The sequence below is a fragment of the Triticum urartu genome, chromosome 3A (genome assembly GCF_056163025.1).
Source record: "Triticum urartu cultivar PI428250 chromosome 3A, HENAU_Tu73, whole genome shotgun sequence".
In the NCBI taxonomy this organism is placed as follows: domain Eukaryota; kingdom Viridiplantae; phylum Streptophyta; class Magnoliopsida; order Poales; family Poaceae; genus Triticum; species Triticum urartu.
Window position 1 is genome coordinate 380,069,611 of NC_141875.1, and position 72,089 is coordinate 380,141,699.

The window sequence follows — 72,089 nt, forward strand, 5'->3', positions numbered from 1 at the left end:
CGGGCGAGCGACGAGAAGGCACTCGGGCGCGAGAGCAGGCCATGGCCATAATGGCGGGCAGGTCGGCTCGCTGGGTCATGGTGCGCTCCTGGGCCGAACAGTGTTTCAGTCCAGGCGGTTCTTTGTTTCTTTTACAGAAGAAAAACTACAACAAAGCAAAATCATTTAAAACAAATTTACATAGGCATATTATATGCCAAAATGTTCAGAAAAATACCAAGAATAATATGAACTATTTTTCATGATCAAATAAATTCCATGAAAGTTCATAAAAGTCAAACATCGCTACTGTTGCATTTAAAATCAATAAAAATCATTTTAAAAAATAATAAAATGATTTCAAATTTATTTTGTCCTAATTTTCTATTGAAGGGAATCATTTTACCCTTATTTCCATTCATTTATTTTTAGGAGAAAATAATTTGAATAGAAACCCAAATAACTCCCAATTGGATTTGAATTTGTAATTTCAAACAACTTCAAATGGAAAATGAGTTTCAAATAACTTCAAAGTGACTTCCAAATTATTCCTTTGAAACTTCCAACTCTCCGTCTTCGAGTTTGAAGAAGTCATTTATCTTCCCTCATGAACTCATCGAGTTGCTTAAAGTTTCCGATTTGAACTATTTTTCAAATGGAATTCAAATCATTTTCATACCCCTTTTCATTTATTTAAATGGAAGAAGTCATATTATCTTCACTCTAGGGTTTTGTGATGAAATGAATTTGAATTCAGTGAGATCAAAATGCAAGATGAAAAGTTTTGGGGAAGTCCTTTTATTCCCTCTCATTCAACTTTCAAAAGTTTCTATTTCCACTCAGTTTCACACAATCAATCACACAACAATCAAACAAACATTCACAATTATTTATTTAATATAACATTCCAAAATTTAGAATTTTGAGATGTTACAAAATACCACCCTTAAAATGTATCTCATCCTCGAGATTCAGAGAGGCTAGAAAGAAGGTTAGGTTTGGGGGGGTCTCCTTGAAAATCCATTCATCAACACAAGGTATGGAGTGCTACCACCCTTAGAAGCATGGTTACAGTTCCAATAAAACTCATGTACTCCATCCTATGCATTGACGGTGTCGGTCGTCTCACATTCTCTGGGATAACAACCTCACTTGTGCTCTTATGGTAAGGGCATGGCCTTTTCCTCAAAATCTAGAGTCCTTGCATCAGAATAAGATCCTTCCAAGACTTGATAGGTCTGGTGCCAATGCTAAACCACTATCGAAAACCTTATTGTGGTCGACAATTTTTGGTTTCTCCTGCAGGAAATGGGTCTGCGTTGAATCTCACCGTATAACCTACGATTGGCAATGGTTGCATGTACAGGGTTCCATCGTCCTGCCATTCTAAGGCTTTTGGTTTGTCATGTCGACACTCTTCTAGGGTTTTAAGGCTCTCTGATTTTCCATCAACATATGGTAGCTCATGATAGAAGTCTCCGGTATGGGGGCCAATCCATCCCGTACTTGAATCATTACCACATACGCAGATAGTGAATCACGTATTCTAACACTTGGCATCCTCACAAGCATTGCAGATCTTCTCTTCTCTTTGAATTGCAGATCCTCACAAGCGTAACGAAGAACACGCGGAACATCCCATTTATCTTTGCATGTCTCTTCGAATTATCAGTTTGGTTTGGCCTACTAGATTCATCTTTCTTGCAATGGGAGAAGTGCTTAGCTTTGGGTTCAATCTTGCGGTGCTCGATCCCAGTGACAGAAAGGGAACCGACGCGTATTGTATTGTTGCGATCGAGGATAAAAAGATGGGATTTACATCATATTGCATGAGTTTATCCCTCTACATCATGTCATCTTGCTTAAGGCGTTACTCTGTTCTTATGAACTTAATACTCTAGATGCATGTTGGATAGCGGTCGATGTGTGGAGTAATAGTAGTAGATGCAGAATCGTTTCGGTCTACTTGTCGTGGACGTGATGCATATATACATGATCATGCCTAGATATTCTCATAATTATTTGCTTTTCTATCAATTGCTCGACAGTAATTTGTTCACCCACCGTAATACTTATGCTATCTTGAGAAAAGCCACTAGTGAAACCTATGGCCCCCGGGTCTATTTTCCATCATACAAGTTTCCAATCTATTTTACTTTGCAATCTTTACTTTCAATCTATATCATAAAAATACCAAAAATATTTATCTTATTATTATCATCTCTATCAGATCTCACTCTTGCAAGTGGCCGTGAAGGGATTGACAACCCCTTTATCAAGTTGGTTGCGAGGTTCTTATTTGTTTGTGTAGGTATGAGGTGACTCACGCGTGGTCTCCTACTGGATTGATACCTTGGTTCACAAAAATTGAGGGAAATACTTATGTTGCTTTACTGCATCACCCTTTCCTCTACAAGGGAAAACCAATGCAGTGCTTAAGAGGTAGCACGCACACTCGACATTGTGCGGGCATTTTGAAAATAGCATACCTTTTTGAATGTGCATCATATGAAGATGTGCTATGCATGAATGTAGATCAACATGACGTTAACTGGCTAGTAGTTCCATTTTCGACCATGAATAAAACTTCCAACATGATGTTAACCCTGTTTGAAAAGGCCATGTTAATATAAATGCTCTGCCTCTGAAAGTTGCAGTTTCTTATCTGAAACTGAACTTGCAATTTCTTATCTGAAACTAAAACTTGCAGTTTCTTCTCTGAGAATCACATTGTCTGCACTTTTATACTCCTATGAAACTACATTTTTAAGTGCTAAAAATAGATCCCTAGAATTCATAAAATACTTCATATGCTCAATACCGCAAATCTGAAATTCAAAAGACATTCATATCTGAAAGTACACTCAAAATACATAACACAGAACACAATTCACAACCTGCATATATTGACAACCCTAAGCTCCTCTCCCTCTTCTCCATTGCAAAACCACCTCCTCCCCTCTCCATCATCTCCATTCCAAAACCACCGCCTTGCCTCTCCCTCTTCTCCATTGCAAAACCACCTCCTCTCTCCTCGGACGAGGATCCCCTAACGTAGCCCATCCTTCCATTGAGACACTGAGACATGGCTCCCAACAAGCGCAGGGCCCACCTGTCAGCGACCGAAAGGAAGGGAAACCTCTCCTCTCCATCATCTCCATTCCAAAACCACCGTCTCGCTTCTCCCTCTTCTCCATTGCAAAACCACCCCCTCCTCTCCATCATCTCCATTCCAAAACCACCGTCTCGCCTCTCCCTCTTCTCTATTGCAAGACCACCGTCTCTCCTCCCATCTTCCAAAGCTAGCACCGGACCACTCAAAAGGACATCTATGGAGAGGATGCAGCAGCGAATCAAGCAGATCACTGGTGGCGACAAGGAAAAGTTAGCCAGGTTGAAGGAGATCCTTACTTGGTTTGACAATGAGTGGGAGATTTCGAGGACGGTGAGGGCCATGTGGCAATGTATGCGAAAGAGCGAGACAGCGGCGATGAGGGCAGCGATGTACTCCTCGGCGGCAGTCACGCTGTAGTCCTTCGAGTTCATCGAGTATCTCCTCTGGGCGATGGAGCAGACAGATTCACCCGAGGCAAAAGTCAGGCGAAGGTGGTGGGCATACAGGTCGAAGGTCGAGCACCCAGAGGATAACGAATCGATCGAGTATGGTGTGCCATTCATGAGGGTGCAGAGCCAGCCGGAGCCACATGATTATTCGTTCTACCACCGCAAGAGGAGGCCGGATGGCGTGACGTACCTTCCCCACCGTTCTCCACGGTTCCCTCGATGCTCGCCTCATTTCAACGGCGTCGGTAGGGTTTAAGGTAAGCTTCACACCAACCTAATCTTCCATCTGCTCATGCTTACAATTAGTGTGACAGCTAATAAAAATAATGCTTACAATTAGTCTTCGAGTACTACGCCAATCACCCTAAAATAGCTCTGGACCTTTGGGTCAAAGTTGTGACACTGTGTACAAATAATGAAAAATAGATTGGTGCTTCTTTCAGAAAAGAGTACTCCCTAGAAAACTGCCAATATAAGCTACTAGTATTTTTTTAAGTCTAAGCTACTAATATATGGTTAGAGGATTTGCTGCCGAGAAAGATCCGTCCACAGTGATCGCCACACATCCCACTGGTGGTGGTGGATGCCAATGCTTAGATGGAGCAGGGTTGGTGTCGGTAATTTTTACTTGGCACCTCGCACTCTGCATATATGTCGGTTCCATCCGTACATTTGTGTAGTTCCACCAAAATGCAATTGAATAACCCTGTTTGCACAGATAATGAAGAAGCATGATTACATTATAGTGGCACTAGTTGATGAAACATACACTAATAAATAGAAGAAAATATTGTGATAGTATCATAGTATGCCATGCTGCGAGGGCGAGATGGGCCCTGCGACGCCTCATACGGTACACCTCATACTGGAAATCGACCCAAGTCTCCCCGATACACCTTCTGCCAGTGATGAACATCAGTGTACAACGGTAGTACAAGGAGGGGCCTTGAGACATTCCAATATCTATTTTTGTGCAGATCAACTAAAATTAAGCACCCAGTTTGCAAAAACGCTTAAACATTAACAATGGGACTAGTTGATGAAACATATATTAACAAAGAGAAGCACTTTCTTTATCTACATTGGAAATGAAATGATAGAGATGACACTCGCTCTATTTTAACTGTATTATTACTTCATTTTATCAGTGGCACTAGGGTCGAGCAGGTGGCAAATGAGGTGTACCGTGCGTCGCAAGGATGGAGGTCGGGGGTGCTTAGACTGGGTTGCTGAAGCTGGCTCTATCTTCCTCCCTGATGTTTCTATGCTAGCATTTGGTTTGTAATCCAAACTTGGTCGAGCTAGTGCTGCGTCCCCTACCTGTCTAGCTTCTGTGGCGAACTTGTCTCCTGCTAGTACTCAGTCCGGTCTAGTAGTAGCTGCATAACTGCCCGTTTACACTGAGATGTTGTCAGATAATGGTTCTCTATGGTAGGATTTCTTTAATGAAATCAGAGGAAACCCCCTATTTCAATATATATAAAAAATCAGTGGCACTAGCGGTGCCAAAACATTGCCTCCAATTAATAGTGCCACTAGATTAAGGTGCAAAATAATAACATTACTACTTTATCATGGCAGTGCCAAAACAGTAGCACAAGAGCAGACTCAATATGCAGGATCTTTGGCAAACGGTCAGACCAAAAATCCACATACCTCAAGATGGGAACCATATCTGCAGTCAATGCCATCGTAGAAGGGATGACACCAATCACCAACATGGATGATTCAATTCATGGAACCTTTTGGAGCAGTTCACCTAAAATGAAGCAATGTCTCTTGAGCTAGCAACTTCTTCTTATTCTTTTTTTAAGAAAAGGGCTTCAGCCCCTAGTTCCAATTCCATCAGAAAACGAAACCCACAGAGCTTCCTCTTCATTAGTTGCAATAAAATTGAGCAACATCAAGGTTGGTTGTGAAGCTCCTGGAATGTTCAACTATAATTTGGATATCATTTGTGTAGTTCAACTAAGATCAAGCGTGAAATGTATGTCGTTGTTTGCACAAAAAAGGTGGAAAGGAGGGTGACAAACAAGTGATGAAACATACATCAAATGAAAAGAAGCATGTTCCTTATCTGAATGGCAATCCTACAAGGATAGTAGCAATTTCTAAAGCAGCAACATTGCTAGATATTAGTGTGGGCATTAGGATTAACTATGACAACCGTTAAATACGACATTACTCTAATGGTGACATTGCTTCATTTTACCAGCAACATTACATTAACAGCTGCTACAGGGTTAGTATTTGGGCACGAGAGAGTAGGTGGACCAGGATAGTTGCATTTCTAATGAAAAGAAGCAACTTATCTTAATGGGAAACTTAGCAAGACATGAAAAAAGGGCCATTGATTCGTATTACTGGAGGCATTACATTGAAAACAACATTGGTGTAACGTGTCCTTATTTTTAATAGTGCGTCTGCTACATTTTACCAGTGGCATTACATAAGAGTGGCTCGGTGTAGGATCTAGAAGTAGATGTGTCTAAGGGGGGGTGATTAGACACTTCGTGCTAAAGTTGCAATTTTCAATCCTTTTCGGTTCAAGTGGAGTTTAGGCACAATTTCAATACACACAATACATATCAAGCAAGCATGCAAAGAGTATATGAGCAGCGGAATGTAAAGCATGCAACTTGCAAGAATGTAAAGGGAAGGATTTGGAGAGATCAAACGCAATTGGAGACACGGATGTTTTTCCCGTGGTTCGGATAGGTGGTGCTATCCAACATCCACGTTGATGGAGACTTCAACCCACGAAGGGTAACGGTTGCGCAAGTCCACACAGGGCTCCACCCAAGGGCAATGGTTGCGCGAGTCCACGAAGGGCTCCACCCACGAAGGGTCCACGAAGAAGCAACCACCCACAAAGGGTCCACGAAGAAGCAACCTTGTCTATCCCACCATGGCCATCGCCTACGAAGGACTTGCCTCACTAGCGGTAGATCTTCACGAAGTAGGCGATCTCCTTGCCCTTACAAACTCCTTGGTTCAACTCCACAATCTTGTCGGAGGCTCCCAAGTGACACCTAGCCAATCTAGGAGACACCACTCTCCAAGAAGTAACAAATGGTGTGTAGGTAATGAACTCCTTGCTCTTGTGCTTCAAATGATAGTCTCCCCAACACTCAACTCTCTCTCATAGGATTTGGATTTGGTGGAAAGAAGATTTGAGTGGAAAGCAACTTGGGAAGGCTAGAGATCAAGATTCATATGGTAGGAATGGAATGTCTTGGTCTCAACACATGAGTAGGTGGTTCTCTCTCAGAACATATGAGTTGGAATGATGTGTGTGTTCTGATGGCTCTCTCACTGAATGAGAAAGAGGTGGAGGGGTATATATAGCCTCCACACAAAATCCAACCGTTACACAGTTTTCCAATCTCGGTGGGACCGAATCAATAAACTCGGTCGGACCGAAAATGTAAACCTAGTGACCGTTAGGAATTTCGGTGGGACTGACATGCAACTCGGTAGGACCGATTCGGTTAGGTTTTGGGCATAACGTAATCTCGGTGAGACCGATTACACAAACTCGGTGAGACCGAATTTGGTAATTAGCTAACCAGAGAGTTGGTCAGGCAAACTCGGTGGGACCGATTTGCTCTTTCGGTGAGACCGAGTGGAACTCGGTGAGACCGAAAAGTTACAAAGGGGAAACACTGAGTTTACATTGCAATCTCGGTGGGACCGATTCGCTCTTTCGGTGGGACCGAAAAGTTACGAAAGGAAAACAGAGAGTTTGCAACCCCATCTCGGTGGGACCGAGATCCTTATCGGTAGAACCGAATTGCTAGGGTTTGGCAGTGGCTAATGACAAGTGAAACTCAGTGGCGCCGGATAGGAAGAATCGGTAGGACCGAGTTTGGATTAGGGTTTAGGTCATATGTGGATATGGGAAAGTATTTGAGGATTTTGGAGCATATCATTAAGCACATGAAGCAAGAGGCTCATTAAGCAACACCTCATCCCTCCTTGATAGTATTGGCTTTTCCTATGGACTCAATGTGATCTTGGATCACTAAAATGTAAAAGTGAAGGGTCTTGAGCTTGAAGCTTTAGCCAATCCCTTGTCCTTAGCATCTTGAGGGAGTTTCCACAACCTTTAGTCCATGACACTCAATTGTTGAACTTATCTGAAACATGCTGGATAGAAGTGTTAGTCCAACAAGAGATATGTTGTCATCAATTATCAAAACCACCTAGGGAGCACTTGTGCTTTCAATCTCCCCCTTTTTGGTAATTGATGGCAACATACATCAAAGCTTTAGATAAAGATATACAGAACAACAAGTAAAGCTTTGGAAGAACATGTAGCAAGCATAGGCTCCCCCTACATGTATGCACTCATGTAAATATGAAATATAGAGGCATGTGAGAGCATAATCATGACAGAGTAGGCAATGTGTTACATGTATCTTGGCCATATGCATCAGAGCAAAAGATTATTAAGGAATACCTTCATGCTCATGAGTCCTTCTTGCAAACAGTATGTACATAAGCAAGAACTCCTCATACTCATGATTTTGATGCATATACTTACCTTGTGGTCTCGAGTTGGCTTAGGATGGAATGAACCTACAAACAAGGTTAGATAACACAGGTACGTCCACTAGCCAGAGCAAACAAAAGAAACCACAAGAATGCCAAGACTGGGATGACATGTAGAGAGTGATAACATTGGATTCAACATGTCCCCAAGAATAAAGATATGCAATGAATTTGGCTGATTTCTTTTCCCTTAGGTGTCTTGCTCCCCCTGAATCTTACATGGGATATTGGGAGAAGATAGGAAACAGAAAATCAGAGCTGAAAGATATGAATAGAACTTAATTCAAATGAGTTCATATGAACATGTCTTTCCCCCAAAAAGACATGGCATCTCTCCTCTTGATCATCAAGCATCTTGGATCCTTGAGTATTTTCTCTCCCTGGAAATCTCTCTCTCCCCCTTAACAACATCTGGGATCCTTGAGACTGTTTATCTCCCTTGATGTGATCTCTCTCTCCTACAAGCTTTGATGTGATCTCTCTCTCCCCCCCTTTGACATCAATTTCCAAGAAGGTTTTTTCCTGGAATCCGTCGAATAGGTTTGGTCCTTGAGATTCAGCACAAAGCAGAGGATAAAATTGTGATGCTTGTAGAGGACAAGATTCATTGAGTGGAGCTGGAGCTGGAGAAGGGTAGAACAAGTGGCAAACTGTTTTTCTGATTGCAAAGTCGGTGGCACCGAGTTGCATATTTCGGTGGTACCGAAAAGATTCGGTTGGACCGAAAATTGCAAGTCGGTGAAACCGAGTTTACAGAGAGAAAAACACTTGTCACCTCAGCTCACTAGACAAGTAAGATCTCACAAAGATTTGCAAGGAATTTGATGCAGAAATATGCAGAACAAAAATCAAAAAGAAAAGAGTGAAAGGTTCTAGATGAAGTTTTTTGATTGAAAAAGAAAGAAACAAATATGCAAGGGACAAGTGCAATAACGCAGAAAAGAACACAAGAGAACTTCATCTAGAATTGGGCGGTGACATAGTCACCTATGTTAGAGCATATTGACTTAGGAGTCAAGTGAGGACACTTGATCATAGGTCATACTCTTCGTTTAAGCTCAAAATGGGGTTACCATTTTTCGTTTAAGCATCTTGATGTATTCACATCTTGTTGAGTTGCTTTGACTCATGTCTTGGAGTAAAGCTTCTCTAAGATGGAATGACATACCTTGGGTGGTGATGTGGTTCTTGCTCATGTAGTTGAACTTGTGTGGGTGCTCAAGGTTGATGTAGCTCATCAAGAGTTGGGAGCACCACTTGGATTTTGAGTTCATCTACCTACATGGGTTAGTTCTTGCAAGGAAGAGCACTTGTGTATCCAAAAATTACAATCATGAAGCTTAACATAGAATTTGTCAAAGGATATGTTTGAATGGTTTTGTGCTTCCTTGTCTTCAACCACTATTGTGTAGAGTCTTGGTCTTGTAGAGATTGCTCAAGATATGAGTGAGTCGCAATCTCATGGAATTAGATTCAACCAAGCACCTACATGGGTTAGACAACATGCAAGGTGCAGATATATCCAAGACATAAGATAGTTATCATAAGAGATATATCATGGATTAGTCATAAGCTCATGTCTTGCATGTATCCAATGGAGTTTCTACTCCAAGTTCGAGGCATCAATGATGTTCAATTCTCCTCTCAACCTGCAAAACACTTTGCATTCTTGCATATTGAACTTCTTGAATAAGTCCTTGGTGTACTTTGTTTGAGAGACAAATGTACCTTCCTTAGTTTGCTTGATTTGCAACCCGAGAAAGAATTTGAGTTCACTCATCATAGACATCTCAAACTTCTCTGACATTAGCTTTCCAAACTTTTCACTAAAGAGAGGGTTAGTTGAACCAAATATGATGTCATCAACATAAATTTGGCATACAAATAGTTCTCCATTAACCCTTTTAGTAAAAAGAGTAGAATCAATTTTACCAATTTCAAAACCACTTGTAGTAAGGAACTTGGTCAAGCATTTATACCATGCTCTAGGAGCTTGTTTAAGACCATAAAGAGCTTTGTGAAGTTTGTAAACATGATTTGGTTTCTTGGGATTGATAAAGCCGGGAGGTTGTTTGACATAAACTTCCTCCTCTATTTCACCATTTAGAAAAGCACTTTTAATGTCCATTTGGTACAAGGTGATATTATGGTGATTAGCATAGGCAAGTAAGATGCGAATGGACTCAAGTCTAGCAACGGGAGCATATGTCTCACCATAGTCCATACCTTCGACTTGTGTGTAACCTTGGGCGACGAGACGTGCTTTGTTGCGAACCACTTGTCCATCTTCATCTTGCTTGTTGCGAAACACCCATTTGGTACCAATGATGTTGTGGTTGTTGTCGGGCTTCTCAACCAATGTCCAAACTTGGTTTCTCTCAAAATTATGTAGCTCTTCATGCATAGCGTTTATCCAATCCGGATCTTCCAATGCTTCTTCAACCTTCATTGGTTCAATGCTAGAGATGAATGAATAATTTTCACAAAAGTTAGCTAAACGAGTTGTTGAGCGAGTGATTCTCCTGGTTTGTATATCATTGAGGATTTGCTCGACGGGATGATCTTCGGCAATTCTTGCTCGAACTCGTGAGAGCTTTTGCTTGGGTCTTCGTTGAACATCTTCTTCATCATGTTCCTCTTCTTGGCCTTCTTCATTGTTGACGTCGTCGTTCTCTTGTCGTGGTGGAGAAGGAGGTTGTTGATGTTCATCTTGACGTACTTCCTCGTTTTCTTCATCTTGGTGTGTCCCACTTGTGGATGCTTCCGTGTCGATTCTTGGTTCACCTTGTCGTGAAGTAGAAGCTTCCACTTGGACGGATGAAGTACTTTCCTTCACCTCCGTTGGACGAATTTTGCCAATGGACAAGTCTTGAATTGCTTCTGAAGGATCTTTGTCTCCTACATCAATTGGCAATTGCTCTACTTGCGAGCCATTAGATTCATCAAACTTCACATCTACCGTCTCTTCAACCTTTCGGGTGAAATTGTTGTAGACACGGTAAGTGTGAGAGTTTGATCCATAACCAAGTAGAAAACCTTCATGAGATTTAGGAGCAAACTTTGAACAACGATGCTTATCAAGAATGTAGCACTTTGAGCCGAACACTCGAAAGTATCCAACTTGAGGCTTGTTACCGGTGAGGAGCTCGTATGCCGTCTTGCCGAGTAGCTTGTGAAGATATAAGCGATTTGTTGCGTGACAAGCTGTCTCAACCGCTTCTGCCCAAAATTGCTTTGGCGTCTTGTATTCATCAAGCATTGTTCTTGCCATTTCGATGAGCGTCCGGTTCTTCCTCTCAACAACTCCATTTTGTTGAGGTGTGTATGTAGCCGAGAACTCATGTGAAATCCCTTCTTCGTCAAGAAAGGTGTCCACATTTGCGTTCTTGAACTCCGTTCCGTTGTCACTCCGAACCTTCTTGATCTTCACATCAAACTGATTTTGGGCTTTCCTAGCGAAGTTTCTGAAGATCTTCTGGACCTGCGAATTGTCATTAAGAAAGAACACCCACGTAAATCTTGAAAAATCATCAACTATAACTAGACCAAAAGAATTTCCACCGAGACTCTTGTAGGCATTGGGACCAAAAAGATCCATGTGAAGCAGCTCGAGTGGCCTCCTTGTGGTCATGACGTTCTTCACGGGATGTCTTCCTCCAACCTGTTTACCTGCTTGACAAGCACTGCAAAGTCTATCCTTATCAAATATGACATCGTTAACTCCAAGGATATGATTTCCTTTAATAAGCTTGTCAAGGTTTCTCATGCCAACGTGACCTAGTCGTCTATGCCACAACCAGCCTTTTGAGGATTTAGCAACAAAGCAAGTTTTAGGTTGTGCCTTTTTAGAGAAATCGACAATGTAAAGATCACCTCTATGCATACCCGTAAAGACCATTTTATGATTGTCTCGATGAAATACTTGGCAATCTACCTCAGTAAATAGGACGTTCAAACCGAAATCAGCAAGTCTAGATACTGAAAGTAAGTTATAGCCAAGAGATTCAACGAGCATGACATTTTGAATGGAACTATCATGTGAGATGGCCACCTTACCAAGGCCAACCACTTTACCCTTTGAATTATCACCAAAGGTGACATATTTTCGAGGGCCGTTGTTTTCAGCAAGCTCACGGAACATCTCTTCATCTCCGGTCATATGATCAGTGCATCCACTATCAAGAACCCATTCCTTTCCTCCTGATTCATATCCCCGAAGATTTGCCATAAGACCAAAATGTCTCATTGCATTATCAAGATCGGAGTCACTATCATCATCATCATAATATTCATGTTCATCATGATCTTGTGACTCATCATTTCCTAGAGAGGGTAATTCATTAGATAAATGATCAAAGTGGTTACTTTTATGAATTCTTATAGCTTTGAATATGATATCATTAATGATTCCAACATCTCCTTTAGCATGCTTAAGATTGGCAAGTTCAAGAAGACATTTACCAAAACTAGGATCACTAGAGTTCATCTTACTCAAGGCAATAGATTTATGGAGAATTTCATCCAAAGTTTTCAAGGAGTGATTGGGAAACCGTTCCTCAAGAAATTTCCATATAGTATAGGCGCAATTTTGAGTAGGCAAACTAGCAATCAAATCTTTGGGCAATCCTCTAATGATGAGCTCAATAGTTCTAAGATTGCGAATCATGTCAATATCATCGTCTAGGGTAGGACGCAAGGGATCAATATGGGGTGCACAAGGGCTAGCAATATACTTGTTCAAATGATATTGATTGAAGATTACAAGCATCTCATTTTTCCACTCATGAAAATACTTTCCATCAAGAATGGGCACTCTATGTCTAAGACTCCCTAGAGTAGACACATCCATCTTCCTCTAATGGTGATTAAACCAAGGCAATAGAGACCAAAGCTCTGATACCACTTGTAGGATCTAGAAGTAGATGTGTCTAAGTGGGGGGTGATTAGACACTTCGTGCTAAAGTTGCAATTTTCAATCCTTTTCGGTTCAAGTGGAGTTTAGGCACAATTTCAATACACACAATACATATCAAGCAAGCATGCAAAGAGTATATGAGCAGTGGAATGTAAAGCATGCAACTTGCAAGAATGTAAAGGGAAGGATTTGGAGAGATCAAACGCAATTGGAGACACGGATGTTTTTCCCGTGGGTCGGATAGGTGGTGCTATCCTACATCCACGTTGATGGAGACTTCAACCCACGAAGGGTAACGGTTGCGCGAGTCCACACAGGGCTCCACCCAAGGGCAATGGTTGTGCGAGTCCACGAAGGGTCCACGAAGAAGCAATCACCCACAAAGGGTCCACGAAGAAGCAACCTTGTCTATCCCACCATGGCCATCGCCCACGAAGTACTTGCCTCACTAGCGGTAGATCTTCACGAAGTAGGCGATCTCCTTGCCCTTACAAACTCCTTGGTTCAACTCCACAATCTTGTCGGAGGCTCCCAAGTGACACCTAGCCAATCTAGGAGACACCACTCTCCAAGAAGTAACAATTGGTGTGTAGGTAATGAACTCCTTGCTCTTGTGCTTCAAATGATAGTCTCCCCAACACTCAACTCTCTCTCATAGGATTTGGATTTGGTGGAAAGAAGATTTGAGTGGAAAGCAACTTGGGAAGGCTAGAGATCAAGATTCATATGGTAGGAATGGAATGTCTTGGTCTCAACACATGAGTAGGTGGTTCTCTCTCAGAACATATGAGTTGGAATGATGTGTGTGTTCTGATGGCTCTCTCACTGAATGAGAAAGAGGTGGAGGGGTATATATAGCCTCCACACAAAATCCAACCATTACACAGTTTTCCAATCTCGGTGGGACCGAATCAATAAACTCGGTCGGACCGAAAATGTAAACCTAGTGACCGTTAGGAATTTCGGTGGGACTGACATGCAACTCGGTAGGACCGATTCGGTTAGGTTTTGGGCATAACGTAATCTCGGTGAGACCGATTACACAAACTCGGTGAGACTGAATTTGGTAATTAGCTAACCAGAGAGTTGGTCAAGCAAACTCGGTGGGACCGATTTGCTCTTTCAGTGAGACCGAGTGGAACTCGGTGAGACCGAAAAGTTACAAAGGGGAAACACTGAGTTTACATTGCAATCTCGGTGGGACCGATTCGCTCTTTCGGTGGGACCGAGAAGTTACGAAAGGAAAACAGAGAGTTTGCAATCCCATCTTGGTGGGACCGAGATCCTTATCGGTAGAACCGAATTGCTAGGGTTTGGCAGTGGCTAATGACAAGTGAAACTCGGTGGCGCCGGATAGGAAGAATCGGTAGGACCGAGTTTGGCTTAGGGTTTAGGTCATATGTGGATATGGGAAAGTAGTTGAGGATTTTGGAGCATATGATTAAGCACATGAAGCAAGAGGCTCATTAAGCAACACCTCATCCCTCCTTGATAGTATTGGCTTTTCCTATGGACTCAATGTGATCTTGGATCACTAAAATGTAAAAGTGAAGGGTCTTGAGCTTGAAGCTTTAGCCAATCCCTTGTCCTTAGCATCTTGAGGGAGTTCCCACAACCTTTAGTCCATGCCACTCCATTGTTGAACTTATCTGAAACATGCTGGATAGAAGTGTTAGTCCAACAAGAGATATGTTGTCATCAATTATCAAAACCACCTAGAGAGCACTTGTGCTTTCACTCGGGGCAACAAATATCAGAACAGGCGTGTGCGATGTACAACATACGGTTCACTCGGCTGAACTGTTTGTGATTAGGCGACACAAAAGAAATGGTCAGCCAGATCAAGGTGTGTGCGATGTACATCATACAGTTCACTCGGATAAACTGTTTGTGATTAGGCAACACAAAAGAAATGATCAGCCAGATCAAAGTGTGTGCGATGTATGACATGCGGTTCACCCGGATGAACTGTTTGCGTTGAGACAAGAGAACATAAATGATTCAATATAACAAATACCATAAATATTGCAAGGTTCAAATTCAAAGATTACAACACCCAAATTCAAATATTTCAAACCACGTAATTTCTGAAAAGGATCAGCCGCTGACAAGTCATGTATGGGTTTGACACAATAACTTCCAATTGCTTTGCCATATGCTCTTCCAATACGAAGTTTGGCATTTTTGGAGGCACTTCCATTCCACAGTACCAGCCGCCTCTAATAATCATACCATTGATCATTCGTAATTAAATGCGTGTTCAACCTCAGTACCCTCAGCACCTTTGCTCTGGCAAGAAAGAACAAAGCGAGTGTAATCTCCGGTGGGGTCCCTCGGTAGGAGTTCAAAGTAATATTTGAGAGATGTAGATCCAGGCATTCAATGTGATTGTCGTTATCAACATCTTCCACTGGGCCTAATATGCACTGCAAAAGAAGAGAACGTGTTAGTGCCTACAATGCAGTTTTGAACACTTCTACACGCCCATTTGGTTTGCAGGATTTGTAAAATGCACCAATGTGCCATCATCGATCTGTCATGATTAACATGGGAATTAATTTGATTACAATCTAGAAACATGTAGCCTTCTTTAGAAGAGGTTGGATTGGATGAAAAATTCCCTAAGAAAACTAGTACAGATGAATCCAAATGAGAAATGCTTATCGACGATTGTAACCATATGAATGAAGCAACCAATATGGGGTGGGGGTGTATGTCCTAAAATCCTCCAAAATTCCTTCAGAATCGTAGTGCATAGTCATTGTAAACTTGGGAAAAGGTGCAAAAAATTGAACTCCCTTACGGTTAACATTTAACAGGAAAGGAACATCACCTCGATATACAACGTCTTCAGGCATGGAAAGCATATCAGGTAACTGCAAACTTGGTCCAGGTTGGGGACGACAAATTCTAGTGCCAAGACCTTCACTATGCCCAGAGTCTGGGTGAAGCTTCGCTGGATGACAAACAAACATACATCTTCAAAACTATAAATAACGTTGATATCAAGAAGGAGAGGTATATAAGGCGACTGTTGTACCTGAAAGTTGTAGTATTTGATAGACAAGTAGCCCACCACTTTCAATTTCGGCGCAGAAATGACATTGATTCTTGTTGGACCTTGTTGATCAACTACAAGTAATCTCTCAAGTGAAGGTGTGTCCTAGATGACCATATTGTGGTCCACCTTTTGTGATCTCTTGTTGTAGCACCAGCAACACACATAAATAGTGCGGAGAGTCCAGGAGGTGACGTGCAAGGTACTCGACCAATTCATCGCATGAAGACGAAGGAACTCGAGTGTAGTACAGCCGTGGAGCAGGCGCTCCATGTCATCCTTTGGGATGCGGATGGTGACGAGCTCGAGGTGCTTCAGTCATGGTAGAAAAAGAGAGGGCGCGTCATTAAGGGGGGCATGGCCGTTCATGAACTTGGTGAGACGCGGCATGGGCGCAAAGCGGAGCGTGGACGATGGCAGCAAGTTCATATGCCCATCATTATAACTTAGCTTCTCGAGCTGATCTATGGGGTGAGATTGGAACCACTCGTCAAGCTTGGCTCGCTCCTTTCTATTGGAACGGAACTTGCCCGCGATAAGGCCTTTGATTGGGCCATGGTGACTACCGAGGATCTGGGAGAATGCATCCAAGCTTTCGCGATAGCCATGGCAGAGCTTGTGGGCGTGGAGGAGGTTGACAGGGTGCGGATCCATAGGGTGCTCCACCGCCGGGAAACGGCGGCTGTCCTCGCCTGATTTCTAATTGGGAGGAAGGATATGATGACTATCAACATATCATTGGGGAGGTTGTTGATGAAGTCTAGGCCTGCTGGAGTCGCTTGCAGTTCTTTCTCGACCCGCCTCCGCTTGTTGGTAGCCTCGTTCTCCACCTCATCGGTAGGGACGGGAACCTCTGTCTCCATATTCACGCTGTGCTCCGGTGCTTCAGCAGCCCCGGCGTCGCCACTCCCTCCGATGGGGCGCTTCGGCGGCATCCTCGTACACTGACGGCTTTGAGGAGTCAGCGCGGCGTCGAGGATGCAGGAGGAGAGAGAGGAATTGTGTGTGTGGCGAGGATGGGGGTGTGGCTGCTCGACGGCGCCATTAATACAGACCAGTGGGAGCGAGGCGGGCGGTGGTCCAAGGCTGTCTCGCTTCCCGGTGAGAACGACTGCTTAATCTCTAGTATGAATGAAATCTATGCTTAATTACTAAATTTTAGTTGCAAAAAATAGATAGTGACATTGATTTTTAGCTGCATATTTTAACAAATCGCAGTGTCTCTTGGCTTAGCGCCAAAGTCTGGCTTTAATTTGCATACCGTAATCTGAACCGTTTGCGTTGAAGAGATGCACAAATCTTGCGTTGAACAGCCTGTACGCTTCCTCGTGAGCCTGCGCACCAGACTGCGTTCGCACTCCTCCCGTTCAATCAAGCAGCTGTCCACACGGCACCTCCTATGGCCACTAAAAATCAAGATGCGTGGTGTCACGTGAATGGTTAACCGAATGCACACGGTTTGAACTATACAAACGTTTGAGATATTAAACTGGCAGCTATTTTTTTCAAAATGCCTTTGTTGGCTGTCATTATTCGAGTGCGCCTTCTCTCAAAATGGACACGAAAAATACCACAGCATGTCGGGTGCCCTTCCATGATAACATGCCAAGTTTCATGAATTTCAGACGAGTTTTGGATTTACTAGAATTTAAAAACCAGGCATCTCAATGTTTTGCCGGCAATCAACAGTGCCCTAGTGTTTGAAATTCATTCCCATTTCTTGCATGGGACCTAAGCATGCACCCGAGGACACATATTTGATTTTTCAACCAATTTATATGCACTGGAGCATGCGCATGTAGTTCGAATTTGAATTATGCACATAAATGCATTGAAAACTCAGTTAATGCATAAAAATGTCCAAACAAACCCCGAAAAATCACAAAAATTCACACAACACACCTGTTGTTCTATGTTGACACAAGAAAAAACCTTGAAAGCAATAAGAAGGAATGGATATCGTTTCGTCCCCAAATGTGGGACATTCCCTACCGAAAACCATCATGCTTGTTGTGATAAGCTCCGGTTTGTGAGAAGCATATACCCAAACCTGCCCCAAATGGGACGAAATTTGTACCACGGCATGGTGATGTCGCTCCATGATAGCATGCCAAGTTTCATGAATTTCAGACGAGTTTTGGATTTACTACAATTTAAAAACTAGGCATCTCAATGTTTTGCCGGCAATCAATGGTGCCCTGGTGTTTGAAATTCATTCCCATTTCTTGCATGGGACCTAAGCATGCACCCAAGGACACAGATTTGATTTTTCAACCAATTTATATGCACTGGAGCATGCACATGTAGTTCAAATTTTAATTATGCACATAAATGCATTGTAAACTCACTTAATGCATAAAAATGTCCAAACAAACCCCGAAAAATCACAAAAATTCACACAACACTCCTGTTGTTCTATGTTGACACAAGAAAAAAACTTGAAATCAATAAGAGGTAATGGGTATCATTTCGTCCCCAAAGGTGGGATGTTCCTTACCGAAAACCATCATGCTTGTTGTGAGAAGCATATACCCAAACCTGCCCCAAATGGGACAAAATTTGTACCACTGCATGGTGATGCCGCTCCATGATAGCATGCAAAGTTTCATGAATTTCAGACGAGTTTTGGATTTACTACAATTTAAAAACCAGGCATCTCAATGTTTTGTCGGCAATCAACAGTGCCCTGGTGTTTGAAATTCATTCCCATTTCTTGCATGGGACCTAAGCATGCACCCAAGGATACAGATTTGATTTTTCAACCAATTTATATGCATCGGAGCATGCGCATGTAGTTCAAATTTTAATTATGCACATAAATGCATTGAAAACTCACTTAATGCATAAAAATGTACAAACAAGCCCCAAAAAATCACAAAAATTTACACAACACTCCAGTTGTTCTATGTTGACACAAGAAAAAAATTTGAAAGCAATAAGAGGCAATGGATATCGTTTCGTCCCTAAAGGTGGGCCTTTCCCTACCAAAAACCATCATGCTTGTTGTGAGAAGCTCCGGTTTGTGAGAAGCATATACCCAAACCTGCCCCAAATGGGACAAAGTTTGTACCACGGCATGTTGATGCCACTCCATGATAGCATGCCAAGTTTCATGAATTTCAGACGAGTTTTGGATTTACTACAGTTTGAAAACCAGGCATCCCAATGTTTTGTCGGCAATCAATGGTGCCCTGGTGTTTGAAATTCATTCCCATTTCTTGCATGGGACATAAGCATGCACCCAAGGACATAGATTTGATTTTTCAACCAATTTATATGCACTGGAGCATGTGCATGTAGTTCAAATTTGAATTATGGACATAAATGCATTGAAAACTCACTTAATGCATAAAAATGTCCAAACGAACCCTAAATAATTCCAATTCTTTTATGATCACTGCAGATAAAAGGTCTAGCAATTCAAACACGGTCCATGCCTGCTATGACCCCAATATGTAATTCAAATCAAGACCAAAAATCAAGTAGATCCCACACAGTTTATTAGAACCAACCGTGTGAGATGCAGCACAAAATATCTTTGGACCGTGTCTGAATAAGGGACCGTGTCTGATGACACTTTGCGTGCTAGTTTTTTGTCTGAAGCGATTCCAAATTTTTGGCTTCCGCCACAATATCTACCTCCCCACCCTCTCTCCCTTACAAAAAGCCACATTTCCCCTCTTTCCGCCTTCCTTTCCAAGTTGAAACCTTCACTCCTTCCTTGCAGCGCCACCGCCTCCTCGCCGGCGACCCTCCTTCACGCTGCTCGGCCTCACCTATCTAGGCAGGTAATCCACACCCGACTCCCATCCTCCTCCTCCTTCCACATCCCACATGCCCCGACCGTTAGCGCGAGCGCGACACATTCCACCCAAATCACCGACCCCTCCACCAAATAAGCGCCAGCCTAAGCCATGGTGCACACAATATAGCCGGGGCCTCAAGGAGCATTTGGCAGCGGAGAAGCAAATCGCGGCCACACGCGCAGATGAGATCGCGATGGCTGCCATTCGTGCCGACCCCCAGATCTTGGAGGAGCACCTCGCTGTCAAGGCCACCGTTGACGCCTCGCGCGCCGACGCCGCAATGCTGTTGGCTGCTTTAAATGACTTTTCGTGGCATTTTCTCGAGGCCACCATCGGTGCCTTCGATGAAGACTACGAGGTGTTTTCTTAGCGTGCATGTTCTTACCTCATCTCGACAGCCAGCAGGTTGGTGCCCGGAGCGGCTCAGGCAACTCACCACTACAACGAGGCCACCCACGATGTGGAGGCCTCGCCCTCTTCCATGTCCAAGGAGCCAATCTGCATCGATATCTCCGTCAATGAGGAGTATCTTGTCTTATTATCTCACTATGAGGACCCATGTTCAGTTTTCTAGCTTCTGTCTTTCCTTAACAAATTCTAGTGAATTGTGCTATCTACTTTTACCATGCAACACTACTAGGAAAAGGGCTATAGATAGGATTAACACTAATGGCGCACCAGGGAAGTAGTGCGCCACTACTATATACTAATGGCGCACCAGTTTGTGATGCGCCATTAGTGTGGAAGACACTAATGGCGCACCAGAAAATAGGTGCGCCACTAGTGATAATTTTTTTTCATTTTTACATACATACTAATGGCGCATCCTACCGAAGTGCGCCATTACTAGTTCTAACTCATAATGGCGCACCAGATAGGGAGTGCGCCAGTACTGAATTTTTTTTATTCTTTTTTTGCAAAACTACTAATGGCGCACCGCCTCACAGTGCGCCATTACTAGTTTAAACTACTAATGGCGCACCCTGTAAAAGTGCGCCATTAGTATATATATATTTTTTTTACTTTTCTGTAAAACTACTAATGGCGCACCTCTGCCCGGTGCGCCATTGCTATGTAAAAAAAGATTACTAATGGCGCACCGACCGCAGGTGCGCCATTAGTAAGATTCCCCCCTAGCTAATTCCCTCCCTCCCGCCAGATCCCCTTCGTCCCTCTCCCTCGCCCCCCTAGCTAATTCCCCCCGCTGCCCCGACCCACGCTGTCGCCGCCCCCGCGCCTCCGTCTCCGTCGCTGCCCCCACGCCGCCGCCCCCGCGCCTCCGTCTCCGTCGCCGCCCCCACGCCGCCGCCGCCCCCGTGCCTCCTTATCGTGGTCAGGTAACCCTCCTCCCTCTGCCTCTCTTCTCCTCTCTTCCTCCTCTCTTCTCCTCTCTTCCTCCTCCCTCTGCCTCTCTTCTCCTCTCTTCCTCCTTTGCCTCTCTTCTCCTCTCTTCCTCCTCTCCTCGCAGGTAACCCGAACTTAATTTTGTGATGGTGCATTAGGAGGATCAGGAGGCAAGTTGCAGTGCTGCAAGTGGCAAGAAGAAGAGCAGCAAGCATTAGATGCTTGCACTCCTGCTCTTATTTGCTTTTGAAGCAAAGTTTTTTTCCTAGCTGGAATAACACAGTAAAAAAGAAGTGTCTGAACAAGCTGTTGCTTTTTGCTGTGAATGTGCAGGTGTTCCTGGGCTGAGGGAGAGGATAGAGGCACGAGGAGGAGAAGAGCACCTGGACCACAGGTGAGAATGAATGAGCTGGTGTTTAAACCATGGCTAACTTAATTTGTGTTTGGGGTTGGAGCTGGGAAAGAGAGACAGAGGGATAGGAGGGGGGGAGGAGAAAGAGAAATGTTTATTTTAGGGTTTAATTAGACTCAAGATTCTGGTGTTTAACCCTGTTGTGTTGCTTCTAGAAATAATATAAAAGTTGTAAAAAAGAAATCTGTGGAGTTTGCACTTTACATAAGGTTGTAGATCATTGTAGTGTCCTAATGTCTAAGACTGTTGCATTGGAGGTTCATCTTGCAAACATATCAGAACTTGCAAACATTTTATTACTTGTTGCATTGGAGGTTCATCTTGTCTTGAGGCAAACAAATCAGCATTGGAGGCTCATCTTTGAGGCTCATCTTTATTACATATCAGAACTTGCAAACAAATCTGTGAAAGACTTGTAAAGTTGCTGGGTTTTGTCTCCGACCATTGTGTCGTGATGAATTTGCAGGTACCCCGAGAGGCCCTTGAGTTTGCCAGAATGTCGATTAACTTACATTCCGGCAAATTCGGGTACTCCATATGTCCTATTTTCAGCAAAGGTCATGCTGAAATTTTCCGTGAATTTTAGCATCACTTTGCTAAAAAAGGACATATGGGGTACTTGCGACTAATGCATGAGCCAAGTGATTAGGCCCTAAACCCTAGATGATAAACCCAACATAGGTGGCAATAGAGCCAAGTGATTAGTGCCAAGTGATTAGGCCCAACCTAGGGTGCCTCAGCATCGATAAACCCTAAATGATGAAAACTTAACTTGGCTTCTATAGGGTGCCTCGGTGTCGATGAGAACCTAAATGATGTACGCTTAGGCTTTTAGGGTGCCTCGGCGTCGACAAAACCTAAATGATGAAAGCTTAGGCTTTTAGGGTGCCTTGACGTCGACAAACCCTAAATGATAAAACCTTGGCTTTTAGGGTGCCTCGGTGTCGATAAGAACCTAAATGATGAAAGCTTAGGCTTTTAGGGTGCCTCGGTGTTGACAAACCCTAAATGATAAAAGCTTAGCTTTTAGGATGCCTCGGTGTCGACAAACCCTAAATGATGTAGTTTTGAATTATGAACGTAGGATATGTCGTCATCATCATCGGACAACGAAAGTCTCCCGGCGGAGTGCGACTGGTGCCATGACGATCAAGGTCTGTGCGACATGCCTCACCTGGACGATGATCGACGCTTCAGCATTAAGCTCGAGGAGACCTTCGAAGTTGAAACGGTACACAACGACGACAAGTGTTATTTTCATAATTAAGCATGACTTCAACTATTTCAACGTGTAATTTTCATCTTTTACAATTCGAGTATAGCTTATCCCATGCCATGCAAGACGCTATGTCTTGGAGAGGATGGATTTTAAAGACCATGAAATTTCTGAAACAAAGAAAATTCACCTAAGGACTCATCACGATGTGGACTTTGAAGTAAATCTATATAATTCTGAGAGCATAACCCATTTTGGTTGCAAAAATTGGGAAGCATTTTGCAAGATGTATGGTTTTGATGAGGGTATGCTTATCACCATGGATCTTGGTAATCCTGACATCAACCAAGACAATATGGACATTTGGGTCCTTGTTGATACGCCTCCAGTTCTACCGCTATGTGAGTTTCTCAAACATAGTTATTAGCTAATTTATATTGTTTATTTCAAAATAGTTGACAGCTTATTTCCATTGACAGCTTATTTTTATTGTTCAAAGAATGTGCGGGAGATGGTAGACAAAACCACTACACCGATGGCTCCGAATTAACAACTTACAAGGAGAAAAATCATCTGGTCGACTTTTGTACTGACATTGAGAATTACATTATCCACAATCAAACTCCTCAACATTATGGTAAATACGTGCCACTAGTGCATGTGTTCAACTACGGTAACTACCATGGAGATACCCTGGTAAGATTTTTACTATTACGACATCCGTGCATCTTTTGCATACTTCTAAAACTAGTACATCATTGCTAACTATGAAGTTATTACTATGTTTTTCAACAGATAATCCCAGAGAATTGTGTGCCTCATATGATGTATCAGAAAGGTAGTGTTAATGTTTTGAACATACAGCCAGGTCGTCCTACGAATCTCAACTGTCCATACGAGATTTCTAAAAGAAGTGGAGACATGAAAATCAAAGGATGGAAAAAATGTATGGAGAGTCGTAAGGAGCTTCTTGGAAGCAAAAGGAAGCGAAGCGCAAGAATTGGAGACAGGATGTTCTCCATTCTCCATAATGGAGAGTCAGGGTCTATATTGTTTTATGCTATTTTAGCTTAAATAGGGTATTTAGGTCCTGCCTAATACTGACAATCATGTGCTAAGAACAATTAAGTAGGGTCGGTTCGATGACTATCAAGATGATGGTCGTATGAATTGTTATGAATAACGAGTAGAAGTTGTATGATGATGATTAGTAGGACTTGTTAGGATTAGTATTACTTCCGACAAACTCGATACTCGCGGTCTTGAGACTTGTAATGTTTTATCTTTGTTCGATCTTTTGAATTCGGAGACTAATATGATGAATTGTATTTGGAGACTAATCTTCTATTGTATTCGATGAATCTGCTGTTGCTGTGTGCTGCTGTCTATATTCTGTCCAATAATATATTTTGTAACCTGTGCAAAAATCAGAAAAGTAAAAAAAACCAAATATTCATACTAATGGCGCATCACCAGATAGTGCGCCATTAGTATGCCAAGTATACTAATGGCGCATCCATCCGCAGTGCTAATATGGCCCCTGGGAGGCATACTAATGGCGCATGGTGTTATATACTAATGGCGCACTGCATGGTGCGCCATTAGTATACCAGATACTAATGGCGCACCAGTCGTGCGCCATTAGTAATAAATACTAGTGGCGTGATACTAATGGCGCACCAGTGATGTGCCATTAGTAGGCAAAACTGGTGCGCCATTAGTAGGCCTTTTCCTAGTAGTGCAATCTTCTGCTATAGTGTATATGTTCTATATGGCTTGCAATGTGGTGTTCAATTAACTACTTGGTTCGATTCTGCAAATGTGACGTTCAATTCTTCAGGGTGCAATATTTCCAAGTTGTTAAGCATGCTTGGTTTGGTTAACTGTATGATCTTCTATTAGGAGTATGTTATATTGTTCAATTGGTGTTTAGTTAACTTCTTGGCTCATTTGTTGTGGCTTGGTTCACTTGTTGTGGTGTTTAGTTAACTGCTTAGTTCAATTCTGCAATGCGATGTTCAATTGTTGTGGATGCATTCTGTTATTGTATACCACGTGAGGAATAAATCAAATTTGGCTTTACTAAATACATGAGAAACAAATACAATTGCTATGTTTCCAAGTTGTTAAGCATGCTTGGTTTGGTTAACTATATGACCTTCTATTAGGAGTATGTTATATTGTGCAATGTGGTGCTCAGTTAACGTTTGGTTCATTTGTTGTGGTGTTTAGTTAACTGCTTGGTTCAATTCTGCAATGCGATGTTCAATTGTTGTGGCTGCATTCTGTTATTGTATACCATGTGAGGAATAAATCGAATTTGGCCGCACTTAATACATGAGAAACATATACAAGTGCTATATTTCCTAGTTCTTAATCATGCTTGGTTTGGATAAATGGGTTTTCCATGTGGCTTGAATTAATCTGATGAATCTGCAATGCGCTTATTTATCATCAACATATTTTACTGATAGCATGCGAACCCTTACTTAACCTGATGACTAACTACCTTATATGTGTTGCAGGGAAACAATGGGAAGCACTGACGTTTACAAGATGGTACTAACTATTATACCTTGCCTTTTAGTATTCCTTTGCCCCATTTCCAACATATAGAAGATATTTATGCACATCCTTGTTTTCATGCTTCACTAATGATTACCTCTCAAACCACCTCTGTGGTCAGGAGCGCGAGGAAAGTTTTCATACAACACCCACGGTTCAATATTGAAGTGTTCCTGAAGAGGTTGAAGGATGGATGGTCAATCATCCATAGGCACTGGCCTAAAGTTGCAAAACCTTCAACATGAATGAAGGCTCAATATTAGCCTTCCACTTCAGTAGTTTTCCAGATGAGATGCATCTCTCTATGTACCATCTATGATGCTAATTTTGAAAGGTTCTAGATGTTGCATGTGAAACTTGCTGCTGGTGCAGTTGTGTAATGGGGTAGCTGAGTGCTGAAGCTATATCATGTTGTACTCCGATGTATTTCAATTACAAAATCTTGCTTCCTCAATATGGAAATGGAATATAGTATGTGCTTAATATGAATGTCAATTAGATTAGTAAATGGATTATTAATAATAGGGCAATTAGCCTGCTAATTGGCCAATTAGCTTGCTAATTGGGTTTTCCTATTGCAAACGGTTACTGAGAAACCACCATGGGCGATGACCTCAAGCAACGCACATAGTTTCTAGGAATCACCCATATTGGATCAATGAACAATCACACACGACATTCTCTTCAAAACTGTTTGTGTTATGCCACCTTGCGCAAACGTTTTCCTTGTAGTGACTATGTGGGATGTATATACGAATGAAAACGTTTAGTGGTGACTGACTGTGTGGGATGTACTTACGACCGGAAATGATTTCGCATGTATAATTGTATTTTTAGCACTATTGTATGTATTTCTGTATTTGAGTGTTCGCTCGGTCGCACACGACCTCATTTTGCCGAGCGTGCCAGGAGGGCATATCCCCATCGGTTTCTGGGTCGTGTGGGAAGGGCCCACCTATTGCCCATACTCACTTGGCGACGGTTCTGAATGCCGTCGCGGAAAGGGGTTAAAAACCGTTTGTTTAGGACCGACACGCACCAGTGGATGTTTCCTATGAAATCTAGTGCAAATGAAAACTATGGAAAAATTCCTATGGTTTACAATCCTTCGAATCAATCAACCAAGATAGGAAAAATTCCAAAGGATTAGAATCCTCCAAAATTCCTTTGAGAATCCTTTGAATCAAAGAAGCCCTTAATCTATTTTATGATTCATGGAATTGTGCATCGTAAATCATAAAGTAAAAAACAAATAATGGCAATTCAACTATAAAAATAGTTTGGGCAGTTATGATACAGAAGATTCTAGAACAAAGGAGAAGCACTTGTGTTTTGAGGTTTGTGCATTGTGCTTAAGTTCAACCATGGAGTCTTCTAGATTTTAAATGTGGCAAAATCTAGTGGAGGGCTAGAAGATGGTGCGAGGGTCCAAGTGGAGGGAGACTATGAAGGAGCACACATGTGCGAGATCGATATTAAAAGAGAGGGGGCGAGAACGTGCGTTGTTGCGCACAGTGGCGGAGTCAAGAAAAATAAATGAGCTAGGGAGCCAAGCAATGCTAATCCTTTATGAGTAGGGCCAATTCATCAACTTAAACCATTTAGAGGAGCATTGATCATTGCACATGCACGTGACAGATAAAGAATGCCCGATGTGATGGAGAGGGGGAGGTGTGTGTGTGTGTGTGTGTGTGCATGCATGGGAGACTGACCTAAAGAAAAAGATTGCATGTGTGCGATGGATAATATTGACTGGTAGTGTGTGTGCATGCATGCACGGGAGAAAGTTAGTAGTACAATTATAAAGAGAAGATGACTATGTGGCTGTAAAAGACTAGGTGAGGTCATAATCAATGTAAAGTTGAATTCAAATATTTGAATAAGAGATCATGATGTTTGAAACCCATGCATGCATGAATATAACTGAGATATGTGCGGTGTGGTTTGGAAACGAGCACGTTGTACTGTATACACATTGAACAAGGTTAGACTGATTTGAATTTGAGATACCGATGGCAGACATCGTTTGGCCACATTGCATCCGTGCATGGACACACTATTCTAACTGGAGATGATGGTTTGCTTTAGCATCACATATCTATATTTATACCCCTATCTTTTATATTTTATATATAGAGTGCAGATAACTTTAACTATGAAAGATGGTCATTGGATGAAGCCAATCCGATGGTGCAGAGATGGCAAATTTGAGCACTACCGGCCATTGGATATCATCTAGATTCCACCAGATTTTGCCACATGTACAATCTAGAAGACTCCATGGTTGAACTTAAGCATAATGCACAAACACCAAAACAGAAGCACTTCTTATTTTTTTCTAGAATCTTCCGTATCAGAATTTCCCAAATGTTTTTCTACATGATTTGCTATTATTTGTTTTTACTTTATGCTTTACAACGCACAATTCCATGAATCTTAAAATAGATTAGCTTTCTTATAAAACTAGATGATTTTCAATGAAATGAACTATAAGAATTAAACGAACATCTACATCATGCATATATGACTCAAAGCTTACATGCTATAATGTGGTATTTATTCATAATTTGGTTGCCAAATATCATGCGTGCAATGCACGTGTACCTTACTAGTCTAAATGGTGTTTGTGTGTGTGTTTTGCATGTTAAACACATTGTACGTAGTATCATACATGGTTTAGATTCCGAACATCTAGCTAGAGCATACATGTACTATGATTTGAATTCAACATAAAATGGATACATATATTTGAATTTGAGATTGTATGTACATGTAGTTCGTATTTATATAGGAATTTACGTCTCCTATATTCATGTCATGTGTTGTGAAGATAATATTTAGATGGTTGTATAACTATCCCGAGTACAATCCCATTCGAATAGGGAAAATGTACTCAAATTTAATTAGTCCATATGCTAGACAACACACATTGTTTTTTATTGTTGAGGTAAGTGCAAATTGTTTTGGTACTGTACATGTTATGTTTGTTGTCCCAATTCTTTTAGTTTTTGTTGTTGTATTTGAATGCATTTCTAGTAATATAGTAAAACGGGACATGGCTCTCTCTAGTGATGAGGTGCAAATTGTTTTTTTGGGTACACGTTAAGCTTGTTCTCCCGAAATTTCAAGCCGCGCCTTGTTATGCCAAAATTTCAAGCTAGCATATATGTCTATCGTGCTGCGAAACTCCCGCCTCTTCAACCCGAGCCTTGTTACCTCGAAATATTTAAGATATATCTTTGTCTCGTTGTGCTCCGAAAACTCCTCCATCTCAACCCGCGCCTTGCTATCCCAATATTACAACGCGCGTGAAAACTTCCACCTCCTGCGAAATCCCGACACGCGAAATGCCCATGATACCCCTGAACCGAAAGAGCCGCCTAGCTCAAATCATTGGGGGTACTTTTGTAACTGACCCCACATTTTGGACAAACGTGTTAAGCCATGGTTCCCCCTCCCATCACCTCCTTTTCGCCATTCGAAATCCCAGGCCACCATAACCTCTCCGCTCCAGGAACGAAACCCCACCCTCCTCCATCCGCCACCTCACCGCTGCCCATCTAGAGCCTCTTCCCCAACGACGTCGTCCACAGGAACACCTCGACGTCCCTCATCCATCGTACCGGATGAGAATCCATCATCGATCTCGTCATCCCGCCGGTTCAACCACCCCGTCCTCCACCTCCAAGGAATTGCCCCGGCGTTCCCCTTGTCTTTTGCGCCACCTCCATTCTCACACTGCAGTCTTCACCTGCACCACCAGAAGGGCATCATCGTCCCCGTTTCCTCGGATGAAGCTGAGGCCTAATCGGCGCACCAAAGAGGTTATACACTAATCACCGCATTTCCTTCTTCATTCGATCTCACGGTGCTGCCGGTGCTTGGTCCCGAGCCGACATGGTGCGGCTCCATCCACGGCGGCATCGCCGGCCACTTCCTCCACAGCGTCGCTCCCTCGGCGGCGACGTCCACATCAGTAGGAGCTGCTGCTGCTTTAGTCGACTGAATCGTCGCCCGCCACTTCCTCCTTGACGTCGCTCCCTCTGCTCTTGCTATTGCTCTTGCTCGCGCTACTGCTCTTGCTCTTGCTCTTGCTTGCGATGCTGCTCTGATTTGGCTACACTTTAGTCGACCGAATCGACTTTTGGGTTAGTCGATTTTCAGGGGAGGGGGCTCACCGGAGTTAAGGAATAACCAGTCGCAGCAGGAGGGGGGCTCTCCAGAGAGGTACCCCACTATCTATCTTAGGGTTCAGGGTGGGGGCGGTGGTCGCCGGCGGTGGTGGGGTGGTGGCGTCGGGATCGCCGGAGAAAAATCTCGGCACGGGTGGGGGGGGTAAGAGGGATGGCCGGCGCGGCAGTGGACCGGCGGTGGGGAGTGGTTTCGGGGCGGGCGGGGCGGCGCACCGCTTGCCGCCGGCGGCGGGGGCGGCGGTTCGACCGGTGATGGCTGGCGGCTCAGGGGGTGGAGGTTGAAGATGAACTGCTACACGAACAGCTGCCCCAGCTCTCGCACGCACTGCTGCTACTGCTTTTCTGCTACTAGTGCGTTCTGTTTCCATCAAAATTCAGTTTCGACAGTTAAGTTAAGTTTCGATAGTTAAATTCAGTTTCGACAGTTAAGTTCAGAGATGAGCGGCTGATGTATTTTGCATCTAGCACTTTGTGGTTATGTATTTTACGTCATCTATTGGAGATGCTATTAGAATTCCACTCAGGTTAACGTTGTCTCTCTTGTCCTGCTTCAGCATCGGCATCGTACAACTCACCAGAGCTGCTCCAATGACAAAACCCTCCATCACAGCGGAGCAGTACCCCGGGCTGCATCTCCAGACGCCTAAGATCTTCTTCCCCTCCTCTGACAGCCAATTCGGCCGGAGCATCCTCACCGACCAAACCAATCATGCTGAGATCGACATGGCAGTACTAGGGAAAACGCTAGCAGCAGCGCGAGTTCTAGGTATATCAGTAGCGCGGGGACCGGCGCTACTAATAAGGTGCTACAGCTAACCCATAGCAGTAGCGCGTGCAAACCCGTGCTGTTTCTATACAAGTGTAGCAGCAGCGCACTTCGTGGAAGCTCGCTACTGCTAATAGCTCTAGCACGCTTTGCCTGGACGCTCTAGTGCTACTATGGCGCTGTTGCTAACTTTTCTCCACTCGCTACTGCTAATTTTAGTAGTTTTTTTCTGCATATTTGTTTTGTATTTGAATAGGCTTTATACAATAATCTTTAGCATATGATACACATAAAATGTAATCATAGCATATACATACAAATAGTCTCATCAAATCATGTCATCATCATAATCATCATCCAACACAAAGTGGTCTCTCGTCATCATCTCGAAAATAGCGATACAAATCTCGATTACTTGAAACTACATCGTCATCCATCTAAACAATGATATACGCGAGAAGAGCTATCACTTTGTGTGAACCTAAACTAACTACTGGCTGTCGCTCGGAAACCTGAAACCGGTACACCTAGGCCTGACATTCCGGCCACTCGTAGTATACTCTTGGCGTAGCCCTTCTTCGCCACCGATGATCTATACACCTGCATCGTCACATGAGTCGATGATATGCAACATATATAGTTGAGCAACACAAAGAGACAAACTTCACAAAAATAGAAGCAACAAATCATAAGCATAAATAACAAAGTTCATCGTACCCAAAATGCCCTAACTAGAGAGATCTTCCCCATGTCCACCTTCTGGTCGCTGATGATGTACAATATGGTGCACGGGGTTTCGTCAGCCTACAAAGAAAAGTCTGCGACGTGAGACATCCGAAATGCAACGAAAACGAGAGATTATACATTTATTGAAGGGGGCCAGTGTGACAGATACCGTGAGGGCATCGAGTTCAGCCAAAGACAAAGCACCGCTGAGCACGTCCGGTGCCGGAGCCAATGCCAGAGTAGGTGCGGAAGCCGGTGCGGGAGCAGGTGCATGAGCCGGTGCGGGAGCACGTGCAGCAGCCGGTGCGGGAGCAGGTGCAGCAGGCAGTGCGGGAGCAGGTGCAGGAGACAGTGCCGGAACAGGTGCGGGAGCAGGTGCAGGAGCCGGTGCGGGAGCAGGTGCGGGTGCTGGTGCAACGCTAGTCGAGCTGCTCCTGAAGAAGTCAGCAAGGGGAAAGTCCGTTGCATTTTTTCTGGATTTTTCCTGCTCCAATTGAAAAGGGTCGGGACCAAGGTAGTAGACATATCTACAAGCACCTATTTTGCCGCAGCTACCGCTGTTGCGACTGTCTCAAATGATTTCTTTTCAACCGCAATCTCAACCTTCTTGTCGATGTTTTCTTCAGTTAACCTCTGACTTTCCTTTCTCTCCTTTGTGGTCTCACGGTAGTACTTCTTCCACGTGGCGCCGTCCCCAACACCGTGCACGCGTCCATACGATGGTCGAGTCTCCACGGGAGTCCTTTCAATATGTTCAACGCCCGGATGAATGGAGTGTCCCACTTGGGCCTCGCCAACGCCTCAGATGGCGAGTCGCTTTCAGCCGCAATCCTATGCTGCTCTCTCTGCAAAAGGCACAAGGATCATTTACAAATATGACTAACATGCAGTCGAATTGATCAGAAACTAGAATTACCAGCAGTCTAATGAACTCCGTCGTGACCACGTTCTTCTCGAAAACCTTCTTCACTGGGTCCCAACGGTGCCGGGCCCTGAGGACGTCACGCTCCTGCGAGACGGTGAACTCCGCCAAGGGGTATGGGATGCCCAGACTCGCGAGTTCCACGTCCTCCTTGGCCCGTATGGACCTCTTCCCACCGTAACCACGGCTTCCGAGGTGGTTGCACCCAATGTTCTTCTGTTGAAGCCCCTTCATGTACTCTGACTTTTTTTGGCATATTCAGCCTCGCAAGCCGCCTTGAATATTTCAAAGTGCTCTGCCGTTATTGTCGGATTATCCTTTACAATCTCGGAGTAGGGTTCCTTTTCGTTAAAGATCCGATATTTCACCCTTGCTTTCCAGGCGGCCAACGCGTAGCTAAACTTGCTCATGGCGTGTTTGTTTATCTTCTTCATTGTCGGGTCCCAATCTGGATCTTTATAATACTTTTCATTCCGGCCCGGGAACAAGAATATCTGGTGCAGCTTCTTTAGGAGGGAGGGCATCATATTATCTAACTTGTTTAGTTTCTCATCGTTGATGGTGGCGGTTCTCCGTATGATGCAGCCAATTTGATTGCCGTAGCACACGCGCTTCCTTGGGCGCGTTTGGCTCAAAATTTCCATCGTCCACCTCCGTGACCACCAGTCTAGTAGTCCTGAGCTTGTTAGGAAGTCGTCGCCTCTTTGCTTTCGGTTCTATACCGGCTCCGCTCCCCGAGGCAGCGCCGGTCTCAGTCTCAGCGCCGGTCTGCGTGTCGGTCTCATTCCTCGATGCGACCGGTGGGCCCAGCAACAACATCGGTTGATCGTTGGCAAGGCTCAAAAATTCGTCTGCCGCCAGGGAGACATCGTCGCAATGACTAGAACCCTGTCCTTCATCGTTGCTAGCCATGTTTCCTACGATTAAATATAGTAAATTAATTATAGACCTAATAAAATTAATAATGACATACAGAAGGCCTATGCTTTGCAGGAATGTTGACTCTTTCCTGGTGCGGCAAATCACAGGCACTCGATATGTCCTAGTTTGTAGCACAAGTCATGCCGAAATTCACGGAAAATGTCGACATGACTTTTGCTAAAAAGTGGACAAATCTAGATCCTGAAATTTGCCAGAACGGAAATGAATCAACATTTCGGCAAAACATAGGCCACTCAGCTTCATTTCCTGGAAACAACAAAGCCACTTGGGCACAATCGAACCACTTCAATGAAAAGATATAACATGAGCAAACACTATTGAGGAATTTGCATATAACATGGCCATTTTAATGAAAAGATATAATCAACAATAATGGAATATGCAAATGAACATCAATGACATATATCATATAACAACAATCTTGTTTTTTCTTTACATAGCAACAATTAGTTTAACCAAGTTTTTGAAAAAAAAAACAATTCTGTTTTTTGTTTATAGCTAAATGCAATAGCTACTGTTTTTTATTTATAGCTAAATACTTTTGTTTTTTATCTAAAGCTAAAAGCCTAGGAACTCCATTTTCTCTAACCCTTCTAACCTCACCAAAATTTCCACAGCAAGACCTTAGTACCTACACCCAACTTCTTAAAAAATATTCAGGTGCATAGTCCAAATAATTCAAATTTCATTTGAATGAAATTTGGAACAGATTCAGGCCCATAGTCCAAATAATTTTTTATAGCTAAGTTTTTTTTGTTTATAGCCTCTGTTAATTTAAATCTAAATGCTACTATTATTTACATACCCTCTATTAATTTAAGCTAAATGGAATTACTATTTAGGCATTTTCATAAAAATTTGCCCTAGCTAATTTCCTACAAAAATTGCTAATCATTTTTCCTAAATGCTAAAAAATGCCTACTGCCCTAAACAAATCTAGGGTTCATATGAACACCTAGGGTTCATATGAACATCAACACAACATCAACATATATATGAATTGCCCTAGCAGAGAGAGAAAGGAGGGTAGGGGAGAGGAGAGGCAGAGCCTTACGGTCGGCGGCGAGGGCAGGTCTCGCTCGGGCGGCGGAGGTCCTGGGCAGGCTCGGGTGGCAGTGGTGAGGTCGAGGGCGGCAGCAGTGAGCTCGAGGAAGGCGACGGTGAGGTCGACGACGGCCTCGGGCGGTGGCTGTGAGGTCAAGGGCAGCCTCGGGCGGCGGCGGTGTGGTCGAAGGCGGCCTCAGGCAGCGGCGGTGTGGTCGAAGGCGGCAGGGCGACGACGGCCATGGAGCAGTTGGGGGAGAGGGGGGAGTGGAGGGGGAAGGACTTACCGAAATTTTGAGCCCGCGCGGTCGGGGGTTAAGTCAAACTAGCAGTAGCGCATTTTGCCAAACGCGCTATAGCTAAGTTAGCTATAGCGTTTTCCAGCGAAACGCACTACAGCTCTTCCTTTCTGTTTTATTTTTCTTTTTCTTTTGTTTTCTTTACATTTTCTTTTTTGCATCTCTCCTCTTTCTATTTCTTTCATTTTCATTTACTTTTCTACTTATTTTTCTATTTATTTTCTTTTTCATAGCAGTAGCACTCTACAGCATAAAGGCGCTGCTACAAAGTTTTTAGCGGTAGCGTGCTTCTGGAAGAATCGCTACTATTATTCCTAGACTACCGGCACCAGCGAGGGAATTATAGTAGTAGCGCTTTTCCACGCATACGCGCTACTGCTACAAGAGTGGTTGTACCGTGCTTTTGTAACAAGCGCTACTAATAATTAGCTATAGCACCGTGTTTTGACCAGCGCTACTGCTATACCTCTATGTATAAGGTTTTCCCTAGTAGTCGCCAAAGAGGTTGTACACTTGGTGCATCTCTTTTTTACTACATGTTATATATATTTTCCACTGAGCACACGTAGTAACGTGAAATACGATTATTTTATCCTACTCTGTGACAAGCAGTAAGGTACCATGCAACTTAGCTATCCGTGATGGACTCTCTTGAACGCCATCATTATTTATCTCCACGTGTTTGAGCTGTGCATTTGTCGATGGGCCTGGGAGTTGAGCTAGTAGGGCAATGGCCCAGGTCCAAAGTAGTAGAAGTAGCACAAAAACAGTTTTTGAGTGTAGGCTTTTCCTTGCTCAAGCCTGCCTACTAGAATCGCTAGTGCTTGAAAGGAAAAGTGAAGGAAAAACATAGGAATTGGAAAGTTTCCTATGGTACTACTATTCATGCATTTGGTTCAAAGGAATGGAGCAAAGGAAAACTGTAGGATTTGTTCCTTTAGTGTCTCTTTGAAAGAAAAACCGTAGGAATTTTAATTTCCACTGGTCCTCCTTTTCAAATTCCTATTCATGAAGCACAAGACTAAGATATAGCATAATAGCATTATAACCACACATTTTCTTGTGGTTTGACATTATCTCACCATGCTTCTTTGCATCCTTTGATCTTCCCATTCTTGTGAACCAAACACCCAGATTGGCAGAAATCCTGTGTTTTTAAATTCTCTGTTTTGCACGTGCATTCCTATCCTATTCCTGTCTATTTCCTGCCCCTGCATTGTTAGAATCCTCAAATTCAAACAAGCCCTTACACAATTACTTCTGTTATAGATATGTGTCAAAGAAAACCTTGTGTGGTTTGTCCTGCTCCTGCTGCGCTGTGTTCCACCCTAGCTCAGCTGCTCCAACGACAGAAGGGTTCACCGTCTTTCGCCGCCTCAGATCTTCTTCCCCGCCGCCGGCAACCACGACAACTGCATTACCATCATCAACTGAGCAGATGACCTTGAGGACTACACGGGTCCACAAGAGAGGTCGCACTCTTCCGTGTCTTCTTACGTTATGCATCACTTAATATGATGACATGCTACTTTATTGTTGTGTTCACATATTAGACTCTGAGCCAGGTCCAAACTAACGCTGAAACTTGAGTTTTTAAATGGTTGTGGGGTACATATTGGGGCAGCAATCAGTACTATCTGTCTACTAACTGGTTAATCTCGGGTGTCTACTATGAGTTTCATATTGGGTGCAAACAAACATTAAAGGAGCCATTATCTGTATTTTTAACTAAAGCTATTATCTGCCTGCTATAATTGGTTTTGGGTCTATCCATAGTTTTCTACCAGCACTCTAGATTTGTGCATGCAGTCCTTACATGATATCACTATGTTTTATTCCTATGCATGTCAGTTATTGTGCACAATGGAACTGGACATGTAGAGCAAAAGAGATGAGCCTTGCGTGGCAATAAAATTTCATGCAGACGTCGCTCCATGGTGGGTGCAAAGGCAGCCCCCCTCCACCCATTTCAGATTGTAATCAAGAGGAAGATAATTGTTCTGAGGGGGATTCAGAAGGAGATGACCACTCCTATTTACCCCCTGAGGTCTTCGCTCTAACTTGGCATGCTAATATTGGTAATATCATGCATATGGTGCCTTGCATTGCTTACTTTATACATCAAATATGTCATCTGCTTAGTTTAGACATGCTTTGTGTTAATGCCATCTGTTTAATTTCTTTATCATATATGTGAATCATGCAATGCCATCTTGTTTAGCCAGGCATCATATATGTGAATTTTGCAATGCCACCCTGGTTAGCCAGTTATCTTATATGTGAATTGTATCATGCCATCATTTTTTATTACATGTTAAATTTGTCAACAATTTTAGTACGTTCAACTACTCTTCCTGTGCATCAGCCATTCGGCACGGTTATGGAAAAATCTGGAGTGGAAACAAGGTCTTTAGAGCATACAATGCTGTCTGACGAAGCGCATGTCTTGCTGGTTATGGATAGCTCCTTAGAGGAGGATTCAGAGACAGATGACTAGTCCTATTCCCCCCCCCCCCGAGGTGCATGCTCCAACTTGGCAGGGTTATGTTGCTCATATCGTGCATATGGTATCTTGCATTGCTATGTCATTTTCTTAGTTTAGACATGCTTTGTGTGAATGCCACCTGTTTAGTGTCTCATTACCATATATGTGAATTATGCAGTGCCATCTTGTTGGAAGACGTCATATGTGTGAATTATGCAATGCTATCTTGTTACAAGACATTATATATGTGAATTATGCAATGCCATGTAGTTTAGCCAAGCGTCATATATGTGAATTATACCATGCCGTCCTTTTTTGTATTTCTTGTTGCACTTGTCACAATGTTTGTATATTCAACTGGTCTTCCTATGCATCAGCCATTTGAATTGGTGATGGAGAAATCTGGAGTGAAAACAAGGTCTTCAGAGAAGACAATGCTACCTGCTGAAGAAGATATCTTGCTGGTTACAGATAGCTCTTCAGAGGAGGTTTCAGAGGCAGATGACCAGTCCTATTATCCCCCTGAGGTGTATGCTCAAACTTGGCAGGGTTACATTACTCATATCATGCATATGTTGTATTGCAATGCTTAGTTTTTACATCATATACACAATATTGAATGCCATCTCCTTAGTTGAAAAATCATATATGTGATTGCCCTCTGCTCACTTGCTTAGTATATACATCATATATTTGAATTATATCATGCCATGATGTTTACGTAGACAACATGTATCTGAATTATGGCATGCCAACCCATTTTCTAAAGACATAATGTAGTTATATCATCTCATCCTATTTACATAGTCATCATATTTTGAATTATGTCATTCTATCCGTGAATTATATCATACCATCATGTTTCCATCGACGGCATGTTTGTGATTTATGGCATGCCAACCACTTTAATAGACACATCGTATAGTTATATCATGTCATCCTGTTTACATAGTCATCATATTTTGAAGTATGTCATTCTATCATGTTTAGTTAGCCATCATACATGTGAAATTGTGTCATGCTATCCTGTTTAATTAGCCATCATATATCTGAAACTATGTCTTGCTATTCTATTTGGTTAGACAACATAAATGTGAATTATTTCATGCCATGTTTTCTTCAATACTGTCCATTGCACCTGTCTATCTTACAATGTCTGTACATTCAATTACTTTTCTTGTTTATCAACCATTTCAATTGGAGGGGGTGATGGTAGTATCTGTGGGGGTAAAAATATGGTCTTCAGAAAAGATCGTGCTACCTGTCGATGCAGATAGAACCATGGTTGTACTTGCGCAAGGACCAGCCCCACCACACATAACCCAGACTCACGCAGATTGTACCCCTACCCAGTTGGACAGACAACCAGCTACACCCCTTCTAACCCCAACCCCAATAGATAGTAACCCAGTTCCAGTTGACACAGCATCGTCTCCACCACAGAGCACCCAAACATGATCAGTTAGTAAGGCAACTGCAGTGCCCAAAGCACGAGGAAAGCAGAAGAAGAATTGTTCTCAGGTGAGGTTCCGTAGCTATGGTTCATACTACTTTGCTCTTGCATCACTGTATTTACTCATACCAACTAATTTCAAATTTGAAGGATGTAATCACTACAAAAAAAAGACACATCTGTGACATTTTGGGCCGAACGAATTTTTTTGCTGTCATACATATGACACTTCTATGACGATAATTGTGACAAAACCCTATATCATCATAGATGTGGTGGGCTCCTACTTCTATTACAAAAACTCATGACAGAAAATGGGCTTTTCCTCCTGGCCGTGCCGGAGACGCAACTGCATGACATTCTTTGGGGCGTCCATGACGGAAAAAACCGTGGTAGAAGCGAGGGCGAGGAAAATTTCGGGGAGTTCCCGGTTACGGTGGGAGGTCGGGGGCCGAGCGATGCGCGTTTCTCTCGTACACGTACGTGCGTGTGTGCGAGGAGTTGGCTCTAACTAAACCCGAGCGATTGCACTGCAGGCTACGCGTTACTGAACATGAGCGATCGATCGATGGCTGTTAACTGAACCCGATCGAGCGATTCCTTCGCTACTGCTGCTAACTGAAGCCGATCGATTGGATGAACAGTGAGCGTTGCGGGGGGTGGATGAACAGTGAGCGGTGGCGTTGCCTCTGGATGAACAGGACCCCGTGGTGTGGTGGAGGGCTGGATGAACAGTAGACGGTGGAGGGGTGCCCGTGGAGGGGTGGTTGAACAGGACCCCGTGGTGTGGAGGGCTGGATGAACAGTAGACGGTGGAGGGGTGCCCGTGGAGGGGTGGTTGAACAGTAGCCGGTGGAGTAGCGCGCGGTGGAGGCTGGATGAACAGGAGCCCGTGGAGGCTGGAGGTGGTCGACGGTAGCCCGTGGAGGCTGGAGGAGGTCGATGGTGGAGATGAACAGTATCTCGTGGAGTCCCATTTTGTGGTATGCCACACCCCCCCCCCCCCACGATGAACAGGACCCCTGTTTCGACCGTAGCACTCCAACACAAGTCTGTTTCGTCCGTTTTGCGGTACGCCACACCCCTCCCGATCAACAGGACCCCCGTTTCGACCGTAGGAGGTCTGTTTCGTCCATTTTGCGGTACGCCACACCCTTCCCGATCAACAGGACCCCTGTTTCGACCGTAGGAGGTCTGTTTCCTCCGTTTTGCGGTACGCCACACCCCTCCAGATCAACAGGACCCTGTTCCGAACATAGGAGGTTCATTTCGTCCGTTGTGCGGTACACCAGGCCTCGTTTCCATCACCTGTTCCGTCCAAGCCCTCCCAATGAACACGACCACGCATTTCGTTCCGACCCAGCCGGTTGGCTCCCACGTGTTCCGTTGCCTCCCGATGAACACGACGCATTCCGTTGCGTCCCCATGAACACGACGCATTCCGTTGCCTCCCCATGAACGCGACGACAACGCTGTTTCTCCGTTCCGACCCAGCCATGTACATGAGCCTTGGCCGTACGTATGCGCGAGTAGGCTTTCGAGACCCCGCCCGTATGTACACATACGTGCACGTATTTTCTTTCTTGCACCCTGGCCGCTGTACGTACATGTACATGCTATGTGCGCGCCTCTACTACGACACGTACGTACCTCTACTACAACAAGTGCACGCCTCTACATCCACCAGTATATATGTACATACACGTTCGTGACCAGAATGACAACGCTACGTACGCTTCGACCAGGTGGGTCCCGACTGTCAGGCACTTCCTTGCCTACGAAGATGTAGCTGGTGGGTCCCAGCAGTCAAGGGGGCAAATCATTTTTGCCCGGACGCACTTCCTTGCGTGCGAAGATGTAGCTAGTGGGTCCCAGCAGTCAGGGGCAAACATTTTTTTCACGAAATACGGTGGCCAGTCCGATGGGTCCCCGCTGTCAGGAGTACGAGGGTTCACTGGTTCGCTGCGGTGTGAGGCTGTCGTCGCCGCAGAATAACAAGGGGTGTGGGTGAGTAGAGGGATGGTCTGGCCAGCGGTGGGAGTAGTAGGGGGCGGTGAGGCCTCCGCCGCATCGCAGCCGGCCACGGGAGGCAGCAGCACGAGGCACGGCCGACGCTGGTTTGGGCGGCTGGAGCAAGAAGACCAGAGGTTGAAGAAGCACTATGGCCGTTGGATGGACATCGTACGGTCACTGGAGCTAGAATTGTGCATATTGACTAAGTTGACAAAGCACTCCGTCCCCGTCAACTTAGTAGGCCCACAAGTCAGCCTGCCACTATACTGGGTCCCAGCTAACAGGGGGAGTATTCATTTTTTTGTGCATAATAAGGAGGCACTTCCTTGCATGCGAAGATATAGCTGGTGGGTCTGAGCTGTCAGCGGCAGCAACGTTTTTTTCCTAAAATACAGAGGCCCTTTTCAGTGGGTCCCTGATGTTAGGTGGAGGAATCATTATTTTGCGCGTAATAAGGAGGCATTTCCTTGCGTGCGGCCGTGGACCCAGCTGTCGGCCTCTCCACGTACAGTCCACTTCAGATGCATGTCGGTCGTTGACCACGTTAACCAGGCCGCGTCGAGAGCACCAGGACGGTGGACGACGGCGAGGCCTAGGAAGGGAATGACACGGAGGCAGGGAAGACTCGGCAGTTGTTTCCCACGCGGAGGGGAGTACGACTGTATGAGGATTTATTGGTTCTTCTGCCGTCGCCGGAGAATAACAGCAGGTGTGGGTGAGTAGAGGGATGGCTAGGCCAGCGATGGGAGTACGGTGGGGTGATGAGGCCTGCGCGGCAGCAGAGCTGACCGCGGGGAGGAGGGAGTAGGCAGTCCCACCGGCGCTTGTTTGAGCGGCTGGAGCAGGAAGAACAGAGATTGAAGAAGCACGACGGCCGTTGGATGGCCATCCAACAGTCACTGCTTGTATGTCAACCTTTTTTCGGAAAGCCTCAAATCTATGGAAAATAGCATACATCCCATCTGCCATTATTTCTAATAATTTATAGCCCATTTGCTAATTATTAAGGTTTTTTTGTAGCCCATATTCTTTTTTTTAGCACTACAGCCCATATTGTGGCCACGGTTAAAAAATTATACGAAATTTTGCATATTTCGGTGCGGTCCGAACTGTTTTTAATCCCGAAATTTCGACTCACATTCAAACTGATTTTAAAAATATATGTATATCAATATAAAATCCAACAAATTCTCCACGCATAAAAATTAATGTAATTTAAAATCTTGAAATGAAAAAAAGATATTTGAAACAAATTGCCGGTTTGATGTGTTTTAAAAATGTACATCCCATTTCTCATTACTGATGGGCCATTTTCTCGGCCAGCCGAATGAAAGCTCGCCTCGTCTTGAAAGATTTGCAGCCCAACAGGCCTGACAAAGCGCCTTACTTGGCAAATCACAAAAAAACCGGGCTGTGGCCGTGGACCCAGCTGTCAGCCTCTCCACGTACAATACTCTTCCGATGGAAGTCGTTCCTTGACCACATTGACCACGCTGCGCGGAGAGCACCACAGCGGTGGACGACGGCGAGGCCTATGAAGGGGACGACACGGAGCCGGGGAAGACGCGGCAGTGGAAGCCCGCGCGGAGAGGAGTACGAGGGTTCACTAGTTCGGTTGCGGTGTGAGGTTGCCGTCGCTGCAGGGCCTGGTCAGCGGTGGGAATAGTAGGGGGCGGTGAGGCCTCCGCGGCAGCACAGCCGGCCACGGGAGGCAGGAGCATGCGGCACGACCGGCGCTGCTTTAGGCAACTGGAGCAAGAAGACCAGAGGTTGAAGAAGCACTACGACCGTTGGAAGGACATCGTACGGTCACTGGAGCTAGAATCGTTCATATTGACTAAGTTGACAAAGCCCTCCGTCCCCGTCAACTTAGTAGGCCCACAAGTCAGCCTCCCACAATGGTGGGTCCCAGCTAGCAGGGGGTATTCATTTTTTGTGCGTAATAAGGAGGCACTTCCTTGCGTGCGAAGATATAGCTGGTGGGTCCGACATGTCAGCGGGGGGGACGTTTTTTTCGCGAAATACAGAGGCCCTTCCGATGGGTCCCAGCTGTCAGGTGGAGGAATCATTATTTTGCGCGTACAGTCCACAGCCGATGGATGTCGTTCGTTGACCACGTTGACCAGGCCGCGCTGAGAGCACCATGGCGGTGGACGACGGCGAGGACTAGGAAGGGAACGACACGGAGCCGGGGAAGACTCGGCAATGGTTGCCCATGCGGTGGGGAGTACAAGGGTTTACTGGTCTGGCTGCCATCGCCGGAAAATAACAGGAGGTGTGGGTGAGTAGAGGAATGGCCTGGCCAGCAATGAAGTAGGGTGGGGTGATGTGGCCTGTGCGGCAGCACAGCCGGCCATGGGAGGCGGGAGCAGGCAGTCCCACCGGAGCTGGTTTGGGCGGCTGGAGCAAGAAGATCAGATATTGAAGAAGCAGCACGGCCGTTGGATTAACATCCAACGGTCACTGCTGCTAGAACCGTTTTGTGGACTAAGTTGACAAAGCCAAAGTACAGGTCAACCTAGTAGACCCACAAGCCAGCCTCCAAATCTGTCCCAAACAGCATATAGCCCGAAATTTCTAGCCAGATTCAAATTAATTTTAAATCTAAATATACCTTAATTGAAATTCAATGAAATTTTACCCGCACAAAAACAATGAAATTTAAAATATCAAAATCCGAAAGAAAACAGTATTTTGGAACTAATTGCCTGTTTGCTGTATTTTTTCATTTTACAGCCATTTATTATTACTTATAGCCCATTTCTTATTACTTATAGCCCATTTTCTGGGCAAAATGCATTCCTCCTCGTCTTGAAAGATTTCCGGCCCAGCAGGGCGTAGAAAAGCAAGTAGGCCTACGTTGGTTATTCTGCAAAAAACAAAAAAGATGGCTAGCCATGTTCAAAAAGAAAAAAACAAACTAGGCTGGTCATGTGCTAAACATATGAAATAAAATCCTGGGCTAGACGCGCCACGGGTCCCGCACAACCCAGTTGATACCCTTCTCCGTCCCGGAAAAACAAAATTACTGCGCACACTGCTGGGTCCCTACTGTCATCCTCACCATGTACAGTCATCTCCTTATTCCTCTCGGTTGTTGACCATGTTGACAACACCGGAGGACGGCGCCGTGGCGAGCGAACCAAGGCGGAGGACGATGGTGAGGCCTCGGACGAGAACGAACAGGAGCCGGGGAAGATCATAGCCAGCCGTGGGAGTCGGGAGCAGGCGGTCCCGCGGGCGCTAGTTTGGCTTTGGCGGCTCGAGGAAGAAGAGACTGAAGAAACGCGACAGACGTTGAATGTCAATCCAACGGTCAAGGTTGGCACAATCGTTTGTTGACTAAGCGGACACCAAGTAACATACTTTTTTATATATAGAAAGAAAATCAAAGACTTGGAAAGGCGTACAGAACAAGCTAGTGTACCAGTAAAGAGACGTTGCCGAGTTTTAGAAAAAAGAAAGACATGCTCCTGTAGATGGTTCGAATCGAAACCTAGAATATGACTATATATGGTGCTATGCTACTCTGCAAGTAATGAAACTGACATATCCAACATTCACTTCTCCTCTTCTCCACTTACTCTGCCTAGCATCAGAAGCTCTGGCCGCAGCAACCATGTCCGTTGGCTGCTCGTCCATCTGCTCTTCAGCAGGCAACAACCAGATATGCGCCAAGTCGCCACCCATACCATCGCCTGTGGGTATCATCACACCCCCGCCGGCACGTGCACCGCAGCCGATTGATCATCGCAACCCGCTGCCGTTGGTGTGGTGCCACTTCTGCAAATCACGCAGAGTCATTCGTCGCGTCTCAACCACAATCCGCAACCCTGGCCGAGCCTTCTACAAATGCCCTAATCATGGGGTAATAATATGTTTAAGTGTTGTTCTGCTGCTTTCAGTTGTTGATTTTTTAATAGTTTGGTTGATGATCTTCCAATTTGATTCGTGCAGAAAAGGGAAGATTCGTGTGATTTGTATTTCTAGGAAGTTGCTGATGTGGGGGAATGCAACTACGCTGATTATTTGGTTAGCCGAGGAATCCCAATACCAGCAGGTTGGGGTGTTGGACAAGTAACTAAAGGAACGACAGAAGAGGAAGATGCAGAGCAGAAGGTTAAAGATGCAGTTCCTCTTATCATGGTGAAGCAACAGCTGCTGAACGGCCTTGACATCAATGAGGAGATGAAAGAGCTTGTGAAGATAATGGGCAAAATCGATGTGCTCTGTAGGATGATTGTCTCTTTATTTGCAGTGTATGTAGCACTCGTGATGCATTCAGTGGCTACAACATGAGCACTTTGCTGAAACTAGTAATGAATGAAACCTGTGTAGCAGGCTGGGCGTAGTGTTGTGAACATCTAATGATTTCTATTAACGAAAATCAGGGGTATCCCCTTTTGCTCATATAAATAAATAAATAAATAAATAAATAGCAGAGGCCCTGTCGGGTCAGCTTTGTTCTCATTCGAAGACTCGAGCAAATTGCAGTCCAACAGAAAACTATGTCATCAAATTCAAGTTTCACAGCCAAATATGAGTACAACTAAACAACAATGTCATCATGTATTAGTTGTCATACAATCACCAAACACAAATCAGCATACATAACAAGTGATGTTCTCACATCAAAATACTAAACAACATGTTCATCAGGTTTCAGTTGTCATAGCAAACACAATTTCACATAGTAGATAAAAAAACATCTTCTGACAGGCAAATACGACAAAAGCAATGTAATCATAATCCGCAGCAGCAGCGTCAACATCTTTGCCATGTGTATCAGTCTGAATCATAATTCCCCACGGTGTCATTTTCTTCTTCGTCCTCAACGTCCTGGAACGTTGGCTTCTTCTTGATCAACTCTTGTATGTCCACAGCACGACAGGCAATCTTTTCATCGGCGTCATTGACGTGATGGTTTTCAAAGATATTAGGAACATCTGTGTTATCTTGTACATCAGGAGCAGTGTAAGCATCATCTTGTTGTGCAACTTCATTAAACGAATTCCTCTGCTCAAACCTTTGCAATACTCTCCAATCATCGCTACGTGCAAATGTGTCTTCCAAGAAAAATATCTGTGTTGCTTGATTTGCCAAAATAAAAGGCTCGTTGGTCTGGTACACCGCCTTGACATTGATGGATTTGAAATAATCATCAGCTCTGGTTTTGCGATCCTGGAAAACAGGTTATACCAATGACAGCACAACAGAACCACACACCGATGATCCTCGAAACTAGAGATATACTGCAACTGAACAATGTCTGTTATGTTAGCATACATTTCAGTTGTCTCTTTGTCATACGTATCCGTGCTCATGATGGCACTGTTTTGTGTCTTCCTGCCTTTGTCTCGTGCAAGGGTGTTGTAGCGCACATCTCCAACAATGCAAGATTCATAATGTCTTACCCGAGTATCAGGACCCATTGCTAGTGAGTAAAGGGCATCATCAACTGCCTGCCCATCCTCCCGCATCTTCTTAACCTATGGTTAGAAAATAGACAAGATGATCATCTTATGTACTCAATATATTAAAAAAACTGACAGTGCACTTCAAAAGCTTACATGGTTCTTGAACCATTTTGCAAATCCTGCCATAACCAGTTTGTCAATGTTTCTTGGATTTTGCGGCAGTAACTCCTCTTTGTAGATGCTGCACAACATAGTGATCGCATCAAACATCTAAATATATAAGAATGTGCTGCAAGTTTAGTAGATTACGATGTATAAGCTGTAGTACTACACTTACTTGATATAAGGTAGTATCTCAGGACAGTTATTCAACACATACCAAACCATTTTGTCCAAATCTTTAGGTTTGTCCTCTTGTCGACTCTTCCCTATAACTCGAACAGAATAATCGAAAACATTGAGCCCGGGATTGTCTTCACCCACCTCTTTGCTAAGCTGATAAGCTGTTTCAATGTATTTTGAGCAGAATGTCAACGCTTCTGTAGCAACGTAGGCCTCTGCAATGGAACCCTCGGGTCTAGCTCTGTTCCTAACATAGCCCTTGAAAGTGCCTAGCCGCCTTTCAATAGGGTACATCCAGCCATACTATACTGGACCTCTAAGTAGTGCCTCATCAGGTAGATGAACAGCCAAATGCACCATCACATCAAAGAAGGCTGGAGGATATATATTCTCAAGGTCGCATAGGATAGTTGGTATCTTGTCTCTAAGACGCTCCAAAGCATATATCCTGATATTCCTAGTGCAGAGTTCCCTGAAGAATTGTCCCAACTCTGCAACTGCTCTGTATAAGTTAGGACGGCCCAATCCTCTAAGGATAACAGGTAAAACCCTTTGAAGTAGGACGTGGCAGTCATGAGTTTTCAACCCTTGTACCTTGTTTCCATCTGCACTGACTCTCCTTTCAGGGTTGGAAGCAAATCCATGTGGGAATCTCACACGTGACAGGGCCTCGCAGAATTCTTTTCTTTTTACCTTGTCCAAGACGTACACAACTGGTGCCATATCCCGTGGTTTACCTTCATCTTGCACCTGCAAATCCTTTCTGATACCTAGGTGTGTCAAATCAATCCTAGATTTTAAGGTATCTTTCGTCTTGCCTTCAATATTAAGAAGTGTGCCGATAATGATGTCACATATATTTTTCTCGATGTGCATCACATCAAGATTATGCCGCAGATCCAAATCTTTCCAATACTCCAAGTCCCACAAAGTGGACCTGCGGGTAAACAATAATCTCTCTTCTATCCTACCACACTTCCTTTTCCCGCTACCATTACGAGGATGGTTTCCTGGTGTAATATGCCTGACCTTCTCTAATTCCACTTGCAACTCATCGGCGGTGAGCCTCTTTGGCGCATCACGATTTTCATGCTTTGCATTGAACACATGTCTTCAGTATTTTCTAGGATGCGGCCTGTCCTTGGCAAGGAAATGGCGGTGTCTAATGTAACGGATCTTGCTAAGTATTGCGTATGACAGCGGATTCCTGTCACAGCGAACACATGCATTGTAACCATGTGTTGTTCGCCCTGACATATATAGTGCCCAAAGCCGGATAATCATGGATGCACCAAATTATAACAGCACGCAGAAAGAAATCAGCTGGTGGGCTGCTATATAGGTCTCGAGTGAGAACACCCTTCCATAGTTGTTGAAGTTCCTCCACAAGAGGCTCCATGAACAAATCAAAATCCTTTCCAGGACTTTTTGGACCTAGGATGAGCAAGGCCATCATGTAGTTTGATTCTTCGGTGCAGACATTTGGAGGCATGTTGTAAGGGATAACAAGCACTGGCCACATGCTATATGTGGCGCTCTGGTGGCCAAATGGGTTAAATCCATCTGAAGCTAAGCCAAGTCTAATGTTTCTCGGGTCAGCAGCAAACTCTTTGTGTTTATCATTGAAGCTTTTCCACTCACTACCATGAGATGGATGGCTCATTACATTCTGATCTCTATACTCCTGGTTCCTAGAATGCCACAGTACATCCTCTCTTGTTTCAGCATCATGAAACAACCTCTGCAATCTTGGTGTAATTGGAAAATGTCTCAGAACATTATGAGGAATCCTCTTCATAGCATCACCATCTTTTCATCTTGATGATTTGCATTTCGGGCATTCACTTAAGTTGGCATAATCCTTCCAGAACAGAACACAATTATTCTTACAAACATGGATCATATCATATCCAATTCCAACTGCACGAAGGAAATTCTTCATTTTACTGTAGGTGTGTGGTAGCTGAGACGCATCTGGGAAAGATTTGCGGAAAGAAGCCAACATCACATCGAATGATTTGTTGGTCATCTGCTCAGATGTCTTCACCTGAAGAAAGGTGACCATAGCTGAGAATACTGATAGCTTATTTCCTGGGGTGACAGCAACGTTGCATTGTTCCAACATGTGGGCCCACCGTTTTTCTTCTACAGGTGAAAGTTCACGGAATGCACGAGCATTTCGTAGCATTGTTTCAATGTTGGTCAAACTCACTGGCTCCGCCATCACCACCTCCTCCTCCTCTTCCACCTGAGCATCAGGCAGATCAAGATGGTGATCTGCTGCTTCCATGTAGTCAATAACATTGACGTTCACAGCTTCACCATGAAGAACCCACCTAGTATATGTGACCGACATCCCATACAAGTGTAGATGATTTTGCACAGTTGACTGGGGTCTTGTAACTGAATTCATACAACTGCTACATGGGCAGAGCACATCTGATTTCGGACCACCGTACTCAGCGCTAATAAAGTTCATGAAGTTTTCAACCCCCTCGACATAGCAGCGGAGAATCTTTGAGCAGAAGTTATCCAAGTCATGTCCACCTGTTAGACATACAAATTAGTTCTTCTACTAGATATTACAGGAAAAACATATATGCTTTTTATGAATTCCAGGAAAAAATACCTAGGTCGATGTCTAAAGCTATGGCAAGATATTTGGACGAGCAGATCTAAGTAACGAAATATATGTAAAGCTAATTCAGCAAACAGATTTGAGTGCCAAATTATGGCAGGCTGTTTCAGCAGTCAATGAGGCCGAGCACACAGCCATCGAACTATCGAAGGCCATCGCAGCAACAAAGATCGAGTATAAAACGGTGTAGAGCTATTTCACTTAATAGATTGGCTACTAGACCATGGCAATCTACGTCACAATAAATATATGGAAGGATATTTTAGCAACTAATCGGCCTTGGCATGCCATCTCAGCTAAGCAGATTGAGTGCAGAATAGGGCAAGGAAGCTTCTTAAGCAGATCATATTGACAGTAAACTACTTCGGCAAACAATGAGATTAACTGCGTCTATCAGCTAACATTCAGCGCTACACCGACAAGAATGGGGCCTCAGTCTAGAATGCGCGTACTGTGGGGGAAGCTGACCGCCGTGTGTCTCCACACGAATGTCGCCAGCGGTGGCGGCGCTGACCGCCGTGCGCCTCCACAAGAACGTAGCCAGAGGTGGCGACGCGGCTAGAGGACGGCAGTCTACGAGAGCGTATTGTGGGAGCGAGAGGATCGCCGAACCGCGGCGCCGACATATCGGCGCGGCGGGAAGGGCAGCTTTGGCGGAGTGAATGGAGTGGAGGGGGACAGGGGGAGGGGGTTTGGGGAATATTATTGGCTAGTTGGCCGAAGGGCGGTTGAATCGGATTTGGGGGGAATTTTTGGGTGTGGGGGGAGGATTTTCGCGCGATGGGCGGGGGAGTTTGACGCATGGTCGGTTTCTCCAAGGGCAGTCCCACGTGTCAGTGAAGAGGCAAGCCGAAGCGCGTTCCATTTGCATGAGCCGTGTGCAGGACCAAACATGTGTGGGGTGCAATGCGACCGCGACAGGAGTGTCGTGAGTGTACCGCCTTTTTTCCTTTTAAACTAGGTGTTGCGCCCCCTCAAAAAAAATTTGTTGCTTCGCGCGATCCATCGATACTACTACTAGTAATCCGGTAATCCCGACTAAAACGGCGCGGCCGGGTCTTTTCCCGCGCGATATGCTGGGAGGTTGGCTTAGTTGGGTTTTTAAGGACGAGTAATGCTACACCTACGTAATCCCAGTTATGTAATTAACGTAATGTGAAACGTGTGAGCTATTGATTGTAGATTGGGGGGAGGGAGGGGCCCACCACCATGAAAATCAGGGGAGGAGAGAGTGGCAATTTACGTTAACCCTTTTGTAGGTTCCGTAGATGTAGAAAGATGTGAAATGCGTGAATGTGTAGTGCACGTACTATTGGAGTGCCTAAGATAATTTGTGTATTTATAGACCCTATGTGTTTATTTAACTTCACATGTTAGATTTGTCTCGGTTCACTAAAAAGCAGAGTTGGTGATGATGGTGTGCCTGTCATCCTACAATATAGGTCGTCCGATCTATATCTAACAGATAGGAAGGAAACTATGACAATTTACCCGCACTCCTCTCCACATTTGCAGATAAGGCTTTCCCTCATTCATCCTTTTCTCCCATAAGATCTTGATCTTCCGTGCAACGCACGGGCATCTTGCTAGTACTCCTACAATATGTATATTATTGTGAAAGTTCATATACACCGGCTGTCGGTGTCAAAACCGGCGGATCTCGGGTAGGGGGTCCCGAACTGTGCGTCTAGGCCGGATGGTAACAGGAGGCAAGGAACACGATGTTTTACCCAGGTTCGGGCCCTCTTGATGGAGGTAAAACCCTACGTCCTGCTTGATTAATATTGATGATATGGGTAGTACAAGAGTAGATCTACCACGAGATCAAGGAGGCTAAACCCTAGAAGCTAGCCTATGGTATGATTGTTGTATGATGAAGTTGTCCTACGGACTAAAACCCTCCGGTTTATATAGACACCGGAGAGGGTTAGGGTTACACAAAGTCGGTTACAATGGTAGGAGATCTTGAATATCCACATCGCCAAGCTTGCCTTCCACGCCAAGGAAAGTCCCATCCTGACACGGGACGAAGTCTTCAATCTTGTATCTTCATAGTCCTAGAGTCCGGCTGAAGGTATAGTCCGGCTACCCGAACACCCCCTAATCCAGGACTCCCTCAGTAGCCCCTGAACCTGGCTTCAATGACGACGAGTCCGGCGCGTAGATTGTCTTCGGCATTGCAAGGCGGGTTCCTCCTCCAAATTCTTCATAAAAGTTTGTAAACACCAAGAGTAGTGTCCGGCTCTGCAAAATGAGTTTCCACATATTGCCACAGAGAGAATAATGTTAACACACATCTAATCTGCTGACGTATTCCGCAGCGTGACATCACACTATGGCCAAGCCTTTATTCGAATCATTTTCAGTTTTCCACCTCAGCGTGTTTTGTGAGGCGGTTTCCTTGGCACCTCTTGTCAAAGCAGAGATCGTGTCCCCCATTTACGGGATTCTCATCAATACGGACGTGGGTAACCCAACCGCGCCATTTGTCCCGGCGCTTGGGAGGCAAGCGAGTTTTACTAGGCTGGTGGGGACGCATAGTCGCATCCGCTCATATAAGGGGATAAGGATCCACCTTTTTACCTACGCCTTCTTCCTCCTTTGCCTATCCATCTTCTGCGCACCCGAGCTCCAGCGCCCAAGCCCGCACTTCCTACCTCAACCTTCTCCAACAATGTCCGGAGCGGGAGGCAAGTGGATAGTCTCCTCCGTCACGGAGGGCCATGTCAAAAGGCTAAGGAAGGCCGGATACCTGTCCAAAGACATCGCGCACCGGCTTCCTGAGGAGGGGCAGCTTCTTCCCACCCCAAGGCCCCATGAGAGGGTAGTATTTCTTCCCCACTTCCTCCGCGGACTGGGTTTTCCTCTCCACCCATTTGTCCGCGGGCTCATGTTCTACTATAGCCTAGATTTCCACGATCTGGCCCCAAACTTCATCCTCAATATCTCGGCGTTTATCATCGTGTGCGAGGCTTTCCTCTCCATCCGCCCCCATTTCGGCCTCTGGCTCAAGACCTTCAACGTCAAGCCAAAGGTGGTGCGCGACAACCAGGCGGAGTGCGGAGGTGCCATGGCGAGCAAAATAGCCAACGTCGTATGGCTCGAGGGCTCCTTTGTGGAGACCTTGAAGGGGTGGCAGTCAGGGTGGTTTTACATCACCGAGCCATGCGATCTGAAGTGGATCGCAGCCCCTGAATTCCGATCCGGACCCCCTACGCGGGTCACGTCCTGGAAGGAGACGGGCTTGTCGTGGGGCGACGAAGAAGAGGTGACCGGACTGCAAAAATGCATCCAGTCCCTGGTGAAGAAGCAGCTCAAGCTTGTCAACGTAGTCCAGGTCATGCTCGTCCGCCAGATCCTTCCGTGTCAAGAACGGGACTTCAATTTGTGGGAGTTCAACCCGGCGCAGCACCGAACTCTGAGCAGGCTCTTCAACACGACGTATGAAGATGTCTGGAAGGGGCTAACCAAAGGCGCCGAGGCTCCCACATCTGCCTCCGAAGACCGCGGATTCAGCTCGCAGCGTCCTGCTGGTGAGATAAAATATTTTCATCTTTTACAGGATGTTAAGTTTTCTTTATAGTTTGACTCTATGCGGGATCTAAACTCCCTCACCTTCGACAGGATTGGCAGGCGAAGTCCGGACTGATTAACTGTCCGGCTCCCTTGCCCGAAGACCCAGCCCCTGCTCTCCTAGTGAAGCTGCTGGTTCCGGCACCTTATGTGGTGCCGGAGAAGAAGGCCAAGAAGAAGAAGGCCACGGGGACTCGAAAGAGTTCCCGGCATATGGTGGTGTCGGACTCGTCGTCCGATGAGTCCGAGACGCACTCCTCCCGTGAAGACGAGGAGGAGGAAGAAGAGACCTCTCCCACTCCAGCGGGGGGAGGAAAGAAGAGGAAGGCCGCCCTAGTAGGGGAGGCCGAAGGGTCCAAGAAGAGGAAAACCCCTCCGCCGGACTACGCCCCCGACGCCGACGAGGACGAAGAGGAGTGGCCGGATAGGGCCAAGCGTCCGGCGAAATCGTAATTGTTCGGATACCAGAGTAACTCATGATATTCCTTTTGTTGCGCAACTTTACCTAATGTCGAATATAATCATGTAGCCCGCCCAAGGACGGGCTCGACGAGTCGTCGACTGGCTCCCTGGATTCATCGGACATGAATTCAGTTCCGCCCGCTGCCTCCCACTGTGCTGCGGATGACGCCGAAGTGGCGTCGCGACAAGCTCCGGGGCAAGAGGAGGTGGTCCAGGAGGAGCCGTGAGGCGACCTCCTGGACTCCAGGAGTAAAGGGGACAAGACCCCCCAGGGCTCCAAGTCCGGCTTTAAGCCGGACACCGCGCCGGAATCATCAACGGTTCCGGACCGCGGCAGGCGAACTCCTGCCAAGAGGAGCAAGCCTATTGAGCCGGCATCCTCCGTCCAACCGGAGGCGCCGGACAATCTGCTGGAGGTGCTTAAGGGCGCCTCCATCGACGAGGAGCACCGTACCATCATGAGTACGGTGGTCCAGAAGGTTCGGTCCACCAAAAGCGGACTTACTGAAGCTTGTGCTAGCCTTCTAACAGGCTTCGAGGTAAGTAGAAATATGTAAAAATATTACTGCATAGACAGTAGCCCCTGATGCTTTGTTTGGCGTTCGGAAAGAAAAGCCGAATAGAGGATCTATTAAATATCGCAGGAGTCTAACTAAAAAGGAGTCAATATACGTATGCAGGCTTCGCTGCAGGCCACCGCCGCACTGACTGCGGAGGTGGATGCCCTGAAGCAGGGCCTCGAGCGGACGGAGCAAGAGCTCGGCCTTGCCAAACACAAGCTCGAGGAGAAAGAAGGTAAGAGATACCTTATAGAAAAAATGCCTATAAGAAGACGCAATTGCAAAAAATGACAGGAGTATATTGCTTATTGTAGGGGCCACAACTAAGGTGGCGACCCTCAAGCAGGCGCTGTCCGAGGCCAAGAAGAGAGCGGCCACGGAGCGCACCGAGCGGGAGAAATTTGAGGCGCAGGTCGGCGAGGTGCAGCAAGAGCTTCAGGCTCTCATGAAAAAACATGAGAGTTTGTAGCTCGACTCGAAGATGCGAGCATCCGAGCTTGCTGCGGCCCTTAAAACTGCCAAATCTGCCAAGGCCGAAGCCCAGAAGGCCCTCCAAGAATTGGATGCGGTGAAAAAGATAGCGGCGGGTAAGGCATTCTCTATGCAAAGCAGACATATAAAAGTAAACTACTTGTTACTTACCCGAATCCGGAGCTCTCCAGGGGCATTCACAGATCTTCCCCGCAGCGTATCCGATGCCGCCGCATTCTACCGAGCCGAGGAAGGCAGCTCGACGAAGAAGGTGTTCTGGTCTCAGTACGCTGAGGCCGGACACCCTGTGCCCTTGAGCGACCAGCTGAAGCAGCTGGTCGAGCTCCACAAGGCGGCCGAACAGGCCCTGAAGGGCTACATAGTTCGGCTGTGGCCTGGAGAGGCCCTGCCTGGGAGCTACTTTGGACTGGTGCGGCGGCTGGTGGAGGCTTGTCCAAGGCTCGAGGTCATCAAGCGCTCCGTCTGCATCGAAGGTGCCTGTAGGGCCCTTGCCCGTGCAAAGGTGCACTGGGGTAAGCTGGACGGTGAGAAGCTTGTGAGGGATGGGCCGCCGCCGGGGAAGGAGCATTGCAAGCCCGAGAACTATTACAAGGATGTTCTGGCCGGTGCCCGCCTTATGGCGGATGAATGCACCAAGAATGTAATTTTTGAACGAACTCGCTCGTGTTATCCTGTGCGCTGAAAACTAGTTCATATGCGCTAAGCAATGCTTGAATTTAAAATATTACTTTCTGTGCGGCCGTTTATCAAAAAATTGAGAGATGGCCAATCGTCGGCTTCTGCCCCCATGCCACTAGTGCTGGGGTGTTCGGGATAAACCTGAGTGCTCGGTTTCCCATGATTGGGTCCGTCGAGGGAGGCGCTCAGCACAAGGAACAAGGCAATCAGACTATAATGCTTGAACACTCTCACTTAGCCATAGAACTCTATAATTTTAAATTTCGGCGAAGCCCCTAGTATTCGAAGACCGAGTTCAGGGCGCTATCCACGCCTTGGCCGGACAAACCGGTTCCTCGCTCGAAGCGGCATAAGTCTTTAAGGACTCGAAAAACCTCTCGAACAGCGACCGGTCTCTCGCCTCATCATGACAGTCAGTTTTAGCTTTCTCTACTGAGGTGCTCAGCCCAGCTCAACTGGGGCACAATCACAGTAGTTTTCCTAGTGCTACGTTAGCCGATATAGCGGAACATAAGGCACCAAAATATAGGAGCCGGGCAAACCCAACTATTGATCCAAATCATGATTCGGAGCCGATGCATATAGTGCTATAAGTTTGGGGTGCCGCACTTGTGAAAGTGTATGGACTTCTCACGCCATATTGATGGGTACTGAAGCCCCTGGCGTGTTTTTGCCGTACCACAGTGTACGGATGCAACATGTTATTGACAAACATATATATAAAAAGAGGATAATGCAAAAAATAGACAAAAAGCTATGCATTGTTTATAGAAAGGCTACTATGAAAGCGGAACGATACAAATAGTGCGATAAGCAAAAGAAATTGGACTATTTAACATGTCCTGGCCAAGGGCAGGCCGCGGAATTGTATTAAAAAACAGGTATACTGCTCGCAATAGAGACCACCTGGGAGTTCCATAATGCGGCGTGGCTTGTCTGCTTTCCTGGATCTTGCATCGTTTGTGCGGCAGTTGAATTTCCGAACGGGTCATCCGAAGTATGGAGTCCTGAGAGTAAGAGAAAAAAAGAAAAAAAAGGAATCCGGCAGCCCAAGTGCGGTTTAAGCCGTATTTCGGGCGTGAGGTGATAGTGCCCCTTCCCCTGTGCCCATGGTATTTCAAGAGCGTAGTTATGTACGCAAAGCACTGGTTTCGCTATATCGCGAGGGCTAGGGTTGGGGCCGCATTGCTACGCTAGCTCAGAATGTGCCAGGCGGTCTTGTTATAGGGTTCTTCGGGCGCGCTTGACAGTGTTCGGCTTTTTAAAGGCCGAACTGGAGAACTGACTAGAGAGGCTGCTTTGTACTTCTGCTGCGAGAGCTGCCATGTGCTCCTCCGTTCGGAGGGAGCGTTCGGTGTTCCCATTGACCGTGATTACTCCTCTAGGGCCTGGCATCTTGAGCTTGAGGTATGCATAGTGCGGTACCGCGTTGAATTTTGCGAATGCGGTTCGCCCGAGCAGTGCATGATAGCCACTACAGAACGGGACTATGTCGAAGATTAACTCCTTGCTTCGGAAGTTATCCGGAGATCCGAAAACCACTTCCAGTGTGACTGAGCCTGTACAGTTGGCTTCTACACCTGGTATGACGCCTTTAAAGGTCGTTTTGGTGGGCTTGATCCTCGATGGATCTATGCCCATTTTTCGCATTGTATCCTGGTAAAGCAGGTTCAGGCTGCTGCCGCCGTCCATGAGGACTCTTGTGAGATGAAATCCGTCAATGATTGGGTCTAGAACCAATGCGGCGAAGCCGCCGTCGCGGATGCTAGTGGGGTGGTCCCTTCGATCAAAGGTGATAGGGCAGGAGTACCATGGGTTGAATTTGGGGCGACTGGCTCTATCGCATATACGTCCCGTAACGCACGCTTCCGCTCCCTCTTGGGGATGTGGGTTGCGTATATCATGTTCACCGTCCGCACTTGCAGGGGAAATCCCTTCTGTCCACTGTTGTTCGGTGGCCTGGGCTCCTCCTCGTCGTCGCTATGCAGCCCCTTGTCTTTGTTTTCGGCTCTTAACTTGCCTGCCTGCTTAAACACCCAACACTCCCTGTTGGTGTGATTGGCTGGCTTTTCGGGGGTGCCATGTATCTGGCACAAGCGGTCGAGTATTCGGTCCAAACTGGATGGGCCCTAAGTATTTCTTTTGAATGGCTTTTTTCGTTGACCGGATTTGTAGCCTCGGAATCCGGCATTAACTGCCGTATCCTCGTTGCTGTCGCTGTTAACGCGGCGCTTTTGTTTGTTCCGACGCGTCCTGTCACTTTTGTCCTTGGTATTCGAATTACCTGGGTTCTTGGTTAAATTGTTGCTGCGAGCTAGCCAACTGTCTTCTCCCGCGCAAAAGCGGGTCATGAGTGTCATGAGGGATGCCATAGATTTCGGCTTTTCCTGTCCCAGGTGCCGGGCAAGCCACTCGTCACGGATATTATGCTTGAAGGCCGCTAAGGCCTCTGCGTCCGGACAGTCGACTATCTGGTTTTTCTTTGTTAGGAACCATGTCCAGAATTGCCTGGCCGATTCCTCTGGCTGCTGAATTATGTGGCTTAGGTCATCAGCGTCCGGTGGTCGCACATAAGTGCCCTGGAAGTTGTCAAGGAATGCGGCTTCCAGGTCATCCCAAGAACCGATTGAGTCTGCTGGCAAGCTGTTAAGCCAATGCCAGGCCGGTCCCTTAAGTTTGAGTGGGAGGTATTTGATGGCGTGTAGATCATCACCGCGGGCCATGTGGATATGAAGGAGATAATCCTTGATCCATACCGCAGGATTTGTTGTGCCATCGTACGATTCAATGTTTACGGGTTTGAAGCCCTCAGGGATTTTATGATCCATTACTTCATCTGTGAAGCATAGTGGGTGTGCGGCGCCTCTGTATTGGGCTATATCACGACGCAGCTCGAAGGAGCTTTGTCTGTTGAGTTCGGCCCGGCCGGATTTATTGCATCCAGGGTGACGATCACTGTTGGGGATATTATTACTGGGCGTAAATAGGCCTATCTGGGCCGGGTTAACTTCATCAGTAGTTAAGTATGTTAAAGCCCAAAAAGACAGAGGAGGGCTCAATGCCCATGGTCGGTTCAAGGCCTGTAGCCGTAAACCGGCGTTAGTAATTAACTTGTATTGTAAGTTAGGAATAAGTAGAGACCAAACCGGACACATCTATGAGCCGGTATTGGGACTCCGTAAAGCCAACGGGAGTCACCTGTGTATATAAGGGGACGACCCCGCGGCGGTTCAAGGACAACAGACAACAACTCGAGACATAGGCGAAGCTTGTTTGCTCCCTAGTCATCGAAACCCCATCAATTCCATCACAACTAGACGTAGGCTTTTACCTTCATTGAAGGGGCCGAACTAGTATAAACTCTCTTGCATCCCTGTGTCCGCTTTAAGACCTTCAAGCTAACCCGTCGCGATGGCTCCACGACTAAGTCCTTTCTCTAGGACATCTGCCGTGACAAAACCATGACAGTTGGCGCCCACCGTGGGGCAATCGCACGATGGTTTCCGGTTCTTGGAGGGGCCGCTTTGAAGGACTCAAGGACTACGCTGTAGGCCGGATGACTAAGAGTCGTCGCGGCAAGCTCTACATCGACGACGCAGGCTGGGGCCCCGAGGCCGGCTCAATTGAGTACGGGTACCGGGTCCCCTTTGGTAGCATTCACGTTTTCATTGGCAAGATTGGTGAACCGGGCCCTGAGCCGGACATCTGCACCGACCTCATCGAGACGGCTCAGCGTGCGCGATCCGCCCGGGTTAAACCGGCCATGAAGCGTGCCTTCGTGGGAGTCATCCATGGAGGAAGTTATGAGGATGGATCGGAATCTCGCGGCGATGCCGTCGTTTGTTCCGTTGACGAGTCATCGACCGGAGAAACCGAATCTCTTTATCAGCTACAAGACGGCCGGATTGGGGGCTGTTCCGATGGCGACAGTATTCCGGACCCCTCTGATCTGCCCAACCGGGTTAGAATATTCATGACTGGCACACAAGCAGTGCTTCATTCTTCGACCGCTGCCGCAACAACCTCTGGTTCAGCGGTGGCAACGGCTGCCGGGGCAGGAGGCCCTGTGCGCCCGCCGTCTCAGGTTCTATCAGAACTATTTGATGTGTTGGCTGTGCTTATGGCGGAAGTTAATCCGCCGGATCAGGACGTTCACAATGCGGAGATTGCAAAGGTAAAGGAACAGATCACTCAGGCCAAGGCGGATCTGGCGGCTGAGGACACCAGGATGGCCGCAGAGCGGGCCACTTTAGACGCACAGGCCTACAGGCTTATGTTGGACCAGAGCGCGTCGCATGAAGTCATGAGGAGGAAGCACCGATCCCGCTTACCTCTGGTTTTCGAGGCCAGAGACCTTTTCAACACTCCAGGACCAAGAGCCGGCAATCCGTTGGAGGGAAACCGGGCAGAAGCCCCTGGGACCGGTGCACCGGTTCAGCCTCGTCAGATGGACCCGCCTCGTCAAAACACTGTTATACCTCAGGATGCGTTAACACCTCCGGGTCACTACTCCAACCCAATGGACAATCTTGTTGCCGCTGCTGCACGGCTGGAGGCCATTCCAATTGAAGGTGACTCGCCGCAGGCAGTAGAGACGCGACGGGTCAAGGAACTTCTAAGGACAGCTTTGGCCCAACAGGAAGCGTACTCGTACAGCCGCGACCGGATCCACTCGACCCCCTGTCCAATCCGGAGCTATAGCAGACATATGGATGAACCAGCAGTGTCGAGTAATGAACGACGTGGAGCACCCCGTGGCAACAACCCGACGGGTGGTGCTGATGACGCTCAGGAAGTGGTGAACCGGGCCCGAGCACGCAGGGAGGCCGACTTAGCCGCACAGCATCAGGCTCGGCAGCTCACACCGGTTTGTCCAACCGTCTCGATCGAACCTGGTGTTACTTCTAGCTCTTTGGGGGTGCCTTGCCTTATCCCCGCTTTACGCAACATGCGCCTGCCCAAGGATTTCAAGGGCCCGCGTAAGGTACCAAATTACACGGCGGATCAACCTCCAGAGACATGGGTGGAGAGCTATGAGATGGCCATGGAGATGCTTGATGTGGATGACGCGGCGTGTGCGAAATACTTCACTATGATGCTAGAAGGAACGGCCCGTACTTGGTTAAAAAGCTTGCCAGCTAATTCTATCAGCTCATGGGCCCAATTACGAGCCCGGTTTATCAGCAATTTCAAGGATACCTGTAAACAGCCTATGTCGATAGTGGACTTAGCTGCATGCGTCCAGGAGGAAGGAGAGTCAACAACTCATTGGGTGCGCCGGGTTTCACAAGTGTTGCACTCATCAGACCGCATCAACGGTGACACCGTAGTATTAACCCTAGAAGGCAACTGCCGGTTTGGGCCCCTGAAGCTGAAGTTGGGACGGATGAAACGTCATTGCACCGACATGGGGACCCTCATGGCCGCTTTGGTGAAATATGCTGATTCTGATAGTACCAAGGATCCCGAATCTGATGAGGACAAGACAGGGAAAGGGAAGAAGAACAGCAGCTCCAAAGGTCAGTAGCATCACTGGGCAGGCAATGGTGGTGGAGGCAAGCGTAAAGCGGATGGTAACATGGACTTTGTGGCTAATACCAACGCACAGGACAATGGCCAGTGACGCAAGGGTAGACCGAAAAATCGTAATGGAGCACCCAACCCTAACCCAAACCGCCTAAACTATCTGCTAAGCCAGCCCTGTCCAAGACATGGGATGAAGGAGGCGCCAGCAAACCACCTTTGGAAGGATTGCTTTATTATGCAGGAGTTCAAGAATTCTAATAATTTCCGGTATGATCACGAATCTGGTGGTGGCTCAGGATCCGGGCTGGGTTACGGTGGAGGAAGTCCCGGTTCAGGATTTAATGGTAATCCGGGCGGACATAATGGTCAAAATAGTCAGAACAACCAGGGTGGTTACAACCAACAGCAGCAACAGTCAGGTTACCAGAGCAACCCAAAGCAGTTGAGTAGTGGGAAGTACCATGTCTTCACCACTAGCTTGGACAAGCGAGACCGGAAAGTTCAGAGGCGGGCAGTCAACTCTGTTGAACCGGCCATACCCCGTTATCTACGTTGGTCTGAACAGCCAATCATATGGAGCAGAGAGGATCACCCACCCCAGGTCGATAATCCGGGTCAGTTGGCTCTGGTGGTGGCGCCTCAGGTGGGAGGTTATAAGTTCACCAAGGTGCTCATGGATGGAGGTAGCAGCATTAATATCTTGTACTATGAGACCTTCCGTCGTATGGGACTGACAGATAAAAATCTTAAACCGTCTAATACGGTGTTCCACGGTGTAGTACCTGGCAGATCAGCATATCCTGTTGGCAAGATAGCTCTGGAAGTGGCCTTTGGGGATGACCATGATTCCAGGTCGGAGACATTGACGTTTGAAGTGGTGAAAATCCAGAGTCCATATCACGCCCTGTTTGGGCGACCGGCTTACGCCAAGCTTATGGCACGGCCCTGTTATGTGTATCTGCAGCTCAAGATGCCGGGTCATAGGGGGACAATAACGGTTCACGGAAGCCGCAAAATCGCTTTGGAATGCGAGGAAGGAGATGCAGCTTATGCAGAGTCGGTTTGTGCCACCGAGGAGTTGAAGTACTATAAAGACAATGTTGATCCAGCGGACATGACTCCGTTGAAGAAGCCAACTACGGAGCATGATCCGGCCCTGAAGTTCAAATCGGCAGCAGAAACTAAGCTTGTTGACTTCGTACCTGGCAATTCGTCTAAGCAGTTCAGCATCAGTGCCAACTTGGATCCGAAATAGGAAAGCGCGCTCATCGAGTTCATCCGTGAGAATCGGGACATTTTTGCATGGAAGCCCTCTGACATGCCAGGTGTACCGAGGCAACTCGCTGAGCACACACTTAATGTGGATCCTAAATATAAACCGGTGAAATAGTTCCTCCGCCGGTTTAACGAAGAAAGACGCAAGGCGATTGGAGAAGAGGTAGCCAGGCTCTTAGCAGCTGGCTTTATTGTTGAAGTTTTTCACCCTGAGTGGCTTGCCAATCCGGTGCTGGTCCTCAATAAAAACGGTACCTGGCGCATGTGTGTGGATTACACAGATCTTAATAAAGCTTGTCCAGCAGATCCTTTTGCCCTCCCCCGTATTGATCAAATTATTGATGCTACGGCGGGTTGTGAGCGTCTAAGTTTTTGGATGCATATTATGGCTATCATCAGATCAAAATGGCAGTTAAGGACCAGGAGAAAACGGCATTCATAACTCCCTTTGGAGCCTTCTGCTATGTGTCTATGCCCTTCGGGCTCAAGAGTGCCCAGGCAACTTATCAACATTGTGTGCAAAATTGTCTACATAAACAGATTGGCCATAATGTACACGCCTCCGTGGATGATATCGTGGTTAAATCCAGGCAAAAGGAGACTCTGATTGGTGATTTAAAGGAAACTTTTGATAACCTGAGGACGTACAAGATGATGCTTAATCCGGACAAATGCATCTTTGGTGTACCGGCGGGCAAGTTATTAGGCTTCTTGGTGTCCAATAGGGGAATTGAGGCTAATCCGAAGAAGATCACAGCCATCACCTCCCTGGCTAAACCGAAGTGTATCAATGATGTTCAGCGCCTGGCAGGCCGGATTGCTGCGTTAAGCCGGTTTATCAGTCGCCTCGGTGAGAAGGCAATCCCTTTGTATCAGATGTTGAAGAAGACGGATCAGTTTGTCTGGAGTTCTGCTGCTGAAGAAGCATTTGAGGACTTAAAACGGCAATTGGCCAATCCGCCTATGCTCGCCGCTCCCATTGACAAGGAGCCGTTGCTGCTATATGTTGCTGCTAATGCTCGGGCGGTCAGCGTGGCTATTGTGGTAGAGCGAAAGGAGGCAGGTAAGGAGCATCCGGTTCAACATCCGGTCTATTATATCGGCGAGTGCTCATTGAGTCCAAGCAAAGGTATCCGCATTGGCAGAAGCTGGTGTATGGAGTTTTTATGGCAAGCCGGAAGCTTAAACAATACTTCCAAGGGCATCCAATTACAGTGGTCAGTTCTGCTCCTTTGGGAGATATCATCCAGAACCGGGAAGCAACTGGTCGGATTGCAAAGTGGGCTATAGAGCTGGGGCCGTACGGTTTGAAGTATGTGCCTCGGACAGCGGTTCAGTCTCAAGCACTTGTTGATTTCATCAATGATTGGACAGAAATGCAAGCACCTGAAGAAAAGCCAGATCATACATATTGGACCATCCATTTTGACGGATCCAGGCAATTGGAAGGCTCGGGGGCTGGAGTCGTATTAACTTCCCCACGAGATGATAAGTTTTGTTATGTTCTCCGCATAATGTTCCCTTGTACTAACAATGCAGCTGAGTATGAAGCCTTGCTCCATGGTCTCCGGATGGCTAAGGAGATGAATCTAAGTCGAGTTAAGTGCTTCAGTGACTCGGACCTTGTGGCTCAGCAGGTGTCTGGCACTTGGGACTCCAAGGACCCACTCATGGCAGCATATCGTCGTGAGGTGGATATTGTTGCAGGTTATTTCAGAGGCTATCAGGTGGACCACGTGGACCGGCGGAAAAATGAAGCGGCGGACGCTTTAAGCCGGCTGGGCTCTCAGCGCAAACCGGTCCTGCCCAATGTTTTTCTAGATGTGCTGCACAACCCGTCGGTCAAGATCCCTGGTGAAGAGGATTTGGCTATTCCTGATCCGGAGGCTCAACTGGTGGCAGCTCTTCATGTTATTCCGGATTGGACGCTTCCTTACCTGGCGTACAAGAACCGGGGCGAGTTGCCAGAGGATGAGATTCTGGCCCGGCAGATAATCCGACGATCCAAGTCCATGGCTATCATCAACGGCGAGTTGCATCATTGCAGTGTATCAGGAGATTTTCAACGCTGCGTGTCTCCTAAAGAAGGCCGTGAAATTTTGCGTGAGATCCACGAAGGAGATTGTGGTCACCACGCCGGTTCAAAGTCTCTGGTGGCTAAAGCATTTCGCCATGGCTTCTATTGGTTAACTGCTCATGCTGATGCGGAGGATCTGGTCAGACGATGTGATGGTTGCCAAAGGTTTTCAAGACGTGCTCATGTACCGGCTCAAGAATTGAGAATGATTCCAATTACTTGGCCATTTGCGACTTGGGGGCTGGATATGGTTGGGCCTTTCAAAAGGTCCAAAGATAAGAAGACCCACCTCCTGGTGGCGGTTGACAAGTTTACAAAGTGGGTGGAGGCAGAACCTGTTAGCAAGTGTGATGCGGCCACGGCGGTTCAGTTCATCAAAAAGGTGATTTTCCGGTTTGGCTTTCCGCACAGTATTATCACAGACAATGGTACCAATTTGTCCAAAGGTGCTATGAAGGAGTTCTGTGAACGGGAGCACATCCGGCTCGACGTTTCATCAGTGGCACATCCACAGTCCAATGGTCAAGCAGAAAGAGCTAATCAAGAGATCTTGAGAGGCATCAAGCCCTGGCTCATGGTTCCTTTGCAGAGAACGCCGGGTTGTTGGGTAGAAAAATTACCATCTGTGTTATGGAGCATCAATACAACACCCAACAGATCAACAGGATACACACCTTTCTTCATGGTTTATGGAGCGGAGGCGGTTCTCCCCAGTGATATCCGTCATGATTCACCTCGTGTAACGGCTTATATTGAAGCGGACAATGAGACAGCACGGCAAGATGCTTTGGACCGGTTGGATGAAGAGCGTGACATCGCAGCCGCCCGATCGGCGATTTACCAGCAGGATCTTCGTTGTTATCACAGTCGCCGAGTCAGAACCAGAACCTTTCAGGAAGGAGATTTGGTGCTTCGGCTCATCCAAGATCAGACTGATATGCATAAGTTATCCCCACCTTGGGAGGGGCCTTTCGTGGTTAGCAAGAATCTGCACAACGGGTCGTACTATCTGATCGATATTCGAGAGCATAAAGACTCACGTACATCAGAGGAGGAGACTAACAGGCCGTGGAACATAGCTCATCTTCGGCCTTACTATACCTAAGCCATTGGCTATACTTATGTACATACTACGACAATGTATATACTATGATTAAATATAATAAATTGGAACCTCAGCTAAAGCGGGGTATCTGTTCTTTTACATCATGTGAGGTTACATGGAGTTGCTTTAAAGCGGCCTCCGGTTTACCCCTTGAGTTCGCTTTTTAAAAGCATCATGTTATATCACTTGGGGGTTTGGTCGTGTCCGAACCAATACCATGCCTCTTGATAGGCGAAAGCCACCAGATCACTTGGGGACTTGGTCATGTCTGAACCAGTCATGCCTCTTGATTGGCTTAAGGCCACAAAATCACTTGGGGGCTTGGTCGAACCCGAACCATGACCATGCCACTTGATCGGCATAAATGCCACGGTTTCATTTGGGGACCTGGCTGACTAGAACCATAGTTACACCTAACGGGAGCTTGGTCATGTTCGGCCATGGTAACACCATCTGATCAGCTCAAATAAACCTTTTTTTGCAACGTTTTGTCATTGCATTTGATTTACACTTTTCTTTGAAGGGGGGTTTTTTCTTTTATTGCGTTTTTTAGACCGACAAAGTTTTTTAACCAATCAATTGACGGAACACAGTTCACGTCAATCCGGAGACTATTTGCCCAGTTTGATCCTTGTTGTTAACATCCTCTTATGGAGTAACACGGTGTTTATTATAACCCGGCACGGTTTACATGGTAAACCAGCGTCATATATATATAGGAGCTGTTATCTTCTCCAACAGTGTGGGTTTGCAAAACTCCACTTCAAGATTGGCCAAGCCAACTTCACGCTCAACGATGGCAGGTATTATGTATCTCAAAAATTTGATCATATACTTAAAATTTTGTTTTGGATGTTTTGATTTCATATACGCAGACATCATACTCCGCCTGACGGTACAACCGCGGTGGCACTTGACGAATTTCTCATTTCAGAAAGTGCTTTGGAAAGTTGATCACCACAGGAAGAACGAATTATGCGCGAAGGCATATCAACATCAAAAGTATCAGCTAGCCTATTACAAGGCAACATGGTGCCCATAATAATATAATTGTTTTTCGCAAAGGAGAGGCAGTTTTAAAACCGGCTTCCGGTTCAAGCTTGGTCACCAGCCTGGCCTGATGGTTGTGGGTCATCCTGTGCCGCTTCGGCCTCCGTTTCTCTACCCAGTGGCTGGAAATCCACAGTTTTCCAGTCGATTCCCATTAATGCTTGAAAAACAGTTTCATCATGGATCAGCAATGACGGGTCAATATCGGGAGCGTAAGTATGCTTACGGATTGGAGGGATCAGATTTTCTGATTCATGGATTGGTGCAGCTATTCGCTTGTTCTGACTGTCATATTGGGCTTGATAATGAGATAAGTCTGCTTCTTCAGTCAATTGACAAGCTAGCGGGCGTACCTCCCGGTTTATTGCTCGCAGATCCGCTTCACGAAATTCTGACCCGTCTTCCTTCAAGCTGGGATAGCCCTGAGCCACTTCAATAGGATCAAAATCCGGCACCCAGGCTTTTGCCCAGATTAAGGCATTGATTGCACCGGTTCGAGCAGCAGATTTCTTTAGCTCTTCAACCCGGGCAGGAAGCACTGACAGTTTCATCAGAGTATCTTGAATCAAAGTGGGCGCCGGTTTGTTATGAGATGCGGTACAGATGATCCGCTGGGCACCAGTATAGAATTGTTCAACCAATGTATAGGCGGCTTTCAATTTCTTCCGCACATCTGACCCCAAGTGACCAATACGTGTCCCTGAAATGCCATAAAGGGTTAATAAACCGGCGACTCTGTAAGAAGGCAGAGCCAATTCAGAAGGCAAACTGGCTTACCAAAGATAGCAGTGGTCATGGCATGCATGTGCTGCTTTATGCTGGTCAGTTCATCCGCCACTGGTTTTAGTGCAGCCTCGGCATCCTCTGCTCGTTTGATCAAAGCGGACTTTTCAGTGGCCCAATCCGCCCGCTACTTCTTGAAGTTCTCCTTAAGTTGTTCCATGGCGCTTAAAGAGCTGGCCAATTCCTCTTTTCCTGTGGAGGTTTCAGCCTGTTGGGTTTTCAGGTTTTCTTGGAGATCGGTGACTTGGTTTTCTTTCGTCTTCAGCTCCGCCTGCATGCATACAGATATATGCTTCAACAAATCGGTATAAGGATTCAAGTACCAACCACATAACAAGTTATGCACTTAGCACTTGGGGGCTAATGCATATTCGATCTTCATCTTTCAATTTCTTACAAAGTCCCAAGATCAATACAAGTATTCAACTTGGCACTTGGGGGCTAATGGCTATTTGGTCATATATATTCTAATGCGGCAGTCTCAATTACTTAAAGTACCGGTTTAACTACGCTAAGTTGAACCGGCCCTTGGGGGCTACATCAGCGAATTTCAAAGCATCAAGATTTATATTATGAAGTCCTAGTTTGAAAGAATATTACAAACCGGCCCTTGGGGGCTAGGAGAGTCAGCAAGAATGGAAGCATACAAGCAGGAAGGAGCATATGGAAGTTACCTCATATTTATCTTTCATCATATTAACCAGACCGGTTTCATAGTCGCGACTGGTATACAGCCGGTTCAGATAGCCGGAATGGATATCTTGGGCATTCAGAGCAGCGTAAATCGTCAGATCAGCGTTCCACTTGCCTTTGCCAAAAGCAGCAAATTCTTCCTTGGCAGAATGTTTGGATAAAGCGACAGGATTTCTTGGCTCAGTATGGCCAGTGCCAGTAATGACAACCTCATCATCCTTGGTACCGCCGGTTTGCACTGGAGCTGTTGGCTTGTCAGTAGGTTTTGCTGGACCGGTGGAGCTTTCAATCCGGGTGGAGCCTGTGGGCTGATTGACAGGACCTGAGGCATCAGTAGGTCTCTCTTCAGCAATAAGATCGTCGTCTTGCTGCGGTGGATCGTTGGGTATATCCTCAGGAATAGCCGCTTCAAGATCGGGTGTCTTGCCTGGCTTAAGAACGGCACCTTCTTTGGCCGCTTTGTCCAGGAGGGCCTTCTTGCTTGGCTTAGGTTTGGCCCTGAGAAGAATAACAAAATCAAATACAGCATATGTTCTAAGGCGATGTACTGCAAATATCATAATAAGTATAGCTTACCCAAGCACCGTTTTGAGCGGTGGCAGCTAAGTAGTCGATGACTCGCCAGAAGATGAGTGGGAAGTAACCTGGTAATCGGAGTCAGACGGATTAAGAGGTTGACGAAAGCAGCCCGCTTTAGGACAAGCACTGACAAGCAAATTAGATACCTCTGAATGGCATTTCCGAACCGGACTGTTCGGTAAACCGGTGGAGGTAACTACCTGGCCGTTGTGCCGGGTTGTGCGACGAGCTTCGTGTTGTTGGGTCTTCATAAGAAATTTAGGATCCAAATAAGCAAGAGGATGAGAAAATTTAACTTTCCGGTTTGCCTGACGGATTTTTTGTGAAGGCAAAGGTTCTGAATCGGAAGAGAGAATAATTACCTCTGCAGCATCCGCGTGGCTGGCTTCGGCATCATCCTGACAAATATCATCATCAATAAGACGCATGAAAAATAAACCAAGTGAGTCAAGCTCTACCTCAAGGTCCGGATTATCCACATCATCATCAGGGGCCGGATTAGAAGATGACGTGGTTCTTTTCCTGTGGGCAGTCCTCTTCACAGTTTTAGTCTTTTGCCGAGTTGCTCTTTCCGGTTTGTCTGGTTTTTCTGGTTTCTCCTACGGCAGTTTTTTGCTCCAAAACGGATCATTGCCATGATTACACAGACACTGATATTAAACAATGACCAGACATATCAATAACAGATTCAGCAAAGAGAAAAATCAAAGTCTTACAGCTGGCGGTTTGTTGGTGGCACAGAAGAGAAGCAGGCCGGTTCTAGCGCAGACGTGTTCCGGTTCATTCAGCATCTTATTCACAGCCTCTGTGATTTCTTCATCGGAGAGCTGGATTTTTGAATGTCGCAGTGGGTCATCAACACTGTCAGTATACTTGCACATCAAACCGGAGCGCTAACTAAGGGGCAGTATGCTCCATGATATCCAACAGCGAGCGAGATCAACCCCTGTTAAACCGTTGGCCATAAAGGCTCTGAGCTTTGACAGTTGGGGAGCATATTTGCTTCTCTCCTGGGCAGTCAATCTTTGAGGAAAAGGGTGTGTATTGCTGAGCCGCTCCGGACGAAAGCCAGGCAAGGGATTCTCACCAGCAGGGGAGGTGTCTTTGCAGTAGAACCATGTCTGATTCCACTCTTTGGGGTGACTGTGCAGCTTGGCGTGAGGGTATGTGACCTCTTTCCTTTTCTGAATCGCCATGCCACCCAACTCCATATTAGAGCCATCAGTAAACTCAGTACAGCAGTTTAGATGGAAAAGGTCTCTGAACAATTCCACCGTGGACTCCTCTTGAAAGAACACCTCACAGAGCACTTGGAAGTGACACATATTTGTAACAGAGTTGGGGCCAGTGTCTTGTGGATGGAGTTGTAAATCGGCTAAAACATCCCGATAAAATTTAGAACCGGGCGGCTTAAAGCCCCGGGCTAAGTGATCTACGAAAACAACAACCTCTCCTTCTCGAGGTGTGGGAGGGCATTCTTTGCCAGGAGCCCTCCAATGGATGGTATCTTTGCTGCCTAAAGCGCCAATCAGGACTAAATCGTCCAGTTGATCCTCTGTGACATGAGAAGGAACCCAATTGCACTCATATACTTGCTTGGCCATGATGGAATCTACAAGGTAGAAGATCCCGGTTCGAAAATGCATTTGATCAAGGTACGTTGGTATGTGCACTATTAAACCGGAGACAGAACTATCTGAACCGGAGTTTCATGAAGCAACCAACATCTGGCGGTTCAACAAGGGGACTAATGGCATATACCGGTTTGGAAAAAATTTCTATAAGGTTAAACCGCCTGATCTAAGCATTGAAAAGCTGAGATTGCGGATGGACAAGTACGCAGAAACAGGTTTCATAAGATTTCTTTACAGCATTGGATCTGAAGCAAGTTCAGAAAAGAGATAAATACTTAGAGGTTCAAAAGGAGCAGTACCGAACCTATGAGCAAAACGTTCATATAGATCTATGGTTTGAGATGCATAAGTGAAGGCGAAGGTCAAACAGCTATCATTGCACGGAGTAAAGATTTGCGGATTCATCTAAAGATCTATCGTATGAGCAAGAGGCAGACGATGAACACTGAAGAACTGCGAAACCCTAGGTCAGATCTGCGGGGGAAAGGATAGAAGATTTACCGGAGCTGAGGAAGATGCGGAAGGTTGCCGTGATGCTCTGATGTGCTCAGGTTGATGCAGCGGCCAAGGATGAGGCAGAGGTCGACGGCGGCGGCGGAGCTCCGAGGCTGGTGACGCGAGGAAGACGAAGAAGGCACGGAAGGAGAAAAGAAATGACCCTTCGGTCCTATTTATAAGGAGAAAGAACATGAGTCAGGCGCGACAATCAAGGGGCCACAAAACGGAGCTGTCGCCTTGATTTCCGCCGATCTATTAAACAAAGAAGCATAATGGATAGCTTCGTTATGACAGGTGACGTCACTCCGGTTTACAGCAATCAGAGAAGATGACATCATGGCGGTTTACCAATTTATACGAAGATGTTGAAGATGAAGCTTTTATTAAAGGATTGACACGAACCCGTTCAAATCAATCTGGGGCCTAATGTTGGGGATATTACTACTGGGCGTAAACCGGCCTATCTGGGCCGGGTTAACTTCGTCAGTAGTTAAGTATGTTAAAGCCCAAAAAGACAGAGGAGGGATCAAGGCCCATGGTCGGTTCAAGGCCTGTAGCCGTAAACCGGCGTTAGTAGTTAACTTGTATTGTAAGTTAGGAATAAGTAGAGACCAAACCGGACACATCTATGAGCCGGTATTGGGACTCCGTAAAGCCAACGGGAGTCACCCGTGTATATAAGGGGACGACCCGGCGGCGGTTCAAGGACAACAGACAACAACTCGAGACATAGGCGAAGCTTGTTTGCTCCCTAGTCATCGAAACCCCATCAATTCCATCACAACTAGACGTAGGCTTTTACCTTCATTGAAGGGGCCGAACTAGTATAAACTCTCTTGCGTCCCTGTGTCCGCTTTAACCCCTTCAAGCTAACCCGTCGCGATGGCTCCACGACTAAGTCCTTTCTCTAGGACATCTGTCGTGACAGAACCACGACAATCACCGTCACATGCCGTGGGGCGCCTGCGCGATCCGTAGATCGATCTTGTTTGCCTTGCCTTGTCCTCCAGTATGTCGCGCAAGTCGGGCGCATTTTCCCGTGCCTTAGTATGCTTGACGCGGCATCGGGGCCTGGCTTGAGCGGAGGGCCAAGAGGCCTATCTGTCGCGGCCACGAGGTGGCGGGTCGGCCATGTCATGCGCTGGTGATGTATGTGCTTCCTCCTCTAGTCGGGGTAGCAGCCTGCGCATTGGGTAACTCTTGGAGGGGCGTTCGAGTTCATACTCTTCGGCAGCAAGGACTTCAGTCCATCTGTCAGCTAGCAAATCCTGATCAGCTCTAATCTGTTGCTGCTTTTTCTTGAGGCTGCTTGTCGTGGCCATAAGCCTGCGTTTAAAATGCTCTTGTTCGGCGAGATCCTCTGGCACGACGAACTCGTCGTCGTCGAGGCTTGCCTCATCTTCGGAGGGAGGCGTATAATTATCGTCCTCAACCTCTTGGTCCGCCGCCTTCTCATGAGGGCTGGCTTCTATGTCCTCCTATGATGAATCTTGCTGGAGGGGGTGTTCTTCGGCGCTGTCCGGAGTAGTATTATCTCCCGTGCCGGAATCACCGTTTTTGCTTTGGCAGGATTTAGAGCGGCGCCGCTGACGCCGGTGCTTGGGCTGTTTCTTAGAGGTATCGTCCCCCGCTGTTCCATCGCCATCTCCATCCTTTGGAGTGTCCACCATATATATGTCATATGACGAGGTGGCCTTCCAGCGCCCTACAGGTGCTGGTTCTTGTTCGTCTCCTACATCATCGTCCATGCCGTCGATGTCTTCGGAGTCGAAGTCAAGCATGTCGGTTAAGTCGTCGATAGTGGCTACGAAGTGGGTGGTGGGTGGGTTTTGAATTTCTTCATCGTACGTATCCCAACCTTGCTGACCGTAGTCCGGCCAGGGCTCTTCTGATAAAGAGAGAGACTTTAGAGAATTCGGGATGTCGCCGAAGGGCGAGTGCTGAAAGATGTCCGCGACGGTGAAGTCCATTATCGGCGCCCAATCGGATTCGATCGGTAGGGGCGCGGGGGGCTCGGAGTTCGGAGAGGAATCCGGCTCCTCAGAGTCACGGGCCATGAAGAGTGCGGGGCTGGAGTTTGGCTCGATCGCCTCTGAGATCGCAGCCCCTGAGGCAGCGTCCAACAGCTAATCCTCGATCGGCGCAGTAGGCTCCGAATCAATGGTCAGAACCGATGTGTGTGCGGCCTCCAAGGCGCTGTTCGGTGGCAGAGCTATATCATGCCCATCGAGACAGTGCGGCGCGCTTGGCTGTGGCTCGAATCCGTCGAAGATCAAGTCCCCGCGGATGTCAGCCATGTAGTTTAGGCTTCCAAACCTGACCTGATGGCCAGGGGCGTAGCTTTCGATCTGCTCAAGGTGGCCAAGCGAATTGGCCCGCAGTGCGAAGCTGCCGAAGACGAAGATCTGTCCGGGGAGAAAAGTCTCACCCTAGAGTGCATCGTTGTTGATG